Below are 56,220 nucleotides of genomic sequence, written 5' to 3'. Positions count from 1 at the left end.
GCAGATGCATAAGGAACTCTACTCATATTGGTCTTCTCAACTTCATTTGAAGGACTCTGTTTAACACTCAGTTTAAAATGAGTAGCAAGAGGAGTACTCACAGCTTTAGCATTTTCCATCTGGAATCTCTGCAACACCTTCCTAATGTATTGCTCTTGTGATAGATAAATCTTCTTTTCTCTCCTATCACGTGAGATATGTATGCCAAGAATCCTTTTAGCAGCTCCCAAGTCTTTCATGGCAAAAGACTCGCCAAGTGTCTTCTTTAACCTGTCAATTTTGGAAATATCTTTTCCAACAATAAGCATGTCATCAACATATAATAACAGGATAATAAAGTCATCATTAGAAAAACTTTTAACAAAGACACAATGATCAGAAGTAGTCTTCATGTAACCCTGCTCACACATAAAAGACTCAAACTTCTTATACCACTGCCTTGGAGCCTGCTTCAAACCGTATAGACTCTTCCTTAGTCTACACACATATTCTTCCTTGCCTTTAACAAGAAAACCATCAGGTTGCTTCATGTATATCTCTTCCTCCAAATTACCATGAAGGAAAGCTGTCTTCACATCCATCTGCTCAACCTCCAAATCAAGAGTAGCAGCTAAACTTAGCACAGTTCTGATGGATGACATTTTCACCACAGGTGAGAAAATCTCATTGAAATCAACACCCTTTTTCTGTCTGAAACCTTTCACCACTAATCTGGCCTTGTACCTTGGAAGTGTAGAATTTGAATCTTGTTTCACCCTGAAAATCCACCTAGTTTCCAATGCCCTTTTGCCCTTAGGCAATTTCACCAAGTCGTAAGTGTGATTATCATGCAAAGATTTCATCTCATCTTGCATTGCATCCAGCCACTGTTTCTTCTCTTCACTATCCAAAGCCTCTTCAAAACACTCAGGTTCTCCACCGTCAGTCAAGGTTATGTACTCATCACAGGAATACCTTGTAGAAGGTTGTTTTTGTCTATTAGACCTCCTGAGTTGGACTTGAGGTGATTCAGGTATATCACCAAGATCGTCATCATCATCATGTTCCTCTTGAGCATCATCAATTGGAACCTCTACTCCACTTCCAAACTGTCGATCATCAACATCACCATGTTGCTCATTGTCTTGAGCTTCCGTTTCAACATTCTCCAAATTGTGAGTGGGCAACCTCATCGGATTACCATCAGTGAGATTACTGTCTTTCTCGGGTGTGGTCTTCTTCACCTTATCAATGTCTTCAATGGTCTGATCTTCCATGAATTGTACATCACGGCTTCTAACAAGCTTCTTCTCAACAGGATCATAAAACCTGTAGCCAAATTCATCCTCACCATAGCCAATAAAGATACATTGCCTTGTCTTTTTATCTAACTTGGATCTTTCATCCTTAGGAACATGAACAAATGCCCTGCAACCAAAGACACGCAAATGATCATATCTAACATTCTTACCAAACCAAATTTTGTCTGGCACCTCAATATTCAAAGCAACTGCGGGACTGAGATTAATAACATGCACAGCTGCAAGCAATGCCTCTCCCCAAAAGTGCTTAGGCAACTTTGCTTCTGAAAGCATACATGTAACCCTTTCAACCAAGGTCCTGTTCATCCTCTCCGCTAGACCATTCAACTGAGGAGTTTTAGGAGGAGTCTTCTCGTGTCTAATACCATGCTGCCTGCAATAAACATCAAAAGGTCCACGGTACTCACCACCATTATCACTACGGATGCATTTCAGCTTCTTGCCTGATTGCCTCTCAACCATAGCATGAAATTCCTTGAACTTTTCAAGTACTTGACCTTTCCGCTGAAGAGCATAGACCCATAGCTTCCTGGAACAATCATCAATAAAAGTAACAAAGTAAACTGCACCACTAAATGACTTTACCTTTAATGGGCCACAAACGTCAGAATGCACCAATTCAAGTAATTCTGACTTCCTTGAGGGTGGATGCTTCTTAAAAGATACTCTGGTTTGTTTACCAGCCATGCAATGAGAACATTTCTCCAATTCTGCATTTCTCAATCCCATAAGCACATCCTTTTTAGCTAAGCAGTTAAGCCCTTTCTCACTTATATGACCAAGCCTCCGGTGCCACAAAGATGCCTCCATATACATAGCATTCACACTGTCTTTAGCAACCAAAGCTTTAGTCCAATACAATTTAGATTGTTTCTCCCCTCTGGCCATAACCAAGTTACCTTTAGTGAGCTTCCATTTACTAGAACCAAAGTGATTGTCATAACCACAATCATCAAGCAACTGCACAGAGATTAAATTAAAACGGACATCCGGAGCATGTTTGACTCCTTTAAGCAACAACTGCACTCCCATGTTGGTTTGCAGGCAAACATCACCAACACCAATCACTTTAGACTCACCATCATTACCCATCTTCAACACTCCAAAATCACCAGAAGTGTAAGATGTGAAGAACTCCTTCCTAGGTGTAACATGCAGTGTAGCACCACTATCAATAATCCACATGCTCTCATCAGATACAAGATTAACGGACTCAAAGTCACGAAGAAGAACAAGATCACCATCTGTAGCAGTAGTGACACGATCATCATCATCATGATCATTCTCTCTCTGTTTGCCCTTCTTGTCTTTGTTCTCCTTTTTCCACTTAAAACAGTATTTCTGAATGTGTCCAGTTTTATGACAAAAATGGCACTCTAAATTCTTGTATCTTGACTTGGACTTGCTCCTACTCTTCTCTCTACCACCTTTATGTTCCTTTTTCTGACTTCTCCCCCTAGCTTCTGTAACAAGCATCTCAGACTGAGATGAAGAACCATGTGCCTTCCTTCTCATCTCTTCATTAAGAGCACCGCTCTTTGCCATCTGAAAAGAAACAACACCATTCGAGGCAGAGTTCGTAATTGAAACCCGAAATACCTCCCAAGACTCTGGTAGAGTATTAAGCAACCATAATCCCATAACTTCGTCATCAAACTTTATGCCCATTCCTGACAATTGATCTAGGAGCCCTTGAAACTCATTTAAGTGATCAGAAATAGAAGAATTCTCCCTGTACCTCAAATTCATCAAGCAATTTAACAAATACAATTTATTATTGCCCGACTTAGAAGCATACAAAGACTCAATCTTCTCCCACAAAGCTCTGGCATGTGTCTCATTAGCAATATGATTATAAACATTATCTTCAACATATTGCCGAATAAAACCACATACCTGTTGGTGCTCAAAGTCCCATTCTTCTTCAGACATAGAATCTGGCTTCTGTGTAGCAAAGACCGGAAGATGCAATTTCTTGACAAATAATAAATCTTTCATCTTGCCCTTCCACAAATGATAATTTGTACCATTCAAAGCAACCATCTTTGCATTTGCCTCCATCATTCAAGCAAGTAAATATAGCCCAACCAAGAGCTCTGATACCACTCTGATGGAGGAAAACAATAACAAACAATATACCAGAGAATGCAGCGGATATAATTTCCCCTAACTTGCAAGAATCTATGAGGAGCAATAATCAAAGAGCAGCAATAATAAACCACCAAAAGCACAAATAAAGGCACCAAGATTTTTAACGTGGAAAACCCCTCAAATCAAGGGTAAAAACCACGAGTCGTCCAGACCAAAGAAATAGCTTCACTATGATCAACAAGAGTACAAAAGAGTCTTAATCAATAGCACAAATTAGTGCCAACACCCAACCAAATAACAAAGCAACAAAGCTTTCAAATAGAGAAGAACAAGAGAGGAAAACCTCTACAAATCACTGCTGCAGTGCGAAATTAATATCTCCCAACTCAGACCTCATATCAAAGATCCGACCGGTCAGAATGAAGAGCAATGAGTTCCGAACCTGCTGTAAAAATTTCAGCCCGATCCAACGGTGAACGAATCCGCAGCGCCGAATTTACTGCGACAGCTCTATGAAAAACGTGAACAGAATTTTCCCTCTACCTCTCCCTCTATGTGTTAGGGCTTTCAGTGTATTCTGACTCTATTGTTCTGCCTCTCTCTTTATTTTATAGCCTCCTCTCCACTAGGTTTAAGTGAGACATGGGCTTCTCAAATTTTGGGCCTTTTCTCCACATAGGAAGGGAGCCCAATACCCAACACTTACCCGCCTCGTTGACATCCCTAGTGGTGAGTACTATGACAGATATGATGGATCAGGTGAACAGCGTTCAGGACCTTTTGCCAGGTACCTAGAGGAGTGTGGAATTGTCCCACAGTACACCATGCCGGGATCACCTAGTATGAATGGTGTAGCTGAGAGACGAAACCGGACTCTTAAGAATATGGTAAGGAGTATGATTTGTCATTCCACCTTACCAGAGTCACTCTGGGGAGAGGCACTAAAAACGGCAGCTTATATTCTAAACAGAGTACCAACTAAAGCAACTACTAAAACACCTTATAAGCTTTGGATTGGGCGAAAGCCTAGTCTAAAGCATTTCCATGTGTGGGGTTGTCCAGCTGAGGCAAGGCCTTATAAGCCAAATGAAAAGAAATTGGACTCCCGAACAGTAAGTAGTTACTTTACTGGTTATTCTGAGAGATCCAGGGGATATAAATTTTATGATCCCATATTAAAGACAATTTTTGAGACAGAGACGGCTACATTCGTTGAGGATATTGAGTTTGGGGGGAAGGATCAGATTAGGAAATTTGTTTTGGAGGAAGAATCGGTAATAATTCCAGAACCGATTCAAACAATTACTTTTGATGAAGTAAGTTTGGAACCTCCACAAAACATTGCTGATGAACCCCATACTCAAGATGATTTGGTTGTTCGTGAAGAACAAACTCAAGATCCTCAACAACCTATGCTTCATGAGCCAGCACCTTTGTGGAGATCCATGAGAGAAAGGAGATGTGCCATTTCAGATGATTATGTTGTATTTCTTCAAGAAAATGAAGATCCTAACAATGGTGTGATGGAAGATGACCCAATCACCATCCGTCAAGCCATACAGGATCCTAATTCAGAAAAATGGATTGAAGCAATGAGGGAAGAGTATAAATCCATGCAAGACAATAAGGTTTGGGAACTTGTCCCATTACCAGAAGGTGTGAAACCCATTGGTTGTAAATGGTTATTTAAGACCAAACAGGATTCTAAAGGTAATGTGGAGAGGTATAAGGTTCGTCTTGTAGCTAAGGGATTTACTCAAAAAGAAGGGATTGACTTTAAAGAGACTTTTTCACCAGTTTCATTAAAAAGACTCTTTTAGGACAATTATGGCTCTTGTTGCACATTATGATTTGGAGCTTCATCAAATGGATGTCAAAACGGCGTTTCTCAATGGTGACATTGACGAGACGATTTATATGGTGCAACCAGAAAAATTTTGTGTCGGGAGACCCAAAGAATATGGTTTGCAAATTGACTAAATCCATTTATGGACTAAAACAAGCATCCCGTCAATGGTACCATAAATTTCATCAAGTAATTCTCTCATTTGGCTTTGAGATGAATCTTGTTGATGATTGTGTGTATCACAAGTTTAAGGGGAGCAAGTTTATTTTCCTAATCTTGTATGTTGATGACATTCTGCTTGCCACTAATGATATAGGCATATTGCACGAAACTAAGAAATTTCTGTCAAAGAATTTTGAAATGAAAGATTTTGGTGACGCCTCCTTTGTATTAGGAATTCAGATACACCGAGATCGATCTCGGGGTATTCTAGGATTATCACAAAGGAGCTATATCGATAAAGTTCTTAAAAGGTTTAGCATGCATGAATGTAAATTTGGGGATACTCCAGTTGCTAAGGGAGACAAGTTCAATCTCAATCAGTGCCCAAAGGAAAATTTGGAAATTGAAGAAATGAAGAAGATTCCTTATGCGCCAGCTGTAGGGAGTTTGATGTATGCCCAAGTATGTACGCGTCCAGACATAGCATACATAGTTGGGGTTCTAGGCAGATACTTAAGCAATCCATGAATGGACCATTGGAAAGCAGCAAAGAGGGTCATGAGATATTTAAAGAGAACAAGAGGTTATATGCTCACATACAGGAGGTCAGACCAGTTGGAGATCACTGGGTTTTCTGACTCAGATTTTACAGGATGTCAAGATAGCTTAAAATCTACTTCAGGTTACATTTTTATGTTGGCAGGTGGTGCGGTTTCTTGGCGCAGTGTCAAGCAAACCCTTACAGCTTCATCCACCATGGCAGTAGAATTTGTAGCATGCTATGAGGCATCTAATCACGGGATATGGCAGAGAAATTTTGTCACAAGGCTGAAAATTGTGGAAAGCATTGAAAGACCACTTAAGTTATATTGTGACAATAAATCAGTTGTATTGTATTCCAACAACAATAGGAGCTCGACTAAGTCGAAGCACATCGACATTAAGTTCCTAGTTGTTAAAGAAAGAGTACAGAGTGGACAGATTTCCATAGAACATTTAGGGACAAACTCCATGATTGCAGATCCTCTAACTAAAGGACTTCCACCCAAGGTCTTTTATGAGCATGTTGCTCACATGGGTGTTTTACAGTTTGAGGAATCTGAGGTTTAGTGGGAGATAGTTATTTTTATATGTTTTATGTTCTATGTTTAATTTCTTGTATGCATACATTAAACTTTCAGACATATTTGGTTATTTATATATGTGGTTTTAATTTTACACTTTGTACATTAAGTTTTTATATTGATCTCATTAAGTTAAAGTTTGGACCAGTTGAAAATAGATGTGTATATATAGATCACCTTCACATAATTTTTCATGCTACACATTTCATGATGAATCCATGTCATTTGGTTGTGTCAGGATTAATGATCATTGTTGTTTTAGTTGTGATTGATGCAATGAAAAACTGGTTTGGTTCTAATTACTGATATAATCAATGGACGGGACTTTTGGAGTATACTCGAGTAATATAATGGCAATTTTGAGCTCATAAAGTCTAACACATTTATAAGGTTGTAAGGACATATATATTTGTGACCAGTGGGAGATTGTTAGTAATTTTGGGTCATGCATATATATGACACATAATTAAATGTGTTAGGGCCATTATTTATAAAGCCAAATAATAAAGTGATCTGACTAAATTAAAGATTTGACTTAAGGCATATGTCATGAAAATAAATATTGTGTAGAGACCAGTTAGTAATTTCTAATTTGATGAGGGGCCAAATTAGAAATACTAAAACTTAAGTAATTCAGTTTATAAATGGTCGTAATCCCTTTCTGAGAGCACACATAGAGTCATAACGTACTTTTCCTGTTCCTTTCTCCCTATCCCCATCAAGAGAGAAAACCAAAGGGAAATAAAGGTGCTCTACGAGAGGAAGATCACTATATCATTAGTGCTCTCTCATATTATCGTTATGGCCAATTCAGGTACGCTTCCGTTTACTTTTTACAGCATGATTATCAATATGGGATATTGTATATGAGTTTATGATTGATTGTTAAGATCATATTCTGCATTTATGCTTTCAATATTGAGTCAATCTTAAAAGAAAACATATATATATATATATATATATATATATATATATATATAAAGATAAGTTGATCAACTAAACTCAATCCATTTTATCATCTTTGTATAAAATTTTAACTTAAACGGCAATGTAATCCCAGCATCTAAATCGAAAACAATTTTAAGCATATTGAATCTCTACAAGGACTAAATTGTGAACCCAAGAAATAGAAAATTTATTGAGACTCAGATGAAAAAAAGAAAGTACAATACTTTTTAGGTAATAAAATCATATCAAAGCACTTTTTTTATCTGGGAAAAATACATCTGAAGTATTCTTTTTTTTTTCCTTTGTTTATTGCTAGTGCCTGGCTGTGACAAGGAGTAATCATCCAAAACATGAATCTCAATCTCGAAAGTTGTTTAGAAGGCCAAAAGTAAATAAGTGTGTCATTGTTTTGGGTTGGAGTGGCCCCGTTTGTCATCTTCCACTGTGAAAAACAGTTCCATCTTTATGGGCATGTTAATGATGTTTCCTTCCAAGTTCAGATATTTGTTTTATTTAATATATTTATGTCCTTTCATGAATCTGATTTTTCAGTACTAAAGTATGATGGAGTGAAGTACTTTCCCTTCCCTTGAAGAAGAAAATAAAAAAGAGAAAACAGCAAGATACTCACTTGGATCATGAGAGCAAGATACTTTACTTTGATCATGGAACCAACAACTATTTATGTTTGTTGGTTGCATTGGATAGAATTGAAGTACAATCCATTTACACTCAGAATCTCCAACTACTGAAGCTGTTGGGTCATGGTACTTCTTCATACTCAGAAACTCAACAAATTTGGCTCATTCTATGCATCTTGCTAGCTACTTTCTCATGCCAAGTTTAATATTAATTTCATTTTCTAAATCTGATATATATAAAATCATTCCAATAGTTTTTGTTAGTTTTTCTGTGTATATTGTTTTGACTCAAGATTTAACCTTTTAAATGTATAAAATTTGTAAAAATCGATATTTGTGGATCATTTTGCAATTGTCTAATAAAGGAGATTTCATAAATCAATCAATAATTATGAGGAAATATGTTGATACAAAGAAAATATAGATGACTTTTTCTTTTAGAAAAAAGAACATCCATGTTATCGATATCAATATTGAATAATATTGTTAGCGGAAGAAAATGTATTTTTAAAATGCTTTTGAATTAAAGTTAACGGTAAAAGTCTCACATTGATCAAAGATAAAGACAATCTTAATATATAAGTGGGATGCAAACATGACCTTACAAAATTAATTTTTTGAAATTGAGAAATGCACTCCTTAACATGATATCAAAGTCACTTAGAACCTATATACCTGGACGTGAGAGAAATATGTTAGAAGTTCACTCCTTAACGGTTAAAGACAATATAAATATATACTTTTTGTTTTAAAAGCAAAATTATGATAAGAATTTAAATAATATCTCGTGAATAAATCAATTAATCCTAATAATATTATCTCAACAAACTTATAACTAAAATAGTAAATATTTTATATCTACATATTTTTCGTATGAATATGAAATTTTTTATCTTTAATTATTAAAATTTAGATTTTCTTGTTCAATTTAATTCCCCACAATTTTTTTTAAATACAAAAGTAAAGTCCATTAATAAAAATGATAACTAGTCCAAGCCATGACTTAGGAACATTTCCTCACAACATCATCCTCATCCTATTGCGAAAAGCATATATAATTCCACACAACTATTATATTAAATGAGAAGTATATATATCTCATTTATATATATATCGTCACCACTCAATATAAAATTTCCAATGTTTACATGTTTTTTGGTGTGCGAAAATGATACATAGTATGTTCAAATCTTTAATTAAGCATTATTGTGGCTTTGCAACACCGTATCATATAAATTATTAATCAGCCAATACCAAAAGTAGTTATATTGAATCTTCCCCCACTTGCCTATAATTTTTCTGGATTTAGAGAGAAAGAGTACATAGATATGTCATACTTCAAAATGTTTAATAACTCAAATATTAACTGTCATAATTATATGATGTCACAATCCATTTAGCTTAATGTAATGTACTTAGGGAACATTTAAAAGAATTTGTAAAGTGATTTATGATGTGTTTATAAACTTTTTCTTAATATCAAACTAAGGTTTTTCTAAAGATTTTATCTCAATAAGTTTTATCATTATGAAATATCACCTAATATATCTATTTTTTCATGCAACCAAAATTATAATTTCCATTTTCATGCAATTGACAGAAGGAATCTTTGGTACCATATATAGTGGTCAGATCTTAAAAGGAGTTTTAAAAATCTGAAAAGTATTTTAAAGAGTGTCGTGTTGGAAGAAAGTGGATATCGTTTTCAAAAAATAGTGTTGACTATTATTGACACTGAAGTTTAATTAATTTTATGAAGAAAGTATCTAGTCTCTTCCCTAATTAATGGTTCATGTCTTTTCTCATGAACTATTATTTTTTTTTTCCTTGAGCTAAGTGCTGGTGTTTGTATTTTTCTCTTTTCTTTGTCACATGACACATTGAGAAGCTCACACAAGTCCATGATTTGGTCAACTAGGGGTTGGTGGAATGGGAACATAGGGGGTGTTAAAGCTTCATTTTATATTATCTTTCATTACAAAATGTGGTGTTTTATAATTAAAATTAATCTTAGTTTAATGTATTATGGTAGTTTTTGTTTTGTTGAGTATACAGTCACTGATTAAAGTTTAATAATAAAAATTAAATATTTCATATGTTAATAACAATTTTTTAATGTACATTTTGAAATAGTTAAATAAAACTTGAGTATATACTTTTAAAAATATTAATATTTGAAACATAATATAAATGAGCTTTAGGAAGGAAGTATAGTTGAGATGTGTAAGAGTGTATAATGATGCTTAGTATAAACTTTGACAAGATAATATAAATGGAAAGGTTTTATTTACAATTTTAATGGAAAAGTAATTTATTTTGTTTATATTTTTGTGTTATTTCTTTTCAAAATAAATCAAGATCTTCATTTTGTATTATAATTAGACATAAAACTTAAATTATTTTCCAGGGTTACAGTATTTTTAATTCCTTCTCACTCAAAGATTTGAATAAAAAAAATCAAACAATTCATGTTTTAAAATTGGTCAATTTGAATTTTAAAAAAATAAATACATAAATCTAACTCATATACAGATTAATCAATATAAGAACAATGTCTATTTGATTGTGTAATATTTCCATTAATATTTTATTTATTAATATATATTTTCCATACAATGAATTTAGTTATGTGTATTATTGTATTAGTTTCTTATATTTATTTGCATTTCAACAATATCTCTCGATGTGGTTGCATTTTTAAAAATATCACAGAACTGAAAGAAACCGCTTCAGGGCGAAAATTCAAATGTATTTAGATCGTTATCATATATATTTTTTAAAAAATATATAATGAAACGTAACCATAATTAAAACAAATATATGATTTTAAAAGGTGTGTGAAATTGAAGATAGTCCAAATCAACCATAAAAAAAAAATCCCCCTTATTTTGCATCACAAAAACTATCAAGTGGTACGCTCTTTAATATTCATCAAAGTAATTTAAATAAAATGACACTAATTTTCGAAATTAACATTATTTCTTAAAAAACCAATGTTGACCTATGAAAAAAATATACAAACCATTATTCTCTAATAACAAAAATGATAAATCACGTTATGAAAATCAAATCAACATTTTCTTACTTTGTTTACCTTTATCCGAAAAGTGCTCAGAAGTATGGAAGAATAACTCAACCTTGGAAATTGAAAATATTGAATTAGTATTTCTCAGCCTCTGCTTTTCGTTACAGATTTCTACATTATATATATATATATATATATATATATATATATATATATATATATATATTATATATATATATATATATATATATATATATATATATTATAACATGTTAATTAAAAATTATGGCAGTACGTTAGATTAAAAGTAATTAGTAGAATATTAAATTGATTGACTTTGGTGGCAATTTGTGACAATAAAAACTGGGCAATTAAGACAGCACACAGTCACAGTGATGATAAGCATTGAGATAAGAATCCCATTAATTTAATTTTATATAAATCTGAGATTGAATATGAACACCATTCACTCTTCAACGGTATTGCAATATGAACACCATTTATTTTTAACTTCATATAGGGATCGGTTACTGCAAAAAAAAAATTTACATTTAAATGTAATTATTTTAAAAACGATAAGTAACATAGAAACTTGGATCTCAATTTTTTTTCCCCAAAAAGTCATTTATATATACTAACACTTATACTTAAAAAAAATCAAGGTAATTAGGAAAAAACAAAGAAACAAAACATAGCATTAAAGATGGTTTTCCTATCACGTTTGAAAATTCTAATTTAATAATTTGTAATGTAAGCATAGATAAATATGATTGGGATTTGAGTATAAAACCTAATAAAAGCAAGATTTATTCTTAATAGAAAAAATATATTTCTTTCTTAAAATTAAATTATACACCTAATTTTCCTATGCACCAAAGATGAGTAACACGTGAACGTCGTATTAAAAAATCGTGTGAATAACATCATTACTTTCCTTAATTAGTGAGATTATTAAAATCTTTTAGTGTTTTATTTTTCACTTCCAAAAAAGAAAAGAAATAGGGAAGTATATGGAGTGGTACAAAGAGACAAAGCACGAGGTAAAGTAAAGTATAAGTAAGTAAAACAGCTCATCCTCAAGAATTGATGTTACCGATGCATTTGGTGGTTTTGTTGTTATTTCTTTCTTACACACAAAGATATAACATCAGTGTTAGAATGGAGAAAGTGAAAAAATGAGGGAAAAACCACAGAAGACTAACATAACCTTATTTTTAATTAATTGTTATTAAGCATTTCATTAGTTTTTAATTGTTTGAATTAATTATTTCTGTCAATAATAGTCAATAGTTTACCAAATATTGAACAAATACATAATCTCTGATGACATTTTCAAGGATAAATGAAAAAATATATTATTAAATTATTTTATATTAGTTATAGCTTTTTTAAAACATAACTCTTATGATAGAATAAAATACATTGAGATCGAGACTTAATTAGTGAGTTTGTTCTCAATATTTCTTCTTCTTCTTCTTTTTTCTTTATTCATGCTGCTGTTTAATTAATTATTTGAAATACCTTACATGCATATATTTTATTGTTATTATCCAAAACATAGATTGCACTAAATATGTATGAGGAATTTATATACATTTTTCCAAATCACATTAATTTAAAAAATTGTAAACATATTAAAAATGCAAGATTTACGGAATGTGTATTTTTTTTATTTAAAATTAATTACGAAGGATACAAATAAGAAACAAAAATAAAGAGTAATAAAGATGTAATCCATGATTGTTAGTTATACATGTTTTCTTGGAATATCTAATCATATCTTAAATATTAATTATACATATTTCTCTTTTACATAGTATCATTGTTTTGTCTATCAGAAATATAAACATAAATATCAATTATTAAAAAATATAAATTAGTATGATTTTTAAACACATTACTATGTTAAAAGTAACAATTAATTTTAAATAGTAGTAACAATGGAAGGTGCATTTAGTGTATGTTAAGTCATATTCTTAAAAAGACTTTGTTGCATATCAGAATGATTTTCCAAGAAAGATGTAACAAGAGAAATGGACAGAACATCAAATCTTGTCCTCCTTAAGCTTAAACAAGTTTGAGAATTGTCAGATCTTCAAAATCCAGTGCTGTTCTTTCTTTCATAGTTTTTTTTTTTACCGTTAAGATCTTTTGCCGCCGAAAAATTGACAGCCACTCTCAACCGTCTGATCAACAAATCCCCAACATCTGTGAGGGTCCACCTCATGCAGTGGACCCCACCTGCACCGTTCTAATTCCCAAGTAAGAAAATAAGAGAGTTTTTTTTTCTCTCTCTACACGCTCTTGTCTGTTCCCCCACCACCATCCTTTGAGTCACACCAAAGCCACTGTGATTCCATTCCATCTCTTTTCTTTTCCTCTGAATAGCTCTAAAGTTTCCATTTTTCTGACATGGGTATCTCTTTTCTTCTGTGTTTTTCTTAGTTTTTATCTTCTCTTGTCTGTTCCGACTTGTCAAGTGTGGACTTTGTCTGGGGTGCCATCATGCGTTTGGGTTGAAGAATCTGTGAAGTGGCGGTGTTCTATATGCTGTGGTGCTGCTTCTGTCGCTATTCCTGCTTCTAGCTTGAGGGGTGTGTTTGTTGTGCTTGCATCACTTGGCGCGTGCGTGTGTGTGTGTGGATTGGTTTTTGGGTTGGAGATGTTGGGTTCAGGTACCAATTTGGTGACCACGGTCATTGGCTTTGGCATGAGTGCCACTTTCATTGTGTTTGTCTGCACCAGAATCATATGTGGAAGGCTAAGAGGAGGTGTTGAATCTCGGATGGTGTATGAGATTGAATCAAGAATTGATATTGAACAGGTAAGTTCGACTGTGCCTTTTTCTTCCTTCCCCCTTTTCCTGTTTTTGCCAGTGAACGGGGCTTGATTTTGCGTGATTTGTTCAATTTCTATGAAACTTCTATCAATACTGTAATCTCTATTTCATTTGGTCACGACTCATATGTTATTTTTCTGATCCGGTACTTAGTGTAAGAGGAATGATGATTGCTGCGATTTTTACTTGTTCCTTCTAACATTTGATTCTGATGCAAATGCTGCATTCTGTTTCTAAAAAGTAAATCTGTGGCTTGTCTCTAAGCTTTTAATCAGATGTTGGGAATTGGAAATAGGTATCATTAAATGTGTATTGCCCCTTAAGTTAATTGCCATTTGTCATGATAAGATTATGCTGATGTTCTAATCCAATTCGTAATCGAGACTTTTTCAATGTTAATGACAAAAACAACTACAAAGCCTTATCTTACTGGTGGGGTCGGGTAAATACATCACACCACACGACACACCATTGAGCTGGGTCAAAAACCAAATCTTTATAGTCAAAAACCAAATCTTTACAAGTATTCACACTGCATTCGGGTTCCGATGCAGCGTTTGTAACTCATTTAACAACTTAGCACTAGCCAAATTCTGTCATGAACAAGTTTCATTGTTAATACTTCGTATAATTTAAAGTTCATGAATTGAATGTTTCGGGACCCTCCAAATAAATGGTGGATCACAAGAGAATGGACTTTGTCTAATTTGCAATTTAGTTTGTGATTCTATACTGTGAAGGTTGGTTGCTTTAGATTTTAATTTTTCATTGTTTACTGATAGCCAGAACATCATGTTAATGACCCTGAATCAGAACCTGTTCTGCTTGATGCAATCCCTACTTTGAAGTTCAACCAAGAGGCTTTCAGTTCCCTTGAACACACACAGTTAAGTTTTAGTCTCTCAATTGTAGGTCACAGAGAACAAGTTCCTCATGTTTTCCTTGACAGAAGATTTCAAACTGTTGCAGCAATTTCTTACTGCATAGCATTGTTCATAGCACATGATATACAAACAACTTTGATAGATTATTAAGCTCTTGCAAGGAGGAGATAGATAGATATAGATATAGATATATATAACTTAGTTTGGTTCTGCAGGTGTGTAATATGTTTGGCAGATTACAAAGAAAGAGAAGTTTTGCGTATCATGCCGAAATGTGGCCACACTTTTCATCTTTCTTGCATTGATATATGGCTGAGAAAACAATCTACCTGCCCAGTTTGCCGTCTGCCACTGAAGAACTCTTCTGAAACAAAACATGTAAGACCTGTGACGTTTACCATGAGCCAATCCCTTGATGAGTCTCACACATCAGAAAGAAATGAAAATGTAGAGACACATGATGAAGAAGCTACTCCTACTGCAGCCAGTAACTCTTTGCAACAACCAACTTCAGGTGAAGAAGGAGCAAGGCAATGATCTAAGAAGAGAAGAGTGAAAAATTTCTGCTTTTATAGAGGAATGCTTCTAATTATAGATTGGATTCAAATTCTTTGTCTGTGATATGGCCTTCATATTTAATCTCTCGGTGGTGTAAATATGCTTCCTTTTGTAGCATATGAAGGCCTAGTTTTTGGTGGAATCTCTTGCATACCATGCTTAAGTTCTTTTCTCCATGGTATCACTCAATCAAACATACCTCTCGTTAATGCTTAACCGATTAAACAAATGTTTGATTTTCTTATTTTTCTTCTTGTAAATTTCTTTTCATTAGCAGATTCTTTGTTTTTAACAAATGTATCTTGAAAATTTGGATGGCGAGAAAGGAAATAAGTCATTATAAAATCGTAATTACATTAAGCAACCATTAGTGCCAGCTGTTGAGGGTCCATTTTTAATAATATTTATGGCAGAAAGTTCTTTACCAAATACTAAACGGCCAGTGGTCCCCTGTAACTACTAATAACAATAACTGCACACATAATATTATATCAAATATATCTGTAAATCTAACACATTGAAATATTATAAAGAATTCACAGAGAAAAGTCTTGTTATAAAATATGTTTATGTAGCAGGATAGGTTCTCTGAGTGATGTTCAAGCGAGATCAAAACGAATATGCAAAACTTAATGTTGTTAAAGGGGATATGCTATGATCACTTTTTCAGGATTCTTGTACAGATTAGAAATAGGATACAATCCATTAGTTATATATATTTATAATTTTTCTGATGTAAGTTGTACATAAAATGCCATTAATAATTGAAAGTGTGTCTTTACTATTTATGGAGGAATAGAGAATCAATCTAGAAAGGCATCAAAGCCAAATTTCCTAACATGTTTACACATGCCAGGTCATCTTGCAAGTTGTAACTATGATCATCTATCCATGTGCATTGTGTTACCTTATACTCTTGTTTTTGTAGGAAAATAGCAACCTAATGGACTTAGATCAATGTGCTACTTTCATGTGAAAATGTTGGTTGTTGGAGGTGTTGGTGTTGCTGATGATATTGTTAGGAATCTAAGTGTGACTATAAGTTTTATATTAAGTAGAAATAAAAAAGTTGAACAACACAAGAAAACAAATACTCATAAAATTATTGTTTAAATGTTTTACGTTGAAATGGTATTAAGTGTGTTATATAGTTTTGACTTAAGCCACCATCCATTGTAGACGTAAGCCACTACCATCGTTCGTCGTAGATGCAAGCCACCACCACTACTAGTCACGTGAGGGAGAGGATTGTGAACAAATCGTTTATTCTTTCCCTAAATCACGTTCTTGACCTAATCGCATTTTCCCATTTTCGATTTTGTCCTAATTGTGTTTTTTCCCTTTGCAATTTTGTCCTGATTGTGTATTCATTGTTCTCTTATTGTGTTGGGAATGTTGATTTAGCCCTGGTTTTGCCCTGATTGTTGGATGTTATGTTGATTTAAAAAATTTCTTGCTGTTAATTTTGTTCTTTGAAATGGTTCCTTAGAATGCAAATCATAAGAAAAAAAAATTCGAAACTGGCGAGCCAACCCGCCAGCTCGCTAGTCTGCCTTCATGTGGGTTGAGTTCTAAGTTGTAACCCATTTTTAGTTGGCGGGCCAACCCGACCTAATCCGTTTTCAGCTGGTCAATATCGGGTCGGGCTCAAACAGGTGGGGTTGACCCGTTTTGCCACCCCTAATAACTCTAAACAAAAAATATAATCAAATATTCATAATATTCAATAAAACAAATATTTCTAACTGTAAATAATAAAAACTAATGAAACAATTTTATAAAAAAAATTCAAAATTCAAAACAAAGTAAAAAAAACTTACCCGTAATGGAGACCAAGACACTGGTAACGAAAATAGATTAATGAAAACGGCTATGGTAGTAAGTAGCACCTGAATAGAAGGCCAACGGGTGCAAACTCAAAACGAAAATATGGCGCGTGAACGAAAGGCTAATGATGTGAAACGAAACTGTCATGGAGAGGGGTTGCGAGGCAAACACCACAATGGTGTGGGGACACGGCGATGCCTTTGCACGAAGATGGTGGCGACGCCGTTAACGTTTGAAAACGGTAGACGGTTGGACGAGTAACACAAATGAGGACGAATAAAGCAGTGACAGGAGGAACTATGTGTGATGAGAAGAAATGGTGGAGGTGCAGCGACAGGAAACAAAGAAGAAGAATTGTGCATCGAGGAAGTGAAAAAGGCAAGACCTTTTTATCCTTCGACAACTAATTAATAACGGTTATTTCACTTCATCGTGTCATTTCGTTGTTTCAACATGTTCAACGACGGGTCTAGGTCAAACCCTCGTTATTTTGTAAGTTTTCAACAATGAGTGTTGAAAGAGTCATAATTATCCAACTTTTGTAGCAATGTGACGACGGGTATTTGGAAATTGTCATTAAAAAATTATCTTTATTTGCTAAAATAACATCCTGTTTTCATTTTACTACGTGAGCATTAGAAACATTCTTAATAAGCATCATTGAAGACTCTTTTTGCACTAATGTTTTCTAGTGTCCCTCAACTCCTTTAGTATTTTTTTATGATCATTAAAATCTTCACCAAGTTCAATTTTTTTTACCCATTATTAACCGATAATAGTTCTTTATGTAAATTGAAAATCTTCATCATTGATTTTTAACTAGAGACCCATTTGCTTACTATATTTCAGAGCTACATGTATCCCAGCGAAAATTGAAGCTAAACACAAATTTTTTGAATCAATTATTAAACCGACCCTCAAATGTGACAAAAAATTGAATATACAATGTTTCAAAACTGATACCATATTTGTTTTATGATTTTGGTTAATAATTCAAAGTATAAATCAAAGAATTAAATAACATATAAGAAATAATGTTTATAAGAAGTAACATTTATTTTCTTATTCATATTTTATTATTGTTAAATCTTCATAAAAGTAAAAGTCATAAATAAATTATATAGAGGGATTATTTTTTACTTTAACAAGTGAAAGCTTGAATTTGTTCAACTACAAAAGAAAATATTTCTTCTAATTATTATTTCAATGCATTTTAACATTAATTTAGTAAAACTATATTAATTTATTTGTTTTTTAATAAAATACTAAACATCATATTGTTATTTAAATGTATTTATTAATTATGTTTTATTTACTTATTAAAGTTATCAATGAGACATTTTTTATTACATATATAGTTTATTGTCTACTTGTACTAAGTACTAAGACAGAAACGACTCATACATATCACTTCAATTTCATACTTAACTTATATAAAAACCTATTTTTATTGAGATCTACCAAATGAATGAAAACCATTAGTCTGCCTATGTGAGCCAACTTACACTTAAAAAAAAGAATTATAAATTGAATATAATCAAACTTCTATATTTTTTCAATAATGTCAAAATAGGTGATTATTGTCATAATAAGGTTATTGCCTTTTGAATTAGAAAACTATTATGATTGAGCTAAAAACTAATTCTATTAATTCTATATTTCTATTATCATAGTGTGGACCTTTTGCCGAACAAACTTGTTGATGTTATATCCTTTTCATGTTACATAACATTACCTTTGGTTTATTTGCTAACCTCATCCAAGTTTTTGAAGTATTGGAATAAACCACAATTGTATCTTTAATCAAGTTAAGAATATCTTGTTATGGTCATTAATCAACTTTTCTTATTTATCTTTGCTTCCACATATTGTTTGTATATGCAATAATGTATAAGGCTACTTTTTTAGTTTATTTTATACAATAAATTTTTACAAATATTTTTATTTTCTAATACATTTTCATAAGTATAATTCACCATTGTAATTGCATAAAGATGTTTTATTTATAATGTAATATTTTAGTGTCATGGCTTGTTTATCAACCTCCAACATAGATTGAAGTTCAAAACATGAAATATATATGTCAAAATTTGAATTATTATTAGTTAAATTTTTTTTCTATATGTATTATTTTTCAAGTGGTGTTGGTATAAGAAAAATATCTCATTATAATTTAAACAAAGAAAATAAAGAGACATTTGGAATATTTTAAAATTTTTATTTGTTTTCTTTTTATAATTTTTTTTAAGTTTATCAAATTTATTTCATTAACACAAGTGAAATTTCTCAACATTTGTAAAATAAATAGATTCTTTGATTGTCATGAAATTTTAGTTATGTGTAATTCTTTAATATTTTATATAATTGTTTGACTTTCATCAAATTGTCATTTTGTATGTAATTATAATTTCTTTCTTAATATTTAATGTGAAAAAAAAGAGAATATGTATTTTTTACATTAAATATTTGATAATATCATGTTTTATTTTTATGTTTTTTATTTTATTTTTTATAAAAAATATTTCATTGATATTAAAACAATAAGAAAATGAGTTCAAATATATACTCATTGTCTGGTGAAAATGAGGATGAGACAAAAATTATATATATATATATATTATATATATATATATATATATATATATATATATATATATATATATATATATATATATATATATATAAATAACATGAGATAAAGATAGAAATGATCATAAATTTTTATTTTAAAAATGAGAATGAGATAATAAAAACTCGTCCCCACCCTATTTTATTTTTATCCTAAGAGATTGTTTTTATCCTAATAAGAGATATGATAAAACTATTAAAAGTAGTTATCTCTATGTATCATATAGGTCCATGTGCCATAATAAATCTTTATGCACCAAATTCACCTATTAGTCTTCCTACAACTCATCACACTTAATTAACATTTAGATACCAAGGTAAGGTTGTGTATCCTCCAATTGTATATCACACACTAAAGGTTGAAAATATTGATTGAGTTATAGCATTCACTAACATATATAATGACTCTCCACACATATTGACCTCATGTCACTAGATAACGAAAGACTCAAGTAAATAAATTTAAAAGAGTGAGAAAAATTAAAAACTTTTATAAGACATTTTTTTCTCTCAATAATTTTTATAATTTATTTCAATTTTATTCTTATATTATTAGAAATTTCAATTAAGTAGTTCAGATTTTAACTTTGATAAATTTGATGCATTTCCTCTATTAATATAAATGATGTTATCAAACAACATAATAGAAGTGACCATACAAAATTCATACTAATTTAAACATTAAGAAAGTTAATTAAAACTTTTAACAATATAAAGATTGATAACATTATATTAATATATAAATATAGGATTAAATTAAATAAATTAGTGAAAATACATGGTCTAAGCGTATGTGTTATTTTTTATGGTAATAAAATCATTATTATAATTATAAATTTAAATATAAATATTTTTATATTTTTATTTTAAACAATTTTTATTTATTTTGTAGATAGTTTTATAATTAAAAAATTGTCAAATTTAAGAAAAAAAATTAAAAAAGAAAGTTAAATATAAAAAAACCGACTAAAAGTAAAATTGGAAAAATAATCATATTAATTATATATATATATATATATATATATATATATATATATAATAAAATTAAAAACAAAATATGAAAAAAAAAATCGATATATGTATGAAAGATATAAAAAGTATATACCTAATTTGTTATCCCCTGATGGAAATATTTGTTATGCTGTATGAATCAGATCAACCAAAAGTCTTATTAATACAAGTGAAATTTGGACAAAAAGTTTAGGGGTTAAATTATACTTTTTATATATAATTTTTTTTAGTTAAAAAAAATTCTTCATTTACTTTTTTCATTTATTATGTTTAAAACAAGCACACATAATAATAGAATTCAAGAAAAATATGATTATCATTTATTATTATATCATGATACCAAATCATGAATACTATTTTATTTTAGATAAGCTCTCGTACTTCATCAATTTGATCGGGTGGGTATTGTCAAATTTGACGATGTTCGTCCGGATTGCGTTCTAATAAATTTTTAAATTTATTTTATGTAACTCTAAAAATTTTAGAGATTTGTTTTTCATTATCTTGAATTCTTCATAAAAATTGTCAAGTTTAATTATTGTAGATGCATTTTTTCATCTTTATCATAAACCTTCCTTCTTCAAGAAAATAATCAATTATTTTACTCTTTATGATAATCTTTCTAGTGTAAATTTATCACTTCTCATCTATTTAGAAAAAAGATAAAATTTATATTCACAAATCACATTTATCACACTGCAAAACATAACAAAACTCATACTTTAATTAAATAAGCAACCATGTATAAATTCAAAGCTTTACAAAATTTACCATAGGCAGGAAAACACAAAATCACTAAAGTTCACAATTAAGGATTATACTAATTTGGAAAAAATTATAATTAGGGTTCATATCAATTTCATAAAAGAATTCCTAAAATCATAATTAGGATTTATACCAATTTGAGAAGAACATCCTAAGAAGAATCATAAATCTAATATACATACATCATTATAAGATACTAACCTTTTATAATGTAAGAGATCATGTAAAAATGTATATTTCAATCTCAATCTATGTGTTCTTCGATCTCTGTTTTCCAATTTATCTCTTTGTATTTTTTTCTTTTTACACACTCTTATGATAACTTACATAGTAAAAACATCTTATAACAAAAAAAAAAACTAATCTTTTTTATAAATCAATGTTTTCATTAAATTTTTTACTTTACTTTATATTATTATTTCCATAATATAAACTTAATATAATTAATATATAATTCTAATTTAAGAAAGATATAAATATATATAAAAAAGAATTAAAAAGCTTTTGGAAGTCGTGCCTCACTTGTCACTATAATGTTCCGTCGGTGCTTATTAGAAGAAATATTAACAAAGCCATAAAATTTAAGTTATTTTTTGCTCAAAATTAAAGCCATTTAAACCTAGAACTTATCAATTCATTTTGTTTTTACACATTCAGAAATTGGACTGTAATAGATGGATATTTTTAAATGTGGGGTAGTTTATAAGATATCCAAAATTTCCAAATCTACTACTAATTATACTTTAGTACTAACTAATGTGATTTGTTCATAAACTACAAAACAAAAAAATAAAACAGAATTATAATTTCCATGTAAAAAAGCTAAATTTCCTAATTCCATATATGTATATATATAATTTATTCAATTTTTACATTTTTAAATTCTCTTATTTTTTAAAATAATGTCAATTTAATTATCCTGTCAAATGATTCAACACGGAGTGAAGGTACCAAACCAATTAAAAATTAAAAAATTTAGTCACACTTTTAACAATAATTGAATAAATTTTATAAATAAGAAACAATTATCTAATTTAACTGTTTGTAAAGATAATTATGTAAAATTTAAATTTATAACAAGAGATGTTATTTTTTGTGTCATTATTTTAATTTTATCTTTAATTATTTTATAAATAATTTATTTTTAATTATTATTCAAAAAATATTGTCTTAAATTATTATTTAAAAAAAGTTATACATATTTTATTTTTTAATTTTATATTAATAATTATTTAAAAATTAATTATATATTTATTATTTATTTTAACTTAAATTTTTATGAAAATTAAAAATTCGAACACGTGTTTCACTAATAATTATTAAGAGAATTAGAAAATAGCAGTTTTTAACGTATGACTAAAACATAAGTTAAACCATTATTCAAACATTTAAATAAAAACTTACCAAACAATCAATAACGTATTACCAAATAAAAGAGTCTAAATTTTAAATAAAAGGCAGTTTAAATAAATAATTCAATAATGGACAAATTAATTAAAAAGATATCACAGAAACATGATTTCATTCGTGGATGCAACCCAATGGGCCACAAAGAGACATGGTGAACCAAAATGCAAAAATAATTTAAAAGTTTACCTTTTTTATTATATTATATATATATATATATATGTATATTATTTGTTAAACTATTAATATAAGTTGTAATTATTAATTATATTAAAAGTAACTTAATATATAACAAGTAATAGTTATTCAATTTATTTAATTAGAAATTTTTATTAAATAATAATGTTATAAAATTTTTATTTCTTTAACTGTTATATATATAATAAAAAATAAAAAAAATTATATAAAAATACTGACATAAAATTAACATTCCCTTGAAACCAATTAGCCTCTCAGCAAGTTTAACTATTATGAATCAATCTATTACTATTATTTTCTTTTTCCTCTTTTTCCTATAAGTTCATAATTTCAGTCTGTTTTTCAATAAACTTTTATAGTTTAGATTGTATAATTTGAACCGTAAATTTTATACTCTGAATTATAATTTGAAATATATTTTCTATTTTCTGTTTCAGAATATAGAATCTAAAAATATATAATTTAAAATATAAAAAATTATATATTTAAAAATAGAAATGTAGGTTAAAATTATAGAGCTACGGAACGATACTGCTCTATCTTTTATAGATCAAAATGTTAGACTAAATAATTTTACGGGCCTAAATATATCTGAGGCAATATAATCTACATTCTACATGCACTAAAATAAGAGTAGAAGAGTAATTTTCTCAATTTATATGAGGTGAAAAGAGTAAAATAGTTGGTGAGAATAGCAGAAACTAAGATTACAAGAAGAAGAGTTGAATTGGATAAAAATAATTAAGCCATTCTACACCTGACTGCAACAACAACAACCAATAATGTCAGTAACGCTCCCAATAAACAATACAAAAACATCCTCAATTTCCGCTATTCTCAAAACAGCACTTCCTCATTCACTATCAAACACTCAAGTTTTGTACTTGTGTTCCATCCAACACCCAGAAACAAAATTTCAATTTTTTCAATGGAAGAGGCACCCCCATCAATCCAAGACCTCATTTTGTCACTTCAACAAGCCACTTTAATGGCGAAGCAGTTACCATCATCATCCACTGCCAACCCCACCCATCTCCACCAAATCCACTCTTCCCTCCACCAGGCCCACCGCCACCTCTCCTCCTTCCTCTCTGCCCTCCAGCTGCCACCATCTTATGCCGCTGAGTCCTCTGCCACCGCAGAACCGATGCAGGTGGAGGACGGTGGCGATGGTGGGGTGGATGATGAAGAGACCACTTCAAAGTGCACCATTGACTTGGTTGAGGAGAAAATGAGACAGTGTTTCATCAAGAACAAACGCCCCAAACGGCCTCTGTCACCGTCTGCAACGGCGGCAGCCATGGAGGAGAAAGGGGTTGCCGGTGATGCATACGTCGAGCGGATCAGGGACTATGATCCTTATAATATGAAGTTGAGGGCATTGGACCTTTTGTATCAGTTTCATGCGTGATGTGGTGTCAGATGTGATAATGATGTTGCTAAATTTTCTTAATTGTTTTTGTTCTGGCTACAAAAATTTTTAGTTTTATTTTGGGATGATTGGTTTTGTTGATGAACATGTAATGGATGATTTGGGTTGTATAGTTAGTTCAGTCCATTAATTAATCATATTTAATATTAGTTATTTGCAGATTGTCTCTGATTTCATACCCTGCTGACTTTCTCTGATTGCTTATAAAGAAGATCAGAATTGAGTTACTCAACAATTGAGACTCCATTTAACTAGAATATGCTTCTAAAGTTGACAATATACAGAAATACAAATACAATTAACCGTGATGCATAATTCTATTGATCAAAGTAAATTATTATTCACAGTTATAGATCTAAATTGTCATATGGTTTTGTCACAATTGCTTAACATCGTGGGAAAATTCCACAATTGCAATTGTATTGCGTTTGGACACTTCAAAAGCCTTGACATTGTGGTCAAAATGACAGTTGCAGACCTTTTTTTTTACAACATTGGTTAGTCTAGCCATATTTATAATATTCAAACCATAAAACGTGTGCTCATTTTCCGATGAAGACCAGGCAAACATTTGTTTCAGCTTCAAGAATAGACTGCTCTTCATTTACAATATAGGGTGGCTGATTCAGTCCACTCTAATTATATTCACAGAACAAGTTAAGCGCAAATTTTTTTTCAGATATGAACACATGCCCGTGCTTAAAACCTTGATAGTTGGAAGGAGAAAACTGTTGGGAATTTAATATATCGCCAATCTGATATGCCACTTCATAGTTCTTGAAACGTTGGTTCTCTATTTGAATCGTATGTATTCCTGCAACAAAGAGCTTTATGAATATGTGAATCTCTAGGGGCTTCTGCTTGAGGTTGCTCTTCAAATCCACAGTAATCCAGATTGCTACTCTTTGGCTATCAAGTTATGCAACTTAACAAAATCATCCAATGTTAGTTCCTCAGGTCTTGACTGTAAACATCAGAAGTTCAGATGGATTAGCACAATCCTTAGAAACAAAATACCTGAAATGAAGTTTACCGAGGGCAAAGAAACAAACAAAAAAATTAAAGAGTAGTTGCACACACTGATCACTTACAGTAGCTAGAAGACCTATGCTTGTTAAAGCTTCTTCGATCTCAAGGGATGTGCATATGTGTTGAAGTGACTTGCGCAGCATCTTACGCTTCTCATTGAATGCTGAATTAACCTACAAATATATAGGACTGAAGTGTGATTGAAATGGTGAAAGAGGTTTGTAACACATACGAGACATTAGCAAACTCTGGTATCTTCAGTTGCTCATATTACAGTGCCACGAGACTTTAACTGAAATTAAAGATGAAGGTCCTTGCAAACTCAATGCATGACAGCATATGCTGGGCAAAGGAATACCATTGAAAAGAAGCTTTTCGTGGAAGAAACATGGGGATATTCTGACGGTAGCTTCAGCTTGAATGAGACAACAGCTGCGTCAACCTACACATTTATGAAAATGAGTCATATTGATGATTTAAGAATTAAGATCTCAGGCATATTTAAATATCATATCACTTACATTAGGCTGAGGGAAAAAATTGGTTCTTGGGACTTTAAATTTGTACTCCGGCTCTGAAAAGGAAAGTCCGAACTTACGCATAAAATTAACCAAATTGTGGGCAATGGATAACAAAATCTCTAGTTGCATTTTGATGTACAAAAAAGTAAAACCAATATTTTTACAAGCACTTGCTTGATTTACAGGTCCTTGTGTTATAAATGGCAACACAGATTAAAGGACAAGTCTGAGAGTTAAATATTTTCTATTAATGGATCAGTTTTACAGGTTTTGTTTGATACACTGCAAGAAAATTTATGATCCTTGAATGTAAAAGAATAGCTTAACATGATACTACACTATTTTTTGAATATATACCTGAATAGAAATTAACAAATACATTGATGGGACGATACTCAGGGGTGCGGAGTGATGACACTACCAAGCGGACAGCAGTCTCCTCCTGTAATGATTTGATCTGGTTAGTAAGAACTGTTATTGTATGAAGTTTCCTTTATTATTGGAAGTAAGTTGAACCCTTGTCATTTTTCGAACGGTGTTAGTTTTAAATATATGGGATTTAAAACCTTAAAGGGGAGGTTGGTAGAAACTAGATCAAAACACTCCCATTTGATGTGAATGTAATGTACTATCTTATGCAGATAATGATATTAGATATTTCAATATATGTGGAGAGGATTTACTACAGAAGACAAAAAACTAAAACAGAGGGAATTCAAGAGACTGCACTCTCCCCCAACCTTCTCCGCATTTCTGGTCACCCCTCTATCTTCCTCCGTCTCCTTATATCCATAAAGATCAAACTTTCCCTCTTAGTTACCCTTGATTGCTTCATTATTTGCATTGACTATTCCTTCCCTCGGAGACCTAGGTCCTTTGCACTCTCCTAATATAGCCATAGTGATTGGTGGTTTCCTCACAAAGGTTCATTACACCTGGCTCCCATCCGTGTGAGGTCTGGGGAAGGTGGGATATATTTAATTATAGTCCCCGTTTGTAATAAAAAAAAAGAGAGAGGCTATTTCTGTGACTAGACACTCAAACACTAGATCACAAGGCTACAATCTTATTTTATGCCAAGGTCTACACTTTGAACACAAGAAATATTACTTCAAAAAGAAAAGAAAAAGGAAATGCAGGGAATATATAACGTGGCTTTTGGATATCTATATAACTTGGGTTCTTTAGTATCCAAAATAAGTTCCACAACAGGTCACAGCTCTTTTGCAATCCCAACCAGTTCTTGCCAACAGATTTGGTCATTTCATAAACAATTTTTCCCTACCATCGAATTTCTAATTTCTGTAATTTCTTTCCCAGTTCTACGTAGATATCTGTGCCTCAAGCTGATAATACTGATCAAGATGCAAAAACAATGAACAATGGAAGCACTTGAACTTCAGATCCAGTAATTAGTGGGTAGGAGTTGAGTGATAGGAACGGAAACATTAGAGGTTAGGAGTTAATGAGAAAAACTAAAAACCATGCAATAAATTATAGACACTAGAGAGCTATCAATTCGAACCTGGAGCAATAGAACCACTTCTGAGAAAATGTCACCCATCGGAAGAAATAATTTGATCACATCTGTACTGATATTAAAGGGAATGTTAGCAACCACCTGCAAACAATATATTATACCAGGCCAATTCAGGACTTGCATTATGTTTTCTGGTATATTTTTGGAAACTTTAGCAGCAGAACGGAACAACATAACTTCATGGTTAATATATAGCTTCCTAATTTAGGGCCCTGAAGTTAAGCTTCCAAGTGAATTCATTTAGGCTTATAATATTAATAGTAGAAGATTCACAACAATCACATATATATAAAGCGTTAAAAAAAGTTACTTGACCCATTACACTCACGAATTACCCTTTCTACCCATATAAAGTGCAAGCTATGATTTCTAATTCTTACAGTGATGAGTGGAGAAGAATGGTAAGTTCAATTCCTTTGTTAACTTTGTTAACAGCAATATTTATCTTCAAATGATTTCTTCTGACGCCAGAGCTACCTAAAGGTTTTTACTACGGAAAGATCTCCAGAATTGAGTCTAGAAACATTTCGGTAAGGATTTCTTTTGTTCAAAGTTAATGCATTGGACCAGTGAACTGGCCTACATGGGGTTGTGGGCCACTGGAAACTCCCAAATTGATACCCCACAAGCAACTCAATAGAGTCGTGGATTTCTTTTTTAAATATTGTTGTTAGAGATGTAAAATATATCTTATATTTCTAACTATTATCATCATATCTATTCAGTTGTAACTTGAAAGGCTTAGGCTTCACACGTAACTTTAATTATGCAGATTATAAAATTAACAATTCTTTTTTATTCCAAAACCAAAATGAATAAGATAAAACAACATGATTTCTAAAAGATGACAAGTAATTAAATAACGTAGTTTGCTAGTTTAGGACGTAGAGCCTCACTTTGGCATTTCTGGATTTTGAATATGTGCTTCCAACCAATGATGACATATGAGAGCGCACATGACACTTGACAATATCCTCGGTCAAAACCTGCAGGTGTTGTAATCAAAGCGTCAACATAAATTATAATTTATACAGAAAAATTGGTCCTGATTTATCATAATTTCAGCAAAGAATCAGACTTATGACAGAGAGATTGGAAGACGAAATACAGACTTCCAACATAATGAACTGACTAAAGTAACAAATGAATTGACATATCAAGAATTATGAGGAAATTACAGACAGGCATTACTTTAAAATGCAATAAGAAGAAACTGGGGGAAAACAACCAACGCAAATGTGGTTCCAGCCTCTGATTTCAACAATCAAGATCAGACAATGAGTGTGTAGTAATCCCCAATTATGTCATGACAGATATAATCTATATGAACACTATAAGTAACTAGATTTCAGTGTTAAACAACATCAATTAGTATAACTACAGTACATATTGAGCTTCTATAAATAATATGGAAACTGAATTATAACTTATAAGCCTAATTTGCACCTCAGTAGCACAGAGATTACAGGCATGCAATATAAAGTTCAAATTCACCATGAGTTGTACCTTCAACTTTCCTGAACTTGAAAATCTTTCACTCACAAGGGCAGCCATGTGTTTATCCTGAATCAAATGAAAGATACAAGAAACATAAAACTTGAGTTGAAGTAGAAGACAGCAATGAAGAATTATTCACCACTCCAACCTACCGCAAAGGTGGAAATTTTACACAGCCTACATTGTGAGCAGAAATTATTTACACTGTAGAGATATACAAATTAACAGCAGCACAGATCAAGAAGGACACAAACACACTAATGCTTAGAAATTGGGATCTTTGTACTAAGATTATTTCTACAGATGACATGAAAATGACAAGACCTTTTCAACTGCAAGTACGTATGCTCCCGAATTCAAAAGAACATTAGTCAGGGAGCCAGTTCCAGGTCCAATTTCCAACACGACATCGCCTTGTTCAATACCGGCCGCACCAGCAAGTTGGTCATTTATGTCAGAATTCAACATATAATGCTACAATTACATCAACACCCAAATGAGAAAAAATTCGCAAGAAGATTCATTTTAAACCAAACCCCAAACAATTTTTACAGCCAAACAACAATTCATGCCAAAGCACCCAGTTAGACACCCATCAACTGTTTGATAACAGACCCCAGTGAAGCACTCAAATAAATCATTCCAAACAACAACAAAAAAAGGACTAAACTCACAAAACTAGACGTTGCGGTGGTACAGCGCAAAATTCAAGTAAAACCAACTATCCCTTGCACATACCTCAAAGAAGCACCCCAACCACCCCCCCATACAATTTTCATAAAAATATCTCAAAAAAGGAAATAAAAAATATTGGAGCACCGCAACATAATGGGTCATCCCAAATTTTCTAAGAAAACAAATAAAACAGAAAAAGATGCAAACCTGGCCAAGAGATTTTCTGGGGAATCGGCCTCTGGATTTGAGAGCTTTAAGAGTGGCATGGTAATCATCAGCGCTTCGCGTGGAAGCTCTGCTACTTCTTTCAGCACAAACTACGTATGGAGCTCTCCGCCTTACGCCGGCGGTGCTATCATGCGCCGGTTTGCGGTGGCGGTAAAGCAATGCGGAGTGAGATATTGGCGGGAATGTTTGAAGAGAACATAGCGACGAAGGATTCATGTTTGGTTGTTCGTTACTTCTGTAGTTATCTGTTTCGAAACTTCCCACGTTTATAAAATACACAATTCATAAAAAGTAGTGATCTTTAACTAACAATTTTAATAAATAAAAAAATACTTTTATTTTAAAAAATGTCTCTAAAGATAAAGGAGAATTGAATATTTAAATTATTTCAGACCTCAACTTTTAAAGTTGAATTATTAGGTGCAATAGGAACAATTTCTTAAACATTTGTAAGGTAAATGCAAATTTTGAGCAAGCTTTTAAAAGTTTTGATTAGTGTTACTCTATTAAAGTGTAAAGTAAATTGAAAGATAACAAATTTCTTCCTATCATGTCATATCACATGCTTGTACTATACACAATTATATTAGTTAATTTGCGTATTTCAATAAAAGGAAGACGAACAAGGAGTGTTATTTTCTACATATTTTATCTCATTTTAAAATTAATTTACAGCATTTGTTGTGTGAAAAAACAATGCTTTCTCCATTTTCCAGAAAAGATGAATATAAAGGTTTTTTTTTTTTTTATCTTTGAACAAAACTTCAGTTTATTTAGATCGAACTTTGATTCAAATATATTCTTTTTCATGTGATATATCATAGACTTTGACTTTGATACATTAGTAGTCACAATAAATTAAAAAACTTTTATATTTATATTTTGTAAGGATGATTTAGTTGAATTTCAAATTTAAAATCAAGTATCAAATTAAATTGCTTATTATGAGTTAATTAACAACTAAGAAATATATATGACTATATTTTTGAAAGATTATTTTACAATTTGATTACATTGTAATTACAATATTACAATATATTTATATTCATCCAAACATGATAGCAAATTTGTATTGTAAGGTTATAAATTATGTTTATTTGAAACTATCTATCATCCTATCAATATTATTCAATACCGTAATATAAGGCACTATTTCTTACAAACTTCTTGGAACTACATTAAAATTATATTTAATATGCTATGTTACCATTAAAAAATAGACAATTTTGAATATAAAACAACATTGCAGCATTTGGTTGAATATTTACTCATTGTTACTTATTTAATATTTTTGTTAGAAATATAATTGTTGATTCTTATTTTTAATTCACATACATATCTTGCTAAATTAGTCTTATGATGTAATGTATTCTGATTACAAGTCCTTGTGAGAGAGATTGGAACCGAATATATAGAAAATAAATTGAGAATCACCATCATGTATTGAGAATCCGGATCACATAGAGAATAAAATGTATGTTTTAATTACATCCTTTCAATATTTTGTACACACTCGTTACACTTGAACAAGAAAAAAAAAATAGAGATGTAATTAAACAGACAAGCTCTCATTTATTTAAGCACTGTTGGGTTTTTTAGAGTTAAGTTTTGCACATAAACAAAAATCTAAAAATTACAATAGAGAAAAAAGAACTAACTAAAAATTATTCACAAAATTAGAGAAGCAGGTAACAAGGTCAATACAACTCTATTTTCACTGCTTCGATACTGTTAAGGTCAGCAAATTCAAAACTCAAGCATATGTAAATATACTCACTAGTCAAACAAAAGGCGACGCCTCACAGATTTTGGAAGATTGTCAGAATTAGACACTTTTCTTTTAATTTTGGAACTCTTGCTGCCCTCACTATCAGCATCATTGGATGATTCTTCTCTTTGTTTTGATTGACGATGTTTAATTTTGGTTGATGGAAAGAACTCTGTGATGTTTAGCTGAGTACTTCTTGAGTTTGGAGAAACTGAGTTTTCATTTTCTTGGCACCTTGATTTTGAGTTCTTTCTCCTTTTCCTTTCCTGCAATTGAAGCACCAATGTTTGGTTGAGAAATTATATATACAAATATATTCACCAGTCACTCTTTTAGCACTGTTAACCAGCTTAGTTGATCTAGAAGGTTTTTCAGGATGAACATCAAGTTTATCTTCTACCAACTGCTACAGTTGTTATAGTAAAATCCTTGCATACTTCTTGGACTCAGTTTATGAAAATCAAGAGGGATCCAAAAAAATGGAAGCATAGGATATTAAAATGACAAAGCAAAAATAAACACAAGTTATAGGAAGAATGATGGAGAATAATAAACACCTGCTCCTGCAAAAAACTTTTGACTTCTGCTGGAAAAGCAGTCCCTACTAGGTCCATGTTTTCATCTGTAAACAGAAAGCTACATCCATCTACATGAATCTCAGGAGCGTCGTCCAGTAGATCCACCATTTCATCAAGCTCTACTACATCTTGTTGCGCACTGGATTCATTTGATGGAACTTTGCTGGTGTTAATGTTTACCCCTGCACGTTTCCACTTGACCACATAAAACTGATATCCATATCTCATCTTCACACGTTCAACCGAATCAAACTCATATTGCCCAAATAACAAAGTTTCTCCCGTAGGTGTAGTGGACATATCTCTCAGAAAGATAGTGGACATCATAGGAAACATAGTCCGTCGAATGTAGGATGGATCCCAACGCTGATGGAAGTTTAAAAAATCAATCAGCATCTCAATATTAGGTTTTCCCCATATGATCCGAGGACCATCACTTGCTGCAAACAGAAGTTTATAGAATGAATGCCAATACGATACACACCAGCAACTCTATATTATAAGATTCATATCACAGTTCAAATGACCTGAAAAGTAACCATTGTCATTGCATAAGTACATGTCAATGATTTCATCTTTGGGAAAGTTTGGCTCCTCTGCAATTTTGAGACAAATTTTTGAGTACCAATTTTCCTCTCTTTTTTGCTCCTTATGTCTCCTATTCTGCCAATCAAATATCATTGAAAATAATATTTTCAATTACAACCTGTTACATACATTTAATTCAAGTAAAACCAGAGAATTGCAAAGCCTTCTAAGATATACCAAAACACAGGAGCAGCAATCACATTTAAAACCCTCTGGTTTTCTCCGGCAGCCTTCATCATCCTTTTTGACACAGTATTCACAAGAAAATTTCATATGATCTTTCTTGCTGCCAGGATGCCCACATAATGAGCAATGAGGTTGTTTTATATTCGTGCAGTTTCCATCAACATCTTTGTTGTCCTCGAATATAGTGCAGCTGGGAATTTGTGAAGTATTGCCCCCTTTGCCTATCTCCCGTAATCTGCATCAAAAACATAATCAGAATGCCAACACCAAAATATTTATCCAGGTTATCAAAGTCTCACTTTGCGACCACTATTTCATTTCTAAAACAAAAAGGCCAGGATATAATTAAATGTTTAGTGAAATGGATAGAGATATCCCTTGAGTTTGTTAAATATTACAATAAGGTAAGGAAATACCAGAGACTTTGTCTTGTCACATTAAAATACTTAAATAAGCGGGGAATTTATTAGAGTTTAAAGGCATTTTTGGATCCCTTTAGGTTGGACTGTGCTATTTTGGTCTTCCAAGTCTTCTCGGAGACAATTATGTCCTACTTTTGAAATTTAGTAAATTTGGTCCCTCCTCGGTTTTATTTAACAAAAACCTACAAACTTTCGTTCTTTACTAAAAGTCTTTACAAATTGTATCAACTGAATTGCTTTCTGTTCAAAACTAACCAATCAAATTATAAAAAATAGTTTTTCTTCCTCTTCAAACCGTAACATCACACATTAAAACATCCTTCAAATTTTGTCAAGTTTCCACTAAATTTCTTACCTATAAACTTTTAAATAATTTCATGTCCCAATTCAATCGTGAACCCCCAAATATTAGGATAGAAAGATAGATTGAGCTTTAAAGTAAAAGAAAATGAACAAACAACCAAATTTTATTTAAATACTTCAGATGATACAACACAATGTTTTCCATAACATTTAAATACTTCAGATGATTCAAAAAAATGTTTATCACTCTGAAGGATCCATACCTGTTCAATATATCATCTTCATTAAAAGCCTTAGCAAAATGAAGTGCATTATCAAGCCCAATTCCTCGAACACCATTCATATCATGATCATTTCCAACTAAAAGAGAGATAGCTATCAAGTGTTTCCTCTTCAATCCGAGTCCAGCTTCAATATCTGACATGTTGTAGCATTCAAATGGTTCCTGCATGCAATGAATTTATTCAAATTTGTTCCTAACCAGTGATTTTAATGGTACTGAATGTTGGATGCTAAGGATCCAACCAAATCATAAGCTCTGTTTTGGTGTAGAGATGACACATTGAATGAGTAGCCATACTAAAAAAGATAAACATTAGTAATAAATGCATTCAAGAGAAAGCAGGTGTGGTATATATGTAAGAAAAGTTGATAGAGTTGCCACTAAGATGGTTTGGTGATGTGAGAAAAAAACCAACATAATCCCCAATGACTAAAGGTAGAGAAGGAGACTGAAAAAAACCCTTACTGAAACCAGTAAGATGGACTTAAATCTAAAAGACAGCCTCCTCACTGGCTTGGGTTAGATAAAATACAACGGCTGACCCCAGATAATATAAAAAGAAAAAGCCATTGATTTTTAATATGATAAATTGTTTCTTACTAGTAATATTTTCAAACTTAAATTAAAAAATATAAAAACTCAAATAGAGGTATATTTTACCAGATACAAATAATTATAGAAGTGTACGACACTCAAAAATATTAATACTCCATAAGTGTTCTCAAGTATTTCTTTTAAGCATAAAAGGAGCATGCAATGTTTGCAACTTCAGGGGATATACAGGTAAAAATTTTAAGTAAATGTTTGAAATCAATCAACTGCTGTCATTGCTAAGTTATGTTTTTCAAAAAGACAAAAAACTATCATAGAAGAGCAGGAAAACAATTCACTTTATAATATGGTCAGTTGAGGAAGAAGCTAGGGGTACATAGATAGATATCATACATAACTTTGAACTATATCAGGCCAGACAATAATAAGTTTGTAACAAGTACACAGACTATAAAAACTCAAATTTAAAGTGATCAGCCAATGTTAGTATCCGGATTGATGAAACTATTTAGAAAAAGTCATCTGGAATATAAATATGTGAACTAAGAAAACCTACATCATATTTTTTATAATAAATTGCCAGGAGATAAAGAAAATACAATTACCATAGTAACTTACTTTGGAATTGGGACAGAAACATTTTATAACGCATTTGGCCCCAAAGAGGAATGCATCACTGTCAGCTGTGATGCAAGCATCTACATGACCTTCATTATTTAATTGAGCGCAGAGTGCTTCGGCCTCTCCTTTAGCCTGTAGTACAGGCATTCCAAGTAGTTTGCCCAGTTCCTATAACAGGGGAACAGGTAACTATCAGAAAACAAATTGACAAAACCTGCATACATATCCGACAAACCGATAATTAAATAAGTGTTCTTGCTATAAAGTGTATATAAACATTAGAGAAACAAATTTAGATTGAAGTGCTGTGTAGCATGAGACACAAAAATAAGATTATCATAATAGTTTCAACTTGGTGGTAATCATCAAAGAAAAGTAAAAGCATCGTACCACACATTCTTGAACTCGACTTGAAAACAGACTGCTCCTATCTGCTGAAACACCTTCTGAGACTGGCAAGCTAGTCAACTCAATGCCAGAAGACCGAAAATATCTTGCAATCCTGGACTGTGCTTTCAATGGTGATGGAGTTCCATCAACAATGAACACAGGAAGTGCCCCAAACTGCAAAAATGAACATATCATCGTCAACCTTCAAGTTCATCCTTTGTTTTACCATTCCATATCTAAACTAACTTAACATACAAAATATTAAAAATAAAAGGAAGACTAATTTAGATTAAACCCGTCACCTTGCATGACACTCCAATCCAAGAGTATCAATAAGTACATTTAAGTCTACATAAAACATAAAAAGGAACAGCAATTCAGATAATGCTATGGCAACCAAAATCACACTCCAATCCAATACTACAAGAATATCAAGTCTAAATCATTAAACCTACTAGATACTTCTTTTTTGTATACAATATGGACAGTTCATACAAAATACCTAAACTTCCAACACTCCACTCAAAAAAAAAAAAAAAAAGAAGACAATAACACCTCTTAACATAATCATTTGTTGAAACAATCAATTAATCTTAAATTTTCTTTCATGTAATTGAAAGGTGCTAAAAAATAAAAATCTTCAGAAAAAAAAAAAAACAAAATTCTTCTTCAATAAAATAAAATGCCTAACTTCCTGATACATTATTTGGGTAGAGAACCTTGGAGAAGAGATTTATGGTCCGGAAGAAGGTAAGTCTGAGGTGAGGTTTTCTGACATGAGTAGCTTTCATGGCATTTTCATGCTGAACAATCCAGAATGATAGGTCCACAGCAACTCGCTTGTTCCTCAAGAAATCAAAACCCTCGCGGCGCGCATAGGGCTTTAGCAGCTCCCAGAAATTACCACCAACCCCCATCGATCAGACAAGAAAAATAGTATGCGAAAACATTGTGAAAATTCTTTTTGTTCTTATGTTCAGTGAATTAGTTGTGTTCTAGGTTATCGTGTTGAGATGAGATGAGAACGCAGTGACTGCCATTGGTCGAGACGACGTGGAAATGAAAATATAAATATAGCCGTTGGATTTCTTACCGTTATAGGTGAAAGGAGAAGGTAAAAGTTCAAAAGCCCATTTGGGTTTATTGGGCTCAAATTTGTACATGGGTACGTAGTATTTGAAAAAAAAAAATTACGTGATTTATATTTAATATAATATGTTTTAATTAAGGTATGATTTTTAAATGTTAGTTTATTTAAGACAGTCTAATGTCTACATTAGTCTATATTATATTATCAAGCAATTAGAAATTATTTATGATATAACTTTTAAGGTAATTAAGTTATAAATAAAGCATGGGATGAAGTTCATATTTTTTTTAATTAGTTTTAGGAGTTTTAAAATATTTTTCAAAAACAATTTTTTTATTTTGTATGTAAAAATATTTACAATTCTAGTGAAAAAAATTATACTTATTATTTTTACATGAAAACAATCTCATTTTGAAACTAATAGATAGTTAATTACGCTTGACAAAAAAAATAACCCAAGATTAAAGAAAAAGAGTTCAAAATTGTGCCAGGTTTGATGCAATATTCAAAACATTGATTGGGGAATTATTAAGATTTTATATATATATTTTTTATTCTTAATTTTAATTATAGATTTGGTTTTCCTAGACTTCAAGAAAGTCTTTGGAGTTCTATATTTGTAGGTCAAGTATGTAAATCTTACAATAAAAGAGTTTTGAAAGAAAACAATATTTTTTTTTCTTTTTATGATTTTGATCATCTTTGTTTATTTGTATATGTTTTATGAAAAGGTAAACTATTTTTTCTTTGGAGATTCTACATTTTATTGAGTTACAAGTATTTGGTGAATTATTTAAAGATTTAATAATTATGTTATATTTTAATGAATTTTTAAGTTTTTTTTTTCTTTTTTAGTTTAATCATTGAGATTAACTAACCTCAAATTTTCATAGAAAATGAAATATGAAAAGACTTTTAAAATAAAAAGATATAAATGTTTAAAGTAGTTCGTACTAATAGACAAATGAAATCAAATCATTATTGTTAGATTTGTATGACAAATTACATTATCGTTGGACAATAAATCTCCTTTTAGTTGTGTCGGACGCCAATAAATGGCATCAGACGATACCAAAACAAGGAGTAGGCTTCTGATGCCAGTTTGGATGCGTCAGGTGGTACCAAAACAGGGAATAGGTTCCAAGCACTAGTTTGGATGTGTCGGGCAGTGGTGTAGCTGCTAACATTACCTAAAAAAATCACAAACCTAAGCTAAGATTGAAAGATAAAAGAAACAAAGATGTTAAGGGAGTGCAACAACCTTTAATATGAAGGTATATAAGTTGAGTTATCATAGCTCTCTGAGATTTTCTACTCTTTTGTGGTCATAAGAGTGTGTTCAAATATTTAATTTAAGCTTTCTATGTGTAGTTAGAGCTGCCTGAGGATTTTCAGTCTATGAGTGAGGACTCTCATTTGAGGTAAGGGAAGCTTTTGTATTTAGGAAACTACAACTATTAATATGTGGATTTGATCGGATATGTCTAAGTTAATTTGATGTGTATGTGATGGATTAATGTTAAAAAGTGAATTTGTTGATGTATGATATGCATTGATTGTTTAAAATTATTTTGTGTTGAATCTATGTGATGCACTTGAGAGATCTTCCCGAGGTATCTACCACTGCTTTGGTCTATCAAATACTATTTTGTAACTTGATTGATGTTGTTCTAAGCTAAAACTTATGCCTAGAGGGATGGATAGATCAATTCAGTAATCTAATAGGCTTTATGCAAGTTTAAATTATACAGACTCGTTGAATGAGAGCATAATTTCTCAAGTTAGAGAGACATGGTAGGCCTCTCTTGATAGACGAGTGATTTGCTTGCTAAGCGATAAATAATTTGTGAAAGTAAGAAAAGTATGGATGTGTCCTCTCGCTAGGTAAGATAAGAATCATTTGGCGAGATTTGAGAATTTGTCCCAATGGTCCTATTCGTTGGGTGAGAGACATGCTCGATGAGTGAATTATTGGAATATTTTCTTCTAGTTGTCAATCGTTGGACGAGTCAAGTTGTCCCTTAGTGAGAGAGGATGATTAGGTATGATATTTATTTTTTATTTTTATTGTTGAGAAGGAAATTATTAACTTGAGTTAAATGATGATTGAAAATCTAAATGAATTGAGAGCATTGATATGTTTGGTTGTATGGTTTTGCTTTTGGGGATAATGTAGAGATTTTTAAAGAAAAAATACTATATTTATCCTGTTTACGGTGTATTGAGATGTTGATTTGTAAATGGATTATACTAACTTTGCTAGTATCCTATTCATATAGTGAAAATTTTTTAGTTGTGAGAGTTGAAGAAAATTTTGTATGTAAAATTTTTGTAGTTGATGAAAATTGCAAATTAAACATAGAGTATTAACACATGATTTTATGATATGTAAATCAATATGTTGGTAAAAGTATTATAATTTAGAATTTTTTCAATTAATATTATTTATATGTTGATTATGAAAAAAATATAAGTTTTACATTTTTTACTAAATTATAATAAACACAGTTTATATTGGTAGAAAATTTTCTTATACTAAAATAATTATTAAATTCTATTTTAACAAAGTTAAAAAAAATAATTAAAGAATTCTTCTGTGAAAAAATAATGAAATTCTATCCAAAATTTGAACATATAATTCTTTTTCATCAAAACCAAACTCAAATATCAGGAGTTCATTTGTTTACATTTTTAATAGTTGTCCAAGTCTGGTTTCTATCATGTAACTTAACATTCATAGTCTGCTTCACAATCATGTTGAGCAACTTCTTTGAAGGAGAAAGGTTCAATTTGGGCAGAAATATTATGACAAAGGATAGTATGGTTAGGAGAACAATTATCATAAGAAACAAATAGATGCATTGGATTAGGCGTGGAAAAAGTAGAGTATGAAGTGAAAGCAACACCACAATAATATTGATCTAAGTATTGATGCCTGTTTTTCACTCTATGAGAAGTTCTAAGATCAGGATCAATAACTTCATTATTATAAAAAACAAGACTAAGAGCAGGGTTTGTGGCATGTGAAACAGGTAAAGCTGGGAAATCATACATGCTAGTATCACTTGAATGAGAATCATTAATTGAAACAATAGAGTTATCAGATGGCAAAGAGAATGAGTAAGGAAAAATATTTTCATGAAAGATAACATTCTTAGTCACAAAAATAGACTTGGAGTGAAGATCATACAAAACATATCCTTTTGTTCCAGATTTATAACCAAGGAAAACACATTTTAAGCTTCGAGAATCCAATTTCGTTCTTCCAGTAGTGACAGAACTGGCATAAGCTAGACAACCAAAAACTTTTACATCAGAAAAATTGGGTTAGTAGAATAGACCAATTCATAAGGAGATTGATTATTGAATAAAGGAGTGAGTAACCTATTAATGAGATGAACAACCAGTTTAAGCGAATAGGATCAGAAAATGTTTGATATTTTTCTTGAAAAAGAAGAGCACGACACACATTGAGAAGATGTTGATGTTTCCTCTCAACAATCCTGTTTTGTTGAAGAGTTGTGACACAGGAAGTTTCATGAAAAATACTCTTACTATTATAGAAACCATTAAGGAAACTCTTTTTCCATTATCGAAACATATTTTTTTAAGCTTACAAGAAAATTGAATTTCTGTCAAAGTAATAAAATCTTGAAGAAAAGGTCTGACTTCAGTTTTATTTTTAAGTAAAAGAATCCAAGTAAGTCTGTTATAGTCATCAACTATAGCTAAAAAATACTTGTATAATCAATGGAAGAGACCGAAATCGGGTCCTAATTATCAACATGGATAAGTTCAAAAAATTGAAGAGATTTACTAGTGCTTGAAGAATATTTTAGACGTTTTTTTGGCAAAAGCACAAGCATAAGAAGTAATAACAGAAGGAGAACAAATATCAGAATGATCAGAAACAAGAAGCTTTAAAATGTTATTTGAGGGATGACCAAGTTTCATATGCCACAAGTTACAAGGACTAGCATTACTAATGAGAGCAAAATGTGGTGAGGAAATATTTGTGTCAAATATACTCAAGTTACGTCTATCTTGAGAACTATCTAAGAGATAAAATAAGCATTGATGTTTCCTAACAGTGTCAATCGTTTGGAAGGTATCGGGCTGCCCAATAAGACAAGTATTGTCGGAGAAAAAACAAATAGTAGAATTAAGCAATTTAGGGATAAGAATGAGTTGAACAGAAAATTCAGGAACAAAAAGGGTGTTATGAAGGATAAGATTGTCCAAGATAATGGTACCCGAGAAGTTAGCAATGACAGAGTTTTGGTTGGATAATTGTATAGAAATAGAAAGAATAGGTTTGAGGTTTGAAATAAAGATTTAAAAGGACAAATATGGTTAGTAGCACCATAAATCCAAGAAAAAAAGGTAAAAACAAAACTTGTGAATTTGGTAGTACATTAATGAATTATAGTTGTGTGAGAAGAATCATTTTGAGACTAATTTGATTAAATTAAAACAATTAAATCTAAATTAATTATGTCTTTAATGGCTAATCAACTCCCATTAATCTCCTTGTCTATGTCTAGATTCGTAGAACCTAGACCCAGCTTTTCATCTACTCAAATTCGTCCCCAAGGCAAAAATATAAGATGTTATAATTTTATTCTAGCCAATGTTCAAACCCACAACCTCCCAATTACCAAGTACAATGCACAACCATTCAACCAATTCATATTTCATGATAATTACTATACTTATTATATTATCACTACATATGGACCCGCATATTAGTAAATAATAAAACAAATAAATTCACACACTAATAGCATCCATAGCACTCGAACCCAAGTCTCCTCATAATAGCCAAGTACTTTCAACCACTTGAGCTAATACTATTCGTTGTTTTTTTTTCTCCACATTAATTAACTTAGGTATTTCTGACCTCGCATTTATTAAATAAATATTTATTTATTTATGTAATTTTCCCGGGTCTTACACTCTCTAGAGAAACCAAACTGAGCTTCAACTTTTTCATCATTTCCGGCATAAAGATCGAAAGGATATGAGGCGGTATCAACCATACTAGCAGTGGGCTTGAAAGAATAGACTTTGGTGTTTTGATGATAGCCTTGAGGCAGGTCATGCTTAATCCAACAGTTACCAGAGGTGTGATTGGTTTGGGGTGACAGTGGTCACAATATTTGGGAATTGCGACCACCAGACGGATGAAAGCGTCCTCGTCCACGATTTCCATATAAACCACCGCAAAAATGTTTACCATATCCCTCGTGAAAGGCAAGATTGGCAATAGAGTCTTGAGAAGTAGAATAAAAGGTAGACTTAAATTCACATTCTTGTTGAAGAATCAAAGAGAAAATTTTCGCCATGGCAGGAAATCAACAAGAAAGGAGAAAATGCAGAAGACGATTTAAATCAGATACCATGTTAGATATGTATAAGCCATGGAAAGAAAAAATATGCACAAGAGGTGTTTGGTGAAAATAACTCAAAGAGAGATTGCTTGCTGAATTATTAGAATATTGATCAATATATAGAGTACAATGTCCCATCATAAAAAGAAAAGTAAAACCTAATAAAACATAATACAAAATATTTTATAATAATAAAAGAAAATCAAATATATAATATATCTCTCAATGTATAAATAAAAGTAAAAAAGATATATATTATCTTTATCAAATAGTCGTCACTATTATGGTTAATCATTTGAAACTTCCAACTATATGGAGAACAATTTCAGGAAGAATTTTCGTGGACCTTTAAAAGTGAAGCATTACATAATGTAAATTAATATAAAAAGTGTATTATTTATAGTTGAATTTTAGTCCAAGTTTCTTGTATTTTAGTTTTACAGTTCTAAAATAAAGTTATATACTTTATTTTAATTATACCACTAAATAACTAATTAACATGAGACTAAACCATGAAGTCGCATTGAAAATTATTTTCAATACATATCATTTAAAAGTTTATATAAATTGGTCTTCGTTCTCTTCCATATTTATACACAATACTTCAACAAAAGAATAGCATTTATTTAGGATTTAAAATTGTGTTTTAAGCACCTCCAACTATAATCATATTAGAAAACAACTTCATAAGAAGAAAGAAAACTCATACCAAATTGTAGAATAAGGCATGTGAAAGTATAATTGACTATAAGTAAAGCATAAACCCTAATTAAGTTATTGGACATGAAACTCAAATAAGTGATTTTTAAGAAATATAAAACATTAATTTATTATCTTCAAGGACCAATATGCACATTTAGCTTTTTGTTGAAGAGAAGAAAACTTTTCAAACACATTAATTTAAGGAAGAATTAGAATCCCACAGCCTAAGGCACTTGCATGTGCTTTGGAGAGTTGACTCAAAGTTGGCAAACTCGAGAAGTCAACATCTTTACATAACGTGTAAAATGGATTTATATTCAAACGTTAGTAATATTCATTCACCAAAACTTCCAAATATTTTTAGATTCCTACCATTTTACATGTTTCAACAGCTTCTATTTACATCCATATTTCATTTTTTTTAATTTAAGTTTTCAACCTTTTCTTTGTATTATGTATATTTTCTTCCTTTTTCAAACAATCTAGTAATGAAATTTGATTTAAAGTGTTTTTTTGTTGCATTTTTCCTTGAGTGTAATAGTGTTGACTAGTTATACCTGAAAATTAATTAACACTCCAATGGTTTTAGGTTAAGTTTAATTACTTTTTATTATATAAATCGAGTAACCTGTTATAATTTCGATTTTCATGAAATTAATTTTAAATCGTTCAATGCAATTAAGATATTTGAACTATATTTATTATACTTGCTTCTGGCATAGAAATATTATTAAAACACCTTTTTATTAAAATTACAGTAATTGGTTTTTCTTTTTAATTTTGAAATAAATAGGGTCCACTCTATATACTCATACTTACTCCCTTCTACTGTTATTATTTAAACTAATTGTCAGAATTAATTAAATTTAAGTGCACATCAGAAGAAAATTATTTAAGTTGAAACAATTTCTTTACAACGCAGAAAAAAAATTACTTTTTTTTTTTAAATCCAAAACAAACCAATCAATAAATAAAAATTCTTTTTCTCGCATCCGACTCCATAACCCGTTTTTAAAATAAATAAAATGAGTTTATTTTTGTTTGTATGTTTTAGTTTTTTTATAATTCATTAATAAAAAAAAACATTTGATTTTAAGTTTACATTATCATAAAAACTACTAAATATTCATTTTATATACAAGAAGAAACATAAGTTAGTGGTATTTATTTATGGGTTAAATATGTTTTTGATCCTTAACTTTTACTGAAAATTGGATTTACTCCCTCTTCGAAACTTTAGCCTAATTTAGTCCTCCAACCTTAGAGATGTTTGGATTTAGTCCTTTTAACCAATGTTTTTAAAGTTTAGTTAACGTTTTAAACGCGTTTCATAAGAGCATTTGAGTTGTTTATCCCGTTTGATATATTTTCGCTTCAATGTTAGATAAGAAACTGTTTTAAAACACGTTTGAAACGTCAAATAAACTTAACACAATCTTGTTACACTAATGCAGAAAGGGTCTTTGGCAGCGGTTGTTTTCACTATTCTGCACCGGTTCGGGAATCGAAGCATATTGGGGCGAGGCCAAAAGGTCATAACTTTTTGCCTCGGTTAAGAACCGAAGCCATAGAGTCCCCTTTGGCCTCGATTTTGGGTACACCCGAGGCCATATGGGCTTTTTTGATACCCTTTTGGCCTCGGTTTTGGATGCACCCGAGGCCATATGGGACAGCTTCCTCCAGCAGGGTTCCAGCCAGACGAGCCCTCGAGTCCCCCACCAATCCCCTTCTTGGCTCGCCGAATCCCGACACAGAGATCCCCGTTTTCTGCCCTCAAAAACACAATCGAGTCTCCTACAACAATCAAAGTACCTCGGAACAGAAAACCCCCCGCCATTGTTGGCATCAGATTGGGTCAAGGTTTTCGCAAATGAAGCAGGCTTGTCCTGAGCGTGCTTGCGAGAGAGACCGCGCGAGAGAGAGAGAGCGACGGAGAGACGCGAAATGGAGGGGGCTCGCGCACTGGCCAGAGGTGGTCGCAGGTGGCCGAAGATGGTCAACAGTGGTCGGAGGGTGTGGTGGCAGTGGGTGCAACAGAGAGAGAGAGAGCACGCGAGAGAGACAGCGCGCGAGAGAGAGCGCGAGAGAGAGAGAGCGCGCGATGGTGGCCGGAGGAGGAGGTCGCGTGGTGGTTGCACTAGCCGGAAGGTGTGGTGCAGCGGAGAGAGGCAGCAGAGAGAGAGAGAGAGATAGAGTTGCAGAGGCTGGCGCGGGGAGGAAGAAGAGGGTTCGCGATTTTTGAACCCTAAATAAACCCTATGGCTTCGGTTCTTCGAACAACCGAAGCCATTGACCCCTTTTGGCTTCGGGTCCTGATGGACCGAGGCCTATACCCTGACTTCCAGCCACCTTTTGGCTTCGGGTCTTGATGGACCGAGGCCTAAACACCTCTTTGGCACCGGTTTTGAGCGAACCGCGACCTATACCCCTCTTTGGCTTCGGGTATTTGGAGAACCGAGGCCTAAAACTTGGTTGTAATTGCAAAAATGCCACCGCGCCATTATATGCTTCGGTTCCTGGCCAACCGAGGCATATAAGGCGAGGTAAAATAGGAATTCTGCACTAGTGTTAAAATGACTAAATCCAAACATTTGTAAAGTTTAAAGACTAAATTGGGTCAAAGTTTCGGAGATGGACTAGTTCCAATTTTCACCGAAAGCTAAGGGACAAAAACATATTTAATACTTTATTTATTCAGATTTTTAAAGCTACCATGCTTAAAAACAATTAACAAAATTTTATTACAACAATAAAAAAAATGAAAAGAAAAAGCACATCAAAAGCAATTGGAAATATTAGTAGCAGATAATGGTTGACACATTTAAGTATAGTGATTTAACTTTTTATCGCTACCTAAGTGTTTGAGTGTTTGAGAAGAGGAAAATTATAAGAAAATCAACTTCCACTTAAATACTTATATTTAGATATACATACATATATATAGCATAAATTTTAGCATAAAGTGCTTCCATATTTTTTTGGTAAGTAATCAACCATATCTCGTGATCTATTGTTTTTCTTTTTTGGATTTAGGGATATTGCACCAATCGAGGACGTGACTGAAACGGAACACCACCCATGATTTCATTTCATGCATACTTTTTTTATTTATTAAAACTCCATGCATGGTATTGTGTAATTATGGCAAAAAAAAAAACGCATTTAGAAAATATGAAGCTTTATGGTCACAATCACTTATCCACGAGTCTTCTGTGCTTCTTCTACTTTCACAACTTTTTTTTTGTGCAACGTGTCAAAAAAGTTGAATTATTGTAAGTTTTCGCGTTTAATATACTAGTAAATCACATGTAGGGTCAGTTAAAATTGATAATGAAATTCTCAATTCAAATTTCGAAGTTCATAATTAATTGCAAAAGTACGTCGGTATAAAATATTTAAAGTACTGCTGGTAGACCCAGAATTCAAAGAAATCCATTCATGTGTGATTAAAATATGGATAATTGATCATGTGAATAATGTTTTAAATATTTTAAAAACCTTATAACTTGTTTCTCAAATACCTTTCCTTAACTTAATTAAACTAAATTTATTAGATATGTAAGGAAATGGATACACTGAAACTTTTCAGGTTTTGAGTATAGTATCTTTATATATATATATATATATATATATATATATATATATATATATATATATATATGAATGGGTGAAACAATATTGTAGTCATTTAAGATATTCTAATAATATCGTAGTCATGTGAAAATGGGAGTGTGGTAAAAGTAAATGGTAGTAAAGTGGATATACATATATAATTTTATCTGTAAAAAATAGGTGAAAATGGTTAGACTTTTAAGATAATTTTGTATCTTAGTTCCATATTAAAAAAATAACATTTTTTTTACACTTTTTTTGTGATTGTAATTGAGTATCTTATAAAAATAAGAATTTACTGTGAGTATAATAATTAAAAAAATTATAAGATTAATATATTATTATCTAATACAAGTAAATATTACAAGACAGTATATTAGTTAAAAGTTGACTTTAAAAATACATAAGATTGGTATCAAATTAATTGATATTAATTTAAATAGATATAAATATTAAAAGAAGTAAGATTAGTATGGATTAAAATAACACTAAATATAATAAATACTAAAAATAGATTTCATTAATATCGAATAAATTAACAATAAATTAAGTAAATAATAAAAATAAATTAAATTAATGTGGGTTAAATAAATATTCATAAATATAAATATTAATTAAAATTAAAGCCCATTATATTTATATGAATATTAACTTTTAATAATTATTAAAAATAAATTAAACTAATTAATATTATGTGAACTTTAAAATTAAATTCCATGTATTTAATTTTATTATATCTTTTATTTTAACTTCAAGGTAAAATCAATTTAACAATTCTATTTGTGTCGGTTATACTGCCAACTCTATTCATTTTATGTTATCTGACCAATGTTATTACGTAGAAGTTAATTCACAATATCCCTATAATGAAATAAAGAAACATATGAAAATAATATATTAAAATAAATAATACAATCAAATATATAATCATACTTATAAATATATAATATTAATAACAGATTGGACTACAAAATCCGATCTGAAGCAAAATTCAGAAACATGACATTATGTGTATATGAACCTTTATGAATTAAAAATGTGTTATTAGATATGAACTTTAAACAAAATTAGATTATGAAATTTGTACTGTGATAATACGTTAACTTTAAAAATGTTTTAACGAGTGTTATGAAAACCTTCAATTAATTTTTTTATTTGAATAAGTCAACTTTTTTTCTTTTATTTGAGTTTCAAATATATGTTCAGTGAGAGTATGCAACCTTCTCTGGTTGCATGAAAGTGTTTTTATGTTCAATATGGGTTTATGTCATCTTATAAATCAAGTAGTATGATTCAATTTTCAAATTAATGATCTTTTTGTGTAAATAAAACAGTCTTGAACTCTTTCGAACGTATTAACTATTATAAGAAGTAAATTTATGGAAGAAAAAAAAATACTACGAATCGACATATGATATCCACGAACATTACATTAACGTTAATCTAAGGTTAACTAATTTAAAATTTAGTTATGCTTTTCTGTTGTTTAAACTAGTTATTTATATTTATTATCGTCTTCTGTAAATTAAGAAAAATACAACTGTACTCCATCCATGTCAACGAGCCTGAGTCGTGACTGATTAACGAACAAAACGACCTTTTCAATCAACAATAATTAATTAATTGCATAACATAAATTATAATTTATAATCCATAATTTTGTTTGACTTCAAAAGCAGAAGAACAAAAAAAGTTTGGAAAGCCATTTGTCTTTATAAAGCTTAATTAACTTTTATTCAGTCTAATCCTTACCTACCACCAACATATGCTAACTAAAACAATTTTTCTAAACTTCATAGCTTTTTCCAAAGGTTCCTCCCAACAAAAAAAAATGGAATTCTACATCTACCAATTTTTCCAATATAGTCCGTACTTATAAATTTATAATAAAATGGTCCAAATGAGTGTCACGCGCCGTTCTTTTCTTAATTTTATTTATGTTATAGATTGATTTGAATTATTCACTGGTCATTTGAAGACAAAGAAACATCGCAAAACATTTAATTTTCGATCCGATATTTGTTTAGAGAAAATCTAAATTGTCGTAAATAATATTACATTTATATAAATAATAGTAGAGCAGTAGTCATAGTGACAATGATACTAATAGCCATAATATTGCTAATAGTTGCTAGTAGAGGTGTTAATAAAGTAGTAGTTAGAGATGAAAAAATATGTTTTTTTAGAATGTAACTTAAATCGAACCCATTTCTTAATTTCTAGATTAAATGGATTTGAGTCGAATTAAAGGTGAATTAATTCACCAACAATAATTATTTCTTAGTTTTTTTATAACTTTTTTATTATAATTTTAATAATTTTATATTTTTAAATAATAAACTAATTTTGAATAATATTTAAATAGTTTGAACGTTTAATTTATTTGTTTGTTAAATGATTTATGTTGACTCTTTTTTAAGTTTTATCTTTATAATAATATTTGATAAAATATGTGAATATTTTGATTACTATTACAAAAAAATTAATTAAGTTAATATACTTTAATTGTATTGTAAAAAATATATAAATAAATTGGAAGAACAAAATCTTAAGTGAATTAACTCACTAACTCACAAATCTGGAATGAGTTGAATCAAGTTACAAAATTTTTTGCTGGCAAAAAAATGAATCAAGTTGACATCCCTAGTAACAGAGGTAGTTATACGGTTAATAATAAGAATAATAATAATAATAGTAGTAATCATAATAATGACAATGACAGTGGTAATGGTATGACGTAGTAGTAGTAGTAGTAGTAACATCGACTGTAATAATAATAATAACAATAGTAGTAGTAGTGACAGTGGTAGTAATAATAATAATAATGATAGTTGAACTAGTCATACACTACATAAGATTTTAGTTTAAACAATAACTTAAAAATGTTGCCTAAAATAAGAAAACAATGGCCTTAAGTTTAGGCAACGATTTTACCACGATTTTTCAGCTGTAGAATATGCAGTTGTGACCATTGCTAAAAGATAACATTTTTTTTAAGGTCACAAAAGTTTTGAAAACCATTGTCTTAGAAGAAAACAAAAATCTTGACCTTGATTTTGATACCAATTGTTGTATTGAATATTTACCACTAAGCCAAAAGCTATAACTAATAGTTAAGATTGTAGAAACCAAATTACCATGATTTGATTATGACTTGATCACTTACCCTCCACCATAAGACATTAATATATTTGTGACATTTTCTATATTTAGGCAACAATTGTATACACGTAGGCTAGTTCACTGGGCTAAAGTAAAAAATTGGTGTGACAACAATACAACTAGGGGTGGCAAAACGGGCTGGGTCCAACAGGCTGGTCCGTCAGCCCGTGTTAAAAGGTCCGTCAGCCCGTGTTAAAAGGGATGAGCTGGGTTGAAGATGTCAACTCGTCAACCGTTTTGGCCCGTCCCATCCAGCCTATCAACTTGACAGACCAAAGTACGGGCCAACCCGTCCTGACCCGTTGACCTGTTTTAAAAAATAAAATAAAATAAAAGTAATTAAAAAGATTAAATTTTTATTATAAATTTTTTAAATATGTAAATATATAATAGTATTATAATTTAAATCATTAACACATATAAATTAAGTTTCAATTATTAATTATAATTGAATAATTTAATATGTAAATTTAATAATTATTTTAATTAAAAACATTAACTAATCAATTAAATTTTTTAAAATATTTTATTTGATTAAATATGCCTTTAATAATAATTAATATCTAAACATAAAAAAATTTTAAAAATTAAAAAAAAAGAAAAAAAGTGCACGGGCCAACCCGACCCGGTCCGTTAGCCCGTCTAATACGGGATAGGCTGTGATTGTTGGCACGTTTCTGTTTGACGGACCAACCCGGTCCGACCCATTTTTTTACGGGCTACAAACGGGCCAAGCCAAAATGGGCTGGATGGACCTGTTTTTGCCACCCCTAAATACAATAATGTTAATAATAGTGGTAGTAGTAGTGATAGTGACAATGATAGTGTAAGTGATAGTGACAATGACACTGAAAGCCATAGAGGTAGTGTTAATGATAGTTGTAGTACTTGTAGTAATGATAATTCCAATATCAATAATACTTGTAAGAATGATAGTTCCCATATTGGAAATGGTAGTGACATTTGTACCTCTACAACTATCACATAAACAGGTTTTTCAAAATATTGACTCAACCCAATTTAATCCTATAATAGGTTAGATCGAATTAAGTTTTATAAAAAAAATGCAGAAAATAAACCTAATCCAATTCAATATTTTGTTAGTGGGTTGGATAATAAGTTTATCTAATTTCTATATAACCTAACTCACAAACACTTTTGTTAAAATTGTAATAAGAAAACAAATTAATCTCTGTCCATAAATGTTTGGTTGAAATTTTATTTTTTTCATGTATTCTTATATTTGATTGGTGAGTTATAAATGGTTAAGCATAAAAGTTTTTATAATTAGACTAATTTATCATATTATTATAATTTTAAGGATTATTTTACTAATTTTGTATTTACGAGAGAATTATGATTATCTATAACAATATGAATGAAATTGATCAATAATATGTACAGTTTTAATAATATTATACCATTTTATTAGTTGTAGTGACCTATCGAAAAAAAGTTATAATTTCAATCATTGGTGGTTTACTCGTCACTAATTTCTAATTTATGTAATAATTACTTTCAAGCTTACGTCAAAAATAAATTTTAAGGAATTAATAATATAAAATTATGTATCTTAAAGTTAACGTAAATCATCCTACCTTTGCCGAAAAATATGGACATTACTAAACGTGTTTTATGGTACAACTTTAATTATCAAGTAAAATTCCTCGATGAAATTAACGTATTTAAATAACCCTCCAAAAGACGTACGTTTAACTGATAGTTTTTAATGTAAAATTTATTATTAAGAAAACGATTATATAGAAACATTTAATAATAAGCTATATTGTTATTCCTTTATATATAAGCAAAATATAGTTCAATTTTGTTAAATATCTACCTAATCAGTTACACTGCGCTAAAAAGAAAATATGTGTTTTTAATCTTTTTATTTTAATTAAATATGGACAAAATGTTTATATCCTTATTTCATTTTCATATTTAAAAAAAAATGGAAAACCAACGTCTTGGGACATTAATTAAAATTTTAAGAGTCCTTTTTTACGTGGAAAAACACATTACGCAAATTACTATAGATATGCTTCCTCATCATTTCCAATAGTTTTTTCTCTTCATAATTCTCAACCGAGGACGACAATCTTTTCAAAAACATGTAAATTAAATCTTTCCCAATTGTAAAAACCAAAACATGTTTTTTGAAGAATTCAAAAACCAGATTCATGGACACGATTATAAAAAAGTATACAGATAATGTAGAGAATTAAAACATATTTTTTTCATGGCTGATTACAATGAATCAAATTCATTGACATGATGTATATTTCCTAAATAAATTTTCTGATAAAGGAATTAATCATTGAAAAATCATAATAAAATACATAAAAATGGTTTTCTAATCATTCCTAATTTGGTGTATGTGAATGAGTGGAACTCCAAAATGGCCAATAACCAGAAGTTACATTGGTTATTGGGAACTTACACTTGTGAAGTTAAAGCAAAACTAAAGAAAGGTCCCCTCCAAAATCATTCCCATGTAGGACCTACCCTATGTGCTCTATATTTTTAGGACTATAATAATAATAATAATAATAAGACAACATTGTGATTATAATAAGAACAAGGAGCATGAAGTAAGGGATATATGCATGTAGCCCACATGACAAAACTGCCCTTAACCCCAAGCTGGTCTTCTCCTTGTGCCACAATTTAATACTCCTAAGTCCTTCCCCATGAAATGAAGAGCGTCCCTTGAAAATTGAAAAAATATTGAATCTTTCTCTTTCTTTTCTTATTTATTCAATTCCTTCCACCTTTGCTTGGAATCAACATTACATGAACATATAGTGGTACATAGGAGACAGCTGAGATTATGTGTATGAATGATCACATTTACACACACTGCTACTCTTTCAATTTCTCTCTCTTTTTACTTTCTCTCTTTCAATCTTACATGCACAAAGTGGTGACCCCCTGCAATTTGCTTGCAGAGACTGGTCACTGATCAGATAAGTTTCAAGTTTTTTTTTTTGTGATCAAAATTCTTTTTTTTTTTTTGGGGTTGGCGAAGTCGACATGCAAGAGCAAGATTTCTAGGCTGGTTGATGGTTTGAGTTCCAAAGGTGTTGTCTTTTTGGTGAATTGGATTCTGGGTGTGGAGGTTGTTGAAGAGTGGACAGAGAACAGATGAAGAACGAGGAGCAGGCTCGTAGTTTGTTTGGAATTTCACTCTCTGACCGACCAAGATGGCAGCAATTCCTTATTTGTTCATCGGGCTTCTTCTTTGGATATCTTGTTAACGGCATCTGTGAGGTAGATTAGATACCAAGATGGATCATATATCTGCTCTGCTCTGTTCTCTCGCTTTTCTTGAATTCTTGAGTTCGATGTTTTTGGTTCAAAGTTTCTGCAACTGGATTGCAGAATACAATGGCTGAGTAAGAGGAGAAAGAAAAAGAAAAAAAAAAAAACAGAGTTTTTTTAGTGGTAAAACGGATTTGGTTTTCTTTGATTTTGTACATTTCTTCCTTTTTTTTTTTATCTTTCTTTTCTTTCACAATTGCTAGCCTAAAGATTATTTTTCAAGGAAAATGTTTTCTCGAAAGTGCCAAGATTTGTCTGGCTTTTGTTGTTCTCTCTGGATGTTCTGTTGGGACTTTTGGCTTCAGTTTTGTTTCTTTTCTTTAGTTATTGGAATGAGAATAATCATGTTTTAATAAAGTTTTCTCTCATTTGCTTTATTTTGCAGGAATATGTGTATAATAGGCTCCATTTTAGGTGAATGATTTACCTTGGTACTATTCTATTTATTACTGTTTTGCAGCTTTGAATGGGGTCTAACAGTGAAGTTGGTGGTTTGTTTTTACTTGTTTTAGCTATGGTTGGTATTTCACATTTGTTCAAGGGTTTGTGTACCTGTGTCTGATTTACCTTCAAGGCTTCACAAGCAAGCAAATGGTGAATCCATGGAAAACTTATGTGAAGCTCTCAGCTGTGCTTATGGGTTCTCATGGCCTAACAAAGGGTTCCTTAGCTTTTCTTAACTATCCTGCACAAATCATGTTCAAATCCACAAAGGTAAGTGCCAAAGGCCCCTGAAAAGAAATTCTATCATATCCTTACTTTACTCATTTTTGAAGGAAACATCTTTGTATCAGCTATAGTTAAAACACCTTAAATGAGGTTTTACCCTCAATGATCCCAAATCTTGGTTTTTTGCCCCTAAAACTGTGTCACCATGTTGTAGCTAAACTGAGCATTAAACATTGAAATGTAACTGAACCAGTTTTTGTGTTATAGGTTCTGCCAGTGATGATTATGGGTGCCTTCATTCCTGGTCTGAGAAGGAAATATCCATTACATGAATATGTATCTGCAATACTTCTTGTAGTTGGCTTGATCCTGTTCACTCTAGCAGATGCACAGACATCACCAAATTTCAGTGTCATTGGTGTTGTTATGATTTCTGGAGCATTGGTCATGGACTCTTTCCTGGGAAATCTTCAGGAAGCAATATTCACTATGAACCCTGAGACCACACAGGTGATTTTCTTCTCTTTCTATCCCTTCTTTTTGCCTTTTAAGGTGCTTGTTCACACTATGACTTTTTACATAAACTAGTGTTGAACAACATAGATATATTTTAACCATATATTATAACTAGTTATCAGTACTTATTCTGGTGTAATAGTTTAAGCCTCATAGGAACCATAAATACATATTATAGTACCCTTTTAAATTTCTTGTACTTTTTTCATTGTAAACACAGATGGAGATGCTCTTTTGTTCAACAGTAGTGGGTTTGCCTTTCTTAATCCCACCCATGCTTTTCACAGGAGAATTATTCAAAGCATGGACTTCATGTTCACAGGTAATTTTGGAATAAACACTGCCTTTTTTTCCATTCTACTAACATGTTATGCTTTTGTTTTTCTAAACAGAATCACTTTTTCTTGTCCTTGCAGCATCCCTATGTGTATGGAGTTTTGATCTTTGAAGCAATGGCCACATTTATAGGTCAAGTATCTGTCCTCTCCCTCATTGCCATCTTTGGTGCTGCCACCACAGCCATGGTAAATTGCTTTCACATGATTTTACTTCCTTTATTATCATGTCAGTTTTCTTGGACCATTTTACAGCGCCTAACATTAATTACCCCCATGTGAAAAAACAAACACACCATGCTCCATTCCTTCTCACTCTTAAATGTTATTCAATGACCAAACATTTGATCCTTTTGTATTGAAAAACTTAACTTGAATTGAAAGTTGTTCTGACATAGGGATAGTTTTTAGCAACACTATTAATAGTATTAGGTGAAAGTCATGTGAGCCTTCACTAAATATGTGAGTTCCAATGCCAGATTATCAGGACTTTCATTCATTCAGCTGATTGGAAAATTGTTGTTTAGTTTATCATTGCATGAGTATCAACTAATAAGACAGAGTGTTATGGAAATAAAGTAAAGTGTTAAAGTGTTAAGAGAGTCTGTTACTTTACTAGTCACAAATGAGATGAAAATGAAAACAATGTTGATTCTCACTCACCCTTTAACTTGATTCAATCATTCAGTGTTGTCATAGATATATAAAAACAAAAAACAGCATATGGGGTGTTAGAAAAATTCAACTTTAGCTCATTGAATGTTGTTGCAGATAACAACAGCAAGAAAGGCAGTGACATTGCTACTGTCATACTTGATATTCACAAAACCATTAACAGAACAACATGGGAGTGGACTTTTACTCATAGCTATGGGAATCACACTGAAGATGTTGCCTGATAGCAAATTCAGCAGCAACAAGAGGGACTTAAATTCTTCTCCAAGGGATCTCAGAGCAAAATCCAGTGGTGATCAAGAGTTGGGGAATCTGCCAAATTCTGAAGGGGAAAATGATGAAAGGAGGCCCTTGGTCTAGCTTAATATGTGTTCTAAATGAAACCAAATTTTATTTTTTGTAAGTCATATTATTTTTAAATTCACAATTTCTTTGTTATTTTCATGTCATGTGAAAGGAAAAAGAAAATAATTTGATGTTCAAATTAGTATTTTATATTATTTTTTTAATGGAAAGTCTCAGATTTTATTGCTTTACTGTCAAAACGTATTTAGAGCTTCTGTTCTTTCTCCAATGTTGCTATTACCTCAAATTTATTGATACTGTTACTGTTTTTTCAACAGTGAGATTTGACATTATAAGTTCTGCAGCTGAATGAATACTGCAATAAATATAATATATATATATATATATATATATATATATATGTATGTATAAGTTTATTAGAGTTAATTCTTAGGTATTTTGTAAGGACTTATTTCCATGAAAAGGAATTGTTTTATTTTTTATTTTTTCTGTAAGATGAATTGATGTGAATAACATTGAAAATGTATCTCTGAAAATGATTTTTAAATAATTGAAACTTATGAACGTATGAAAA

General features: G+C 31.3%; 5 protein-coding genes across 5 annotated transcripts; 3 read left to right on the top strand and 2 right to left on the bottom strand.

Annotated features, from left to right (window-relative positions):
* Window positions 1-13,420: 13,420 nt before the first annotated feature.
* On the top strand, window positions 13,421-15,665 carry LOC114182935 (RING-H2 finger protein ATL5-like). Its single transcript, XM_028069746.1, has 3 exons — window positions 13,421-13,962; window positions 14,760-14,863; window positions 15,077-15,665. Exons 1-3 carry the CDS (start codon window positions 13,801-13,803, stop codon window positions 15,396-15,398), a joined length of 588 nt encoding a protein of 195 aa, XP_027925547.1. The 5' UTR covers window positions 13,421-13,800; the 3' UTR covers window positions 15,399-15,665.
* Window positions 15,666-17,348: 1,683 nt separating this feature from the next.
* LOC114183135 lies at window positions 17,349-24,846 on the top strand. The gene is made up of 2 exons (XM_028070036.1): window positions 17,349-17,487; window positions 24,002-24,846. Exons 1-2 carry the CDS (start codon window positions 17,349-17,351, stop codon window positions 24,664-24,666), a joined length of 804 nt encoding a protein of 267 aa, XP_027925837.1. The 3' UTR covers window positions 24,667-24,846.
* A 353-nt stretch (window positions 24,847-25,199) lies between these two features.
* On the bottom strand, window positions 25,200-30,439 carry LOC114183497 (ribosomal RNA small subunit methyltransferase, chloroplastic). Its single transcript, XM_028070530.1, has 10 exons — window positions 30,157-30,439; window positions 29,599-29,748; window positions 29,284-29,340; window positions 28,674-28,763; window positions 27,763-27,858; window positions 26,595-26,679; window positions 26,238-26,290; window positions 26,075-26,158; window positions 25,779-25,889; window positions 25,200-25,651 (listed from the first exon to the last, which is right to left on the bottom strand). Exons 1-10 carry the CDS (start codon window positions 30,391-30,393, stop codon window positions 25,586-25,588), a joined length of 1,029 nt encoding a protein of 342 aa, XP_027926331.1. The 5' UTR covers window positions 30,394-30,439; the 3' UTR covers window positions 25,200-25,585.
* Window positions 30,440-31,810: 1,371 nt separating this feature from the next.
* Window positions 31,811-36,910, bottom strand: LOC114183823 (flap endonuclease GEN-like 1). Its single transcript, XM_028070974.1, has 8 exons — window positions 36,588-36,910; window positions 35,869-36,042; window positions 35,476-35,646; window positions 34,286-34,467; window positions 33,289-33,532; window positions 33,051-33,186; window positions 32,503-32,963; window positions 31,811-32,211 (listed from the first exon to the last, which is right to left on the bottom strand). Exons 1-8 carry the CDS (start codon window positions 36,783-36,785, stop codon window positions 31,954-31,956), a joined length of 1,824 nt encoding a protein of 607 aa, XP_027926775.1. The 5' UTR covers window positions 36,786-36,910; the 3' UTR covers window positions 31,811-31,953.
* Window positions 36,911-52,448: 15,538 nt separating this feature from the next.
* LOC114183190 (UDP-galactose/UDP-glucose transporter 2-like) lies at window positions 52,449-55,877 on the top strand. Its single transcript, XM_028070117.1, has 7 exons — window positions 52,449-53,094; window positions 53,531-53,559; window positions 53,658-53,859; window positions 54,082-54,324; window positions 54,551-54,652; window positions 54,747-54,854; window positions 55,437-55,877. The coding sequence occupies exons 1-7, from the start codon at window positions 52,969-52,971 to the stop codon at window positions 55,698-55,700; spliced, it is 1,074 nt and encodes a 357-aa protein (XP_027925918.1). The 5' UTR covers window positions 52,449-52,968; the 3' UTR covers window positions 55,701-55,877.
* Window positions 55,878-56,220: the final 343 nt, after the last annotated feature.

This window comes from Vigna unguiculata, chromosome 5 (assembly GCF_004118075.2).
Source record: "Vigna unguiculata cultivar IT97K-499-35 chromosome 5, ASM411807v1, whole genome shotgun sequence".
Lineage (NCBI taxonomy): Eukaryota > Viridiplantae > Streptophyta > Magnoliopsida > Fabales > Fabaceae > Vigna > Vigna unguiculata.
Note: the sequence above shows the minus strand (reverse complement) of the source record. Positions and strands in the feature narration are given on the sequence as shown.

Coding starts and splice junctions, on each gene's coding strand:
- LOC114182935 (XM_028069746.1), top strand. CDS start 13,801: ATGTTGGGTTCAGGTACCAATTTGGTGACCACGGTCATTGGCTTTGGC. Junction 13,963..14,759: donor CAAGAATTGATATTGAACAG/GTAAGTTCGACT, acceptor GTTTACTGATAG/CCAGAACATCATGTTAATGA. Junction 14,864..15,076: donor AGTTCCCTTGAACACACACA/GTTAAGTTTTAG, acceptor TTGGTTCTGCAG/GTGTGTAATATGTTTGGCAG.
- LOC114183135 (XM_028070036.1), top strand. CDS start 17,349: ATGGCGCGTGAACGAAAGGCTAATGATGTGAAACGAAACTGTCATGGA. Junction 17,488..24,001: donor GCCGTTAACGTTTGAAAACG/GTAGACGGTTGG, acceptor AAAATAATTAAG/CCATTCTACACCTGACTGCA.
- LOC114183497 (XM_028070530.1), bottom strand. CDS start 30,393: ATGAATCCTTCGTCGCTATGTTCTCTTCAAACATTCCCGCCAATATCT. Junction 26,291..26,594: donor ATTTGTTAATTTCTATTCAG/GTATATATTCAA, acceptor TTTCCTTTTCAG/AGCCGGAGTACAAATTTAAA. Junction 25,652..25,778: donor GCATAGGTCTTCTAGCTACT/GTAAGTGATCAG, acceptor TGATGTTTACAG/TCAAGACCTGAGGAACTAAC.
- LOC114183823 (XM_028070974.1), bottom strand. CDS start 36,785: ATGGGGGTTGGTGGTAATTTCTGGGAGCTGCTAAAGCCCTATGCGCGC. Junction 33,187..33,288: donor ATTGCTGCTCCTGTGTTTTG/GTATATCTTAGA, acceptor TTTGATTGGCAG/AATAGGAGACATAAGGAGCA. Junction 32,212..32,502: donor AAAGTTTTTTGCAGGAGCAG/GTGTTTATTATT, acceptor CTTCAATTGCAG/GAAAGGAAAAGGAGAAAGAA.
- LOC114183190 (XM_028070117.1), top strand. CDS start 52,969: ATGAAGAACGAGGAGCAGGCTCGTAGTTTGTTTGGAATTTCACTCTCT. Junction 53,095..53,530: donor TTGTTAACGGCATCTGTGAG/GTAGATTAGATA, acceptor TTTATTTTGCAG/GAATATGTGTATAATAGGCT. Junction 53,860..54,081: donor TCATGTTCAAATCCACAAAG/GTAAGTGCCAAA, acceptor TTTGTGTTATAG/GTTCTGCCAGTGATGATTAT.